At 38.2% G+C, this 71503-nt stretch overlaps 6 protein-coding genes across 13 annotated transcripts in view; all 6 read right to left on the bottom strand.

Moving 5' to 3' along the window:
* LOC103708578 (transcription factor RF2a-like) overlaps window positions 1-5739 on the bottom strand; it is an 8827-nt gene extending 3088 nt beyond the window's left edge. Inside the window, exon 1 of one of the 2 annotated variants that reach the window (XM_017843191.3) lies at window positions 4379-5739. In XM_017843191.3, coding sequence (XP_017698680.1) covers window positions 4379-5088 — 710 coding nt within the window. In that variant the 5' untranslated portion in view covers window positions 5089-5739. The remainder of the gene's footprint in view (window positions 1-4378) is intronic. The other variant, XM_008793577.4, reaches the window with a different exon arrangement.
* An 11135-nt stretch (window positions 5740-16874) lies between these two features.
* Window positions 16875-18648, bottom strand: LOC103708579 (protein SHORT-ROOT-like). Its single transcript, XM_008793578.4, has one exon. It carries the CDS (start codon window positions 18393-18395, stop codon window positions 17166-17168), a length of 1230 nt encoding a protein of 409 aa, XP_008791800.1. The 5' UTR covers window positions 18396-18648; the 3' UTR covers window positions 16875-17165.
* A 5098-nt stretch (window positions 18649-23746) lies between these two features.
* Window positions 23747-27299, bottom strand: LOC103708580 (pentatricopeptide repeat-containing protein At5g16860). 2 transcript variants are annotated; one of them, XM_008793579.4, is made up of 2 exons: window positions 27062-27299; window positions 23747-26501 (listed from the first exon to the last, which is right to left on the bottom strand). In XM_008793579.4, exon 2 carries the CDS (start codon window positions 26441-26443, stop codon window positions 23816-23818), a length of 2628 nt encoding a protein of 875 aa, XP_008791801.1. In that variant the 5' UTR covers window positions 26444-26501; window positions 27062-27299; the 3' UTR covers window positions 23747-23815. The 2 variants fall into 2 exon arrangements, with proteins under 2 accessions (XP_008791801.1, XP_038986773.1); XM_039130845.1 differs by having other exon boundaries at window positions 27131-27299.
* Window positions 27300-28814: 1515 nt separating this feature from the next.
* On the bottom strand, window positions 28815-38065 carry LOC103708581. 6 transcript variants are annotated; one of them, XR_003385977.2, is made up of 11 exons: window positions 37641-38047; window positions 37076-37275; window positions 36911-36971; window positions 35233-35281; window positions 33454-33508; window positions 32688-32775; window positions 31902-32020; window positions 30838-30963; window positions 30198-30284; window positions 29914-30068; window positions 28815-29344 (listed from the first exon to the last, which is right to left on the bottom strand). XR_003385977.2 is itself a non-coding variant. In XM_026805228.2 (11 exons), exons 1-11 carry the CDS (start codon window positions 37858-37860, stop codon window positions 29285-29287), a joined length of 1197 nt encoding a protein of 398 aa, XP_026661029.1. In that variant the 5' UTR covers window positions 37861-38065; the 3' UTR covers window positions 28815-29284. The 6 variants fall into 6 exon arrangements, 4 of the variants coding, with proteins under 4 accessions (XP_026661029.1, XP_008791802.1, XP_026661030.1 ...); XM_026805228.2 differs by having other exon boundaries at window positions 30198-30291; window positions 37076-37245; window positions 37641-38065; XM_008793580.4 differs by having other exon boundaries at window positions 30198-30291; window positions 37641-38053.
* A 5418-nt stretch (window positions 38066-43483) lies between these two features.
* On the bottom strand, window positions 43484-53497 carry LOC103708582 (high affinity cGMP-specific 3',5'-cyclic phosphodiesterase 9A-like). The gene is made up of 7 exons (XM_008793582.4): window positions 52907-53497; window positions 50419-50518; window positions 49608-49673; window positions 46920-47034; window positions 45315-45397; window positions 44943-45004; window positions 43484-43893 (listed from the first exon to the last, which is right to left on the bottom strand). Exons 1-7 carry the CDS (start codon window positions 53152-53154, stop codon window positions 43782-43784), a joined length of 786 nt encoding a protein of 261 aa, XP_008791804.1. The 5' UTR covers window positions 53155-53497; the 3' UTR covers window positions 43484-43781.
* A 1728-nt stretch (window positions 53498-55225) lies between these two features.
* LOC103708583 (small G protein signaling modulator 1-like) lies at window positions 55226-67001 on the bottom strand. Its single transcript, XM_008793585.3, has 12 exons — window positions 66813-67001; window positions 66274-66434; window positions 63676-63774; window positions 63150-63253; window positions 60785-61572; window positions 60570-60692; window positions 59988-60076; window positions 59700-59900; window positions 57982-58377; window positions 56933-57016; window positions 56452-56715; window positions 55226-55688 (listed from the first exon to the last, which is right to left on the bottom strand). The coding sequence occupies exons 2-11, from the start codon at window positions 66394-66396 to the stop codon at window positions 56674-56676; spliced, it is 2049 nt and encodes a 682-aa protein (XP_008791807.1). The 5' UTR covers window positions 66397-66434; window positions 66813-67001; the 3' UTR covers window positions 55226-55688; window positions 56452-56673.
* Window positions 67002-71503: the final 4502 nt, after the last annotated feature.

The following is a 71503-nucleotide window of genomic DNA, read 5'->3' as shown; positions in this document are numbered from 1 at the left end:
ACATATCACTTTCTGTTTGTTGGATTTCATTTCACCAATTTTGCTGGTTACAATGCTTCATATTCAGGGTCAATTACTAGCAAAACAGCTCACCATCTATAAAAACGAAGAGCCACTCCAATAGTTGATGAAGCCATATTGAAGCTATTGAACACATTTTCCTAGAAAGCTTCAATCCACAAAATTCCAGGATCAATCCACAAGAAGCAAAGGGATCTTCATTCTTCCACCACATACATTATATTTTGTATCAAAAACAGCACACCTTTCTCATATTTCCTAGCTAGAGATGAGATCTTGATGCATCTCGCTTCTTTTCTTGTATAATAATAAAGCATCCTGACTACTTCTTGCTTATGGTCTTGATGCAGTGACGCCATCTGAATAAAAGGCTATCCTAGGTGCAAACAATTTTACTTCAATTATTGGAACTTTTCTTTACAATGCATAGGCTTTGCAATGGGCATGAAGCTGAAAGTAATATGGACCATTGATTCACATAAAACTCCTAAACCTGTGTAAGGTTGTTCAAGACTGGTAAAGTAGGTAAGGATATATTTCCTTGATGCAATTGATACTAACTTCATGCCATAAAGCTACCCAAAATTGTATGCAATAATGATAATTGGCCTCATAAATCTAAAGATAAGACCTCTAACAGTTGAAGTCATTATCGATTTAATTTTAGAATTTTAATCAACATTAGATATCCAATTCATTGAAAATCCAACTAAAATTTCCAAATCAAATTTAAAAGACAATTATAGACATATTATTCCTAGATAGACTCAAATTAGAAGAACCAAAACCCTACACTTCATTACCACATCAGGATCTTCAAGCTTTCAAGAATTCAAAAAGAGATATCATAACATGACTTTTCAGCCTCTATCATTTCCTTTAAAGAAATATTATCTTCTAGTATGTTGGATTTCTCTTGACTACTGAATACTCAACATGGTGAACTTATCATGATTCATGGTGGTTTACTTCAGAACTAACTAAATAGAATTTTCAATGGTAACGATGCTAATTTCTCCAGCCCATTTGTCAAAAATTTTCCAGTTGAGATTCTATAAGGCACATAAGAAAATCATACTGCCATGACATCAAGCTAGCTAGCAAGTAACTTCAAACAATAGAGCTATCTAATGTGACAAATGTATCGAACATAACAATTCAATTTCTCCCAGCATGAACAGTCCCCTCAACAACCAAATTGTCTACTGCTAATTTCTCAAAACAATTACAGAGAAACAAAAGAAATCATGTAGGGCACGGGAATAAATCTATGCATTGACAGATTTCGTTGGGCAAGCCTTTGATATAGATTGTCCTATAGTTTCATTTATCTATATTAAATTCATCCCTCTATTTTCTCACCTGCAAAGAAGTCCCTGTTAGGCTTAGTCATAATAAAGGATTTCCATCTGGCTCTTACGCTTATTTGTGCCTTAGGACGAACACAATTTCTTACATTGAGAAAGCTGCCTTTTTTTCTGTTTCTCTAAACATTTCCAAGTTTAGAGGAATTTTGGAGGGTTTCTCCTTGGATGCATGAGTTCGAATTGTGATGAATAAGGTAAATCTTCCTACTTACCAACCTGTCTTATAGGTTCCAATGCAAGACCCATGCTTCCCCAAATTTGCATTGATGAGGAATTCCACACCAATTTCTACAAGGTTCATGTTAGGTTAACACCAGGCTGTAAAATCTACTTAATCCTTCTAAGGAGCCTTCTCAACTTATAGTTGTGCTCAAAAACTGACTTTGTATTTGATGGGAAAAGGCTTGGGTGATGATGAAGAGTCATAACGAAAGAAATATGGTATGTCTTAAGGTTTGTCATATATTTGTCCAAAAGAAAGATATGCACACTTCAAGAGGAAAAAAATATTTTAGCCCTCCATACTTACCAAATCATTCAAGCAATAAATCATCATCATTCTCTATGTTATAAAATGTCAATGGGTGCCACTAATCAGTAAATTCTAAACTCTGCAAACTATATGATCAGCTCCATTGAAATTTGAGAACAAATTAGACAAAATCAAAATATACCAAGTTCTCAAGATTGCTTGAACAAAAACGAAGAGTGTTGCTATTGCATTGGAGGATACAACATTTACTCCCAAATACTTGCATTTACCAAACAAAAAAATTACTGATAATCACCTCAATCAAAGTGAAGTAAAGGAAAAATTGTCTTTAAGAACCAACTAGGGCAGCGATTTGCTAAAACTTGATACTTGCTGCATTTCTTCCAATGTTTTAAAATGCGGTGCATGTAGCCACATATGCGCCCTGTTTAGCATTGTGCAGCTACATATGCAGTGTATGTAGCCACATGCACCTCAATCAAAGGAGAGTGTTGCTACCACATTGGAGATGGGTGACAAGATTTACCTCCAAGCACATTTCACATTTACCAAACAAAAGAATACCGATAATCACCTCAATGAAAGTGAAGAAACAGAGGGAAATTGTCTTTAAGAACCAAATAAACTTTTAGGGTAGTGATTCACTAAACTTGATACTTAGTGCATTGTTTCCAGTGTTATAAAGGTGTATGTGGCTGCATATGCAGCGCACTTAGCATTGTACAGCTACATACGCGACCCAATTAGCATTCCAGGGCCACATATGCAGCCCACTCCTATGTGGGGCCCTACAGATGAATGAGTTCAAGCTGATGGTTAGGTTTGATGTTGGTTTCAGGTTGTCCTAATATGGGTACTAAGTAGAAGGTGCTAACTGTTAGTTGTTATAACTATTAATATTACTATTGTTTGTCAAAAAATAATCATTTTTGTTGTCTTTATTGTATTTAATATTTTTTATTTATTTTTAAATAGTTAAAAAAACTAAACCACCTAAGCACCCAATATGCACTATGCAATTCCTTCATTGCCTGCATATTGCAGCCACCTTTTAAAACATGGATGACTTCAACCTTATATTCCAACCAATCCATTTTTCTAAACTCATTCTCTTCAGACAAGCTATAAGAACAACAAATTCACATTCTCGTAAGCCTTTCTTCCACCTATCAAATTAAACAAGTTTGACCCAATCAATCCCCTCCCTCCGCCTCCCCCACCAAACCAAAAAAAAGGGAAGCAAATCTACATGGAACTGAACTTACAAATTATAAAACTATTGTTTCTGTGTGCTTGCCTTATTTAAAATGCATTTTGATTCCATAAAACTAAAGTCCTCAAACTTCACATGATTCATATTGCTAGCACACAACTCAAGATTTTATAGATTGTAACTAACCAATGGACCTATTATCATAAGCCCCACAAATTCATTAACATGGGGAGGAGGATAATAAAAAATAAACTACTCCCAAACAAATTGCGGATCAAATATCTAAGGAACCCATCATCTCATCTCCCTTAAATATGCTGAAACTTTTGTATGAAAGTAGTGGAAACCCATCAGGCTTAGAGTCTTCTTGCCTTCATTTCAAAAGCTTCTTCCAGCATGACCCCATCTAACTTCCTTCCAAGCTTTCTTTCCTTACCATCAATCACCTCGAAGTGGGTACAGCTACAGCTCTTTCTATCATCCCTTATCAAATCCCTAAAATAAATACTATTTATGCTAAAGCTACTTTGCTCTGTTTGGTCTTACTCCACTATTTTGAAGACATCCGATCCCTTCCCTCCTATTGTAAGGTAAAATTTAATAGAAATTAGGTCAAGGCATTTAAGTCCTTCATGATCTAGTCTAAGACTCTTCACCTACCAGGAACAAGTAATTGTAAATCCTTACTCAAGCTAGGCATGGAAGTAATCTTAATTCCTTAACAATACATGGCGTCATGGAAAATCTTCACATCAGATTAACCTAAATTAAGTATAACTTACTTTTCTCCATTCATTTATCTATCAGTTATTAATTAACAAAATCACAAAATCATAGAAACTGGCAACTCAGGTCCTCAGTACCAAGTTGTCCAGAAACAAGGCAAATTTGTAATCCTATGGACTTAAAGAGAAGTAATATGCTAGGAGCTATAATTTTCTTACAGAAATTGTTTTGTTCCTAGAGGTTTAAAGGATAGAAAATTCACTTTTATAGTCTACTGAACTGATTATGTATCTTAATAAGATCATATTAAGATACGCCATTGTCTTTTGTTTTTTAGCTTAGCCACTTTCTGATCTATTGTTGTCTTCTTTGAGACATTTCTTCTTCTTCTTACCCTATGCTGAATAAGAATGCCAATCAACCTCTTTGCATAGTAGAACCCATAATAACGCATCCTTTCAAGGAAATGGATTTTGCAATCCTAGAAAGAAAATAAAATCATTAACAATATATGTCCAAGTAAATATCTTGAAGAGAGTTCTTTCTTGAAGACCAAACCTTTTTGCTCGCTTTGGATCAACTAGGGAAATATCAGCAAGTTTTGCAGCTGACATGGCTTTCTTTGTTTCTGCCAAAGATGGTCTTTCTGAGCCCGATGCCAGAATTTCTGGCTTGATTGAAGTAGACCCATCCATAGATTGGCTATGTTGGTGCCTCACCCTTGGTCTCTCATTAGAAGCTGAAGCCAAATTTTCAGTCTGCAGAGGAAAAGTAGGAGCAGGCGCTGCGGCAGTCACTGAATTCTCACTCCCCAGCAAATCCAACTCAGATGCCGCAGATGATGAGGTAAACTTGTCCATATCAAGGTACATAGAGAGCAGGTCTTCCTCAGTCTCATCAGACAGCGAAGGGCCTTCACCAGACCCTACAACCCCAAGGTCACTGTCGAAGCTAATATCATCAGGGAGGCTCAAAATCTCAGATTGAGCCCTCCGGTGACCAACATTTCTCGGTGGGTGCTCTGGCATTCCGCTTATATCATGACTGAACTGCCCAGTATCCGGCACTACCCTCTGACCAAAATGACCAGACTCTGGAGTGCTACCAGGAATTGAAGAAGATGATGAGGGCTCCCCTTTAAGAGGAAAACTACTGGATGGTGAGGCAAGAGCAGCATACCGGGGCAAGGGAGGGGGTAAACCACTACCACCACCAGCAGCAGCACAACCACCACCACCTCCATGGACTGGAGACTTATCCTTCTCCATAACTACAAACCCTCCAACTTTAAGCACCCCAAATAAATTAACCCCCGATAGACAAGCAAGACGAAGCAGAGCAGTCACACTATAAAACCCTAGCAATGGCGGATCTGAGACTATGCTACGATCCTCAAAATCAACGAGGGGTTTCTCTCCCAGAGCACCACCGAGAGACCTTAGAAACCCTAACACAAAGACTTCTCAGCTACAAGAAACCAATCAAAACAGCAGAAAGATGTGGATTTGTCGAGACCCACCTCCAATATCCGAAATCCAAGAAGAACAGAAATGCAGCAGATATCCACCGAAACACGCCTTCTCCGGTGAATCTTGAACTCCAAAATTGGATTTTTTTTTTTTTTTTTTTTTTGCTTTGCTTTAGAATGGAATTTTTTTCACAGGGAATGCCGATAACAGGGTTGAAAGCCTAAAAATAGAAATCTTGGCTTCCAGAGCAGCCAAGAGGCCGCCATTTTGGAGGAATTGAGCATCGGGTTGAAAGGGCTTTTATCGAATCGAAGAGCATATGAGAAGTCTTGGAAAGCGGAGATGGCGAGAGGGATTCGAGAAACGCATGAGGAAGGCGCAAGAACCAACCGCGGGAGAAACGCACGAGAGAAGCTTCCAAGTACAGAGTGAGCGAGAGAGAGAGAGAGAGAGAGAGAGAGAGAGAGATTTATAACAACGTTTTTCCCCCTTTTTTTTTTTTTTTTTTTTTTTTTTTTTTTTTTTTTTTTTTTTTTTTTTTTTTTTTTTTTTTTTTTTTTTTTTTGGGTGGGGGTGCCAAACTAATATCTACCAAATATATATACACACCAAACATGGGTGGGGAGGGTATGAGTAAAACCGGTCGGGGTGCCCAACACACGGCCATTTCTGCCCGCATCGAACATTCTCCTGACGGGGCGGGGGCCCAGTGGGGGCTGCTATGCGGGGGTGGGCTTGTCCCTTCCCCACCTATCCCTTTTTTTAAGCAAAAAAAAAAAAAAAAACTAAGGGACTACGGAATTAAAAGTTCACTGGTTACTTTTTCTTTCAATTATTACTTTTTTGGGCAAGGATTGGTGAATTGAGAGGCTTCAAATCATGCATTATAATGTTATAATTGAGAGTTGACCCACCAAAATTATTATTGGTTATTATAATAATTATAACAATCATTATTTATCTCAAAAATAATATTCCATGTTTTTAATAAAATAATTACTATTTTAATGAAGTATTATAATAGAAAATAATGGAAAAGATAAAATGTTATCATTTTATTCACTCTTGAGTAGATAATGTTTTTTTTCTTCTTTTGCTTTGCAATTACATATGAGAAGAAGAAAAAAAAAAAACTTGAATTTATATTGCAATAAACCATGATAGTACTAAATATTGTGTTATAATAGGGGCTATCTTTTTACTAAGTTGTTATATATATAATATATAGGTAGGATGAGACTGTTACAATGGTCATAGCACTGTCATCTTAAACTTTGATTCATTGTGGTTACCACATAAATAACATAGTCAAAAGGTTAAGTGCATGATTATCGAGTGTTACATACTTTAAATAATGGCAATGATGTATGTTGGACGGCATCCTATCCATGGATTGGGTACTTTAAAATGAGTTTTCTTTTTTTAATTTGTTATAATGGCTGTAACAACTATTTTAACATGGTATCAAAGTGACATTAGTTATAAGTCTTAAATATATTGTACAACTAATAACACTTGTTATTGTTTGATTACAATGGCTGAATAATTGGCATTAGAGTGGATAATTCCTAGATAATTTGTTGGGAAATCTGAGCCGCTCCCTAATTTTTACATAGTTATGTCAGTTCTTCCACAATGAAACTAAACTCATTTTTAAAGGAATATTTGTTACAAAGACACTTTCTGCTATCTATATTTCCAATTTAAAGGAATCTTGGCTTCTTTATCATCATATGCATTCCTGCAAGCAAAGATTTTGATTTGGTCATTATCCAAGCAATTATATTCACTTACCTAAACCAAACTACAATTTGAATCTGTGTGTCAATGGCATGGCCAGATGTTATCCATGGCAGATGTTAATATTCGTATTTCAAGCTTGATGACTGAACGGTAGTCCTTGGATATACTGAAAAGTGATCATACTCCAAATATTAACTCTTTCTCAGATTTATATCAAAAAAAAAAAAAAACTCTTTCTCAGAGAGAGAAGATATGCACTCAAAAGATTGCTTCCCATCTCCCTGTTCTTCTCATTTCTAATGTTTCCCTACCATCCTCTCACACTCTCTCTCTCCCTTGATCTCTTCTCAATTCTTCGCGCCACCTGTGGAAATCTAAGCCGTAACTCGATCTCTTGCCTCTTCCACTTGTTTTCTTTTTTGGTTTCTTCTTTTAGCTGATCTGATTTGCCCCATATACATTTCCTCAATCTCCACCTCCTACATGGTTCTGAAGGGCAGCTTCAATGCAATAATTGGGAAGACAGATCTTGGAATTGTTGATCCATGCATAGCTATTGAGCATGGAAGAGGTAATTTTTGTGAGAATTATTGCTCTCTGCATAGGATTATTGCTGCAATGTTAGAGAAAGGAAAAACAAAGATAGTTCTCTTTTTTTTTAAACATTCACATGATGAAACTTTGGGGTCAACGGAAGCCTCCACCTATGTACTAGTGAAATCAACAGAGAGATGAAAAAGAGAAGGGAAAAAGGAGAGTTCTTGATTGACAAAATTGATAATGTGATTGTGAGATCATAAGACCAGCAATAAACAAACAAGGAAGATAAACAGAGAGAGAAAAATGAGAAGAGAGGAAAGCAGGAGTGCTTCATCACAAGTATTGATGATCCTTTGTGCCTAGAGATGGCTGGAATTGATGAGCAATAGCCTATCAGTTAAATGATGACAACTATAGAAAACCATCACATCAGCAGCCAGTTCAGAAATTAAGCATTTTTTCACATATGGTCTGGTAAAGCATATTAGTCAAATGTTTTTATAACGAGTGATTTTTATCAGTTGTTGGTTTAATGAACCTTGAATTTGAATTTTTCTTATTCCTTCAAGCATATTCATAGCTGCTAAAATTCAACCTAAACTAGAATTATCTTTTAGAGCTTAGCTGAGAGATTTTGTTCCTGTTATTGTCATTTTGTTCAGTATTTGCACCATGGTATCTATTTATTTTATATATTGTCGATCATCATATGTTTGTCCATCACTTTGTAGGCACTAATTAGAAGATGCAATGGATCTTCCAGTATTGGATCCAGGGCTAGTAAAGGGAGATGGCATAGAACTACTTTGTTACAAATTAGTGCGCCAAATAGCCCAACTCTTGCTTCATGGATTGGCCACAGCTTGTGTGGATAATACCACTGGCCTCTTTAAGGGTCCAGCTTCTGCAGCTGTTGAAATAAGAAAGGAGATGATGGATTATCTCACACAAAGAACTGAAACATATGGTGGAAGAAGCTTCTAAAGATCTCTCTGAAATCATATCTGACTCCATTGATGATTTTACAAGTTCAAAAAATGAATATGTTTAGCCGTGTTTCAGGGTGGTTGATGAGTGAAAACCGGGAGGACAAAATCAATGGCCTTGTGGCAAGAGATGGAGAAGAATGGGCTCTATTTAATGGATAGAAAAAAAGTGCAGAAACTCTTCTCAGAAATCTAGACTTTAAGAACATGTTCCATTGTCCCATAAAAATTGGCACTGTACAACAGCTTGTTGAGCATGGAAGCTAGTGTTGTTTCAGACCTATAAATTGCACAAATGTGGGATGCAAAGCTAGATTTTCAGCTGTCATGTTGAGAATCATGACTCTATATGCCCATTCAATGTCATTCCATGTGAGCAGAAGTGCAGTGAACATAGTGAGATGGGAAATGGATAGCCATTGTGTAATTGTGTGCCCCATAAAGCTTGTAAACTGCCCTTTCTATCAAGTTGGCTGTCAGTCTGCTTCCCCAGAGTGTGCTCTCGAACAACACTGTTCAGAGTTTATTCATTTGCACCTGCTCTATGTTCTTCAAGTGATTCACAAGCAAGAGGCTTCAGTGGAAGAGCTTAAACAACATGAAACTGTTGGGAAAGGTCAGTACTAATTTCTTGCATTGCTTCTTCTGTTAGCTATTAGAATGCTGATTATCCTGTAAATTTCTACTAGCATCACATTATTGAACATGTACAGAGGTGGATATTGTCTCTATTCTAGATTATTCTTTACTGTTTGAAGCTCGTCGAATTCGAGGCTTATTGTATCCAAGAATGCCATCACCAATATCTTATTTCTACCTTTCAATTTGGAATTATTACGTGACCTGATGATATATTATATACTCGACTTAAAGTAAAAAGTTCATGTCTATTTCCTTCTTATGATTGAACATGGAAACTTTTCTTGGCTGTTTTGAAATCTCATTGCTTATTAAAAGTTAAATGCGATCCCGTTTGACTGGAGAATTAGCTATTGATAAAGGCTCAAGCATGCTTCACCTGGCCTTCAATCTATTGCTCTAAAAGCTGTTCAATGCTTCTTCCTTCTAATTTGATTCCCCAATCCACTTATCCCTTTTCTTTCTGTTCTATGTCCTCTTGGTTCTACAACCACTATTTATTTACCCTCCTTTGCATTGTTCCTTGCGATCTCGCCCCTTCCATCGCAAATCTATAATAGGCTCTTCCCATGATTGTCAACCCCTTCTTTCTCCTTCCTATGCCTTCATGCTTTCTACTTTTTCCACTCCCTTGCATCCATATTTTTCCTTTAGCTCCCTCTGCCCCCTCACATTGTGATCTCACCACCTTTACGAAGGGGAGTCTATGTGTTATTTAGTAAGAGCTGGGATCAATCTGATTACATAATGTGTTTAAGTCTATGCTTCTTAGTATCCAATTACAGTTGCTTAGATATTATGGGCAATGATCATGTCTTGAAGACTAATGAAGATTAACAATATTCTGTTTTCATTAATTTTTCTTCCTTCTCATGTATGATTGTCTGGTAGATTCCATGCTTAGATTTAGTCTTTCCTAAGTTGATTTGCCGCCATTATTGTGGACTAGATCAAATCTAGTTTTCCCTTCTCTAGATCTGATAAAAAAATCCATTCCTTCAATATTCAATCACTAAGATTGTTTTCTGTTAAGCTAGTCAGCGCAACAATCGGGGGGCTCAACTTGAAAAAATTGAGAAGAATTCACAAAAACATGATGCAAGGTTTGGTCGTCTCAATGGCATGATCTAGGATATTTTCATACATTGGAATACACGACCCAATAAGGAACTGAATTTATTATTCCTTCAAAAACAAAAATAACCAGACTTATTGAAGCTCTGGTGATGATAAATATTCAAAAGTTGAAGTTGATTGTATGGAGAGCTTGCAACTGAAAATTCACTGTACAAAGATCCAATGGTAAAAGGTCTAGTGATCAAGAACCTTATGGCCAAGAATACATAAGGCATCATGATAATAAAAGATCAGAGAAATGATGATCTTTAATTGATGATTGAGACATTGCATATATTTCGAGATATATTTGGTATTAAATCAAATGGTTGGTGATTGAATAATGAATGGTGCTGCATCAGCCATGCAATCAGGGGTGTAACTGTGGGTGGGGGCCTAGAATGGGGTGGAGGTCATGTTATATTACCATAACATCTCAGGCGCAACCTTTCCCCCTCCTCCAACTTGATATGGCCCTTCTAACTTTCTTATTAATGTTTAATGTAGGAAAGCCATTGCATCTCTGGTCTCACTTTCCTATTACCATTTTCTGGTCTACAGATCCACTGTAATTATGGCACCATATGATGCCAACAACCCAACGAAATCCTTGTTTAACTTAAACAGCCCATGAAAAGATTTGATGATGTTTTCAATAGAATTTTGAAATAATAGGCCTTTTTGTGTTATGGTTTGAAAGCTTTTCCTTATCCAAAATTTAAATCTCAAATGGTTAAATCGCCATCTCCATGTCTCATCATCCATTCAATGATACTATTGAATTCTCAAGTGAGACAATTGCAAAAAAAATTTCAGAGCCAGAAAAAGAGTCCGATCACAAATCTCACGACCAGCTTGTGGTCAGCCCTGGGGCTGTTTTGTAGCATCTCCTAGTCATATAGGTCATGAGCTGGGCATGACCATAGAGTTCATCCAAAAAGACCCGCCAAAAGTTATTATGACATTGATGGAGTACCCACAACTTCTCCGCAACACCCATGTCTCCGACTAAACACATGCTCATGTGGGTCCTTGGTCAAGATGAAACACTATAGAGTTTATTCTTATTCGCAAGATATAGTTTCTACCATCTTTTTCTTGAATGCTTAATGTTGTGGTTCAAATTTGGCCCGAGGGTGACCACGCCGGAGGAGTCGAGGGAGCTGCCGGAGTGTTGAGGAAGGGATGAGAGCCCCCTCCCGCGCGGCGGTGTTTCTGCACAAAGCCTCACCGGTACTTCCGGTGAGGGCTCTCCGACGATTAAGTTAGAGTAAAGCTTAGTTGGTCCAGCAAAAAATTCTTTAGGCATTACCTGATGGGGTTATTTATAGTCCCTGTAGAGATGCCCAGGTGGCGGTGGTATGGCCCGCTCTTATCATAAGAGGGGATGGCTTTAAGCTAGATGGCGCGCGGCTAGAGCTTGCTGGTGGCGCGCGGTACAGTTTGTTCTTGGGAACGGTAAGACATTAACAGTCATAGAAGGGTATGGCTGGGGTAGCATGGCACTGTCCTTAACTGTCTTGGGCCAGCAAGTAAAGCATGACGTGGTGGTGTCGCAATGTACGGCTACGTAGGAGGGCGTGGGCACGCACGTAGGTGTGGCCGTTGGCAAGGCCGATCTCGTCAAGAGGTCACGTCATGCATTTGGCGAGGTCGGCTGGATGGGTGCTGAGGCTAGCCTAGCGTCTCGGGTTTTGAGGTATGCTCGGTAGAGCGCCCCGAGCTCAAGGATCGGGGTAGATTATTGGATAAGACGCCCCGAACTCAGTCGGGGCGCATCGGCGAATAGGGAAGGCGCCCCGAGCTTGGTCGGGGCGGGTAGGCGAACGTGAATGGCGCCCCGAGCTTGGTCGGGGCGAGTCGGCGATCGTAGAAGGTGCCCCGAGCTTGGTCGGGGTGGGTTAGCGAGTATTTCTGAGGTCGAAGGAGCTTTCGGTGGAATTCGAGGTCGAGCTGGTTCTGGGCCGGACCGAGGTTCCGTCTGGTCGGTGTTGGTGTCTATTGGGCTGAAATTGGGTGGCCCTTTTGTTGTATGTAGAACGATGTATTTCGCCCCCCATCACTTAATATCCAGAATTCTACTAAACTTTATTACTCTTCCTTTTTTTTTTTTGGCAGTCCCAGTCCTTGAGTGAATTCCCAAAAACTTTGGATGAACAATCTCTAACCCTGGTGATGAGGCGCAAGAAGCAAAGATGAAAAAAACTCAAGTGAACTCACTATGGTCAGGCAGGACATAAAGCAGTTTTAATTAATTGCAAGATATAGTTTCTACCATATATTAGATTCTTGGATGCTTAATATCCAGAATTCTACTAAACTTTACCAATTCTTTTTTTTTCAAGTCCTAGTCCGTGGCGATTTAAGGAGCAAGAAGAAAGGATGAAGAAACTCGAAAACAAAATCAGTAAGGTCAGGCAGAACTCAAATCCTGCCTAGATATATCATGGCTGAAAGAATCCTTTGATAGACATGTCTCTTGGTATGATATAGATGCTTCATTTCCTTGTTTTACTCCAAATGATCAGTTGGTTCTTTGCAATTAAGAAAATTCCGGCCCTCTTCTTTGCTGTAAATTTATTGGCTCTGTATAGCTATTCACACAAGCATTTTTTATTGTACTTTTTTTGATCGTCAGAATTTAAATCTTGAACTGAAGGATGGCTTGCGCATGAACCATCAAGCTCTCTTCATTGCATTTAATTAAGGAAAATATGCTCGAACCAGTGCATGAGTATGTTTAGTCTCACATCAGTTATTCGTTGGACAAATGTTGGGTATTTATACAGGACTAAGAACCTAAAAAATACCTTCTGGCTAGCCATTTTGGGTGAGGTCCTGTATTGTTATAAATAGTATTAGAGCGGATCCGGTCCATAGCCTATATGGACTAGAAGTTACTGCAGCACATATTCATTAAGGCTGATCACGGGCTAATCGTGGTGCTTGTGAATAAATTTGAATGGATTTGGATACTTAGCCGAATGAGAATGTCGGAGTTTAAACGAAGGAAGTGAGGACCTATGCGGGCTTGTGTTTAAACCCATATTGGTTATTTGTTAGAAAAATCTTGAGTACTTATACATAACTAAAAAATCCAAAAAATATCTTTTGGCTAGCCATTTTGAGTGAGATCTTGGGTTATTTCAAAATGTCATCAAGCCACTAGGTTGGTGAACATCATTGGTGTGTCAAAGGCAATTTTTGCAGCACCTTTATTGCATTCTGTGACTAAAAAGGTGGATAAATGCTGTTTATGTTCTCAGGGTCTGCAATTGTACAACAGGCACATGTGGGCTAAAATTTTTATTATTTGGTTTGTACAATATTTGACTCCACAATGCCACTTGTGAGTTGCTTCCCAATTCTAGTGATGAGTGGAATGTTTGTTCCACATTTAAAATGTCTCATTGTATAACTATCTGTAAATTAATGCACTTTTCAGAAGAAAAAGAACAATGTCTGGATGGCTGCAGCAGCGAAGTCATATCGTATTGACCAATATGATTAGTTTTTAATTAGTTTTTAATGAAAGAAAGCATCAATGAATGTGCTAGGTTGTTTATATCTCTAAATCTCTATTCAAACCTTATATTTAGTATGCAATTGTCGCATGGCCTCCAAGCATGATTCATAAAGTTCAGTTGACTTTGCATGGTATTTTTGAACATGCATCTTCAACTCGTCCTACAAAACAATCATGGAAAGAGAGAGAACATGATTCAATACTTCCAAGTTTCAAAAATCTCAAGAATCAACCATCGAGTAGGGGTGGCAATCGGGTCGGGTCGGATCCGATATGGGTCTGACCAAAATTCGTCAATTCGAACCTGACTTGTTTATTAAATAGGTCAAAATTTTATATCTGAATCTGACCTAACCTGACCCCATATGACCCATTTATTAAATAGTCAAGTTAGGTTAAACAGATTTTTAACGAATTAAATAGATTTAAATAGGTTAAACAAATTAAATAGGTTGGGTTAAATAGGTCAGAAATAGGTTAAGCAGGTTTTAAATATGTTAAAAAGATTTTAAATAGGTTAAACAAGTTTTAAATAGGTTAAATGAGTCGGGTTAAAATGGGTCAAAAACTGGTTAAACGGGTCAAAGGTCAAACCTGAACCTAACTCATTTAATAAACAAATCTAGATATGTTGATCTGATCTGAACTCGTTTTTGTCAAATCCAAATCTAATTAAAAAAGATCGTTCGCATGTCAAGTTGATGGGTCGGATTATAAATTACCACCCCTACTATCAAGTCCTGCATGCATGAGTTGGGAAAATGAACATTGGAATTTTCATATATGATGCTCAGCAAGTTTAGAAGTATGGGTGGCAATGGGTTAAGCTGGATTTAGCTCAGATGGGCATCTCAATCGAATCTGACTAGTTTATTACATAGGTTAGATATCCAAAAATAAACCCAATCATTTTATTAAACAAATAACCTGATTTAATAAATACATTCAATCAGGTTGGGTTTGTGATAACAAGTTAAACATACGGTAGATTGGTTAAATGCGAACTCAAAGTTCTACAGGTTAAGTTGGTTTTAATATGCGAGGTTGGAGTTGTGTTGGGTAGACCTAATTATTAACCGGGTCAAAATATATTAGATAGGTGAGGACTTCAAACCTATGATCAATAAAATAAAAAGTTAAGTCAGGTTAACCTATCAGCGGCCTAGACTCGTTTATGCTAAATATTTAACCATCTTATAACTTAGGCCAGTTGGAAGTCAGGTTAGTAGTTAGGTTATTAATCGCCACGACTACTTTAAATTGGAAATCATCTATATATGTATCCTTTGGCCATTCTTATTTAAATATTTAAAAATAAAATCTACATACTCCTACAAACCCTAGTTGGACCCATGGCTAGGATCTTTGGCCAAGTCAATCTCCGCATGAATTTAATAACCATAACCTAACCTTTACCTGGTTACTCATGTATTGCCTGCAATCTAGAATCTAGATAATAGATTCCTTTCTTGTTCTTGTCAATTATATTATTTGTGTTAGTTTTTATTATTAAATTTTGCTTAAAATCTGATTTATATTTGGATATTATCTAATTTATATTCATATTCATATAAGAAAAGAAATAGATATAACTAATATCCAACTTGCCTCCCTATTTATTCAAAACAGATAAGAATAAGCTTAATATCTGAGTGATATATATCTTATCTAGGTATTAATTTTAGTATTTATTTAATATCCAGATCTATCTTAGTATAGGTATAGATATTGTACCATTCAATCTATATTCGAAGGTTTGAGTTGTATCGTTCGCACGAAAGAATGATTGATCTTTTTTTGCCATGTCAAACACCGGATCCACCTCACATAGATCTGAGAGGATCATAACTTTTTTTTTTGCACAATCCAACAGCTGTCCCCCCACTAACGGATGGCTTTCTACCTGCATCGAACACTTTTCAGCGGAGAGAGAGCCCAATGGGGGTTGCTACCCGGATGAGGTTATCCTCACCCCCCCTCTTCCCTTTTGTCAAAGCCAAAAAAAAAAGGAAAAAAAAAGAGAAAAAATTGGAATAATACTGTAAGTATGGGCTATTAATATCTCTAATAAGAGACATATGAGCCAACAAATATGAAACATGGATTTCAGACCATTTGGCACTGACCCTAAACAAGCAAAAATCTAGAATTATTTGGAGACTTGGATCTCGAATCGCTTGGCCCACTCCTCCTCCCCTGGATCTCGAATAGATTGGACCCATGAAAACAATTCCATACTCGAAAGATGCCGTCACTTGAGACTAGACAAGCCTTCTAGTTTGTTGCCTTCCTTTTTCCATGGTGGATGGGAGATGCATGCTTCCTTCAATGTGGACTGGTATCCTGATGGGTGCTAACCACAGTGAGCAGAAAGCAGCACTAGCTGGCACACAGAATGTGCCGTACCTTCACCAACCCACCATGGAAGGCTCTCAGCAAGCTTGGCCCCAGAGCCCGAGGTTAGTTGCATAGAAGAGCATGTACCCATGGCCTACTTTAATCCCATCATATCTAACCTCCAAGTAGTTGTTTTCCACTACAATGTGGGCCAACAGAAGCCCACCTCCATGTCAGGGGGAGCAAGAGCCATCCTTTTTGCTTGCCCAAAAAGTCGCCATGGGAATCGAGTGGACACTACTTGTTGCCCATTACCTAGTGTCAGCTTAGTGGGACTCATTATTCATATGGATTATTCAACTGGAACCATTCTTTTGTCCAGTAGCACATTGGCATGGTGCAGATAAAGAGAGTATGCACTCACCATAAATTCATGTAGATTAATAAAGGAGCTGAATTTTTGTGATCCTAGGGATCACATGAGCCTATGCACTGGGGATGAAGCTTTTAACATTTATGCCCATCATTCTCATCTAAGAGTTTAAGAGGCTTCCAAAATCTCTCTGTCAAGATCCTTAGGCAAGGTTGGTTCATGAAGTCAAAGCCTCGCTAGATATGGAGCTAGCTAGATTCTTCATATCTCAGTTGCAATGTAGATAACATGACTGGCGAAGATCTATGAAGAGGGTGGACGTGCGTCAGCCTAATTAATCTTTCATTACCAAAAATAAAAACAGCAGCACTTTTTCGCATGCACACTAACCAATCTTGAATTGCAAAATTGGGAGAGGATCCCAAAAAGCTACAAGAGAAACCATCAATGCAGGCACAGAAACATGATATCCCACACTCGAGAACAAAAAAAGGAGGAGGATATAAACAATGAGGGTGCTGGGGAGGAAACAAAGAACTTGATAGCCATGGTTTTTAATTTTTGAGATGAGATTGGATCGATTGGTTTGGGAAATTAATGAGATGCTAACCTCATTCTAGGGTTTCCAAGCTGATGCCCACACTACTGGTTCATCCTTCCATGTCAGGTAGAGGCCTGAGTCGTCACCTTGTGCAGGCAAGAGCGACCACCCTGACCGATACCTCTTCAGCAACGCCCTAACGTCATCGACGACGTCGTCGCTGAAGTTCATGGGCGAGAAGGCTTGCATCAGCCTTGCAAACCACTGGCTCCCCTTCTCCCTCCTCTCGCAGTCTCCAACACCATCGCCATCGCAAGCGAGGACGCTAAGAATACTCCTCGAGCACTCCCTCTCCAACGATAACCTCTCATTGCTCGTGGGAGCAAAGCTTTCCTCCAGCATCTCGAAGAAAACGCCGTAAAACCTCAAGCACTCCTCGAAGCATCTGACGTACTCGCTCCCGGTGCTTGTGAAGTCGGCCTCCTCCTCCACCACGGTGACCACCCTCGGGCGGAGGCTGCAAAGCAGGCGCATGAAGTCGCCCCTCTCTTCCACGGCGACCCGTCGCAAGGCCCCGACGCAGTTCACGGCGACTGCTTCGTCTTCTCGCAGCCCCAGGTCCTCCTCCTTGAGCTCCCCTAGCTGCGACGCCACCCTCACCACATGGAACTCAAATGGAACACCCATCAACCTCGCAAACTTCTCCATCCTCTGCCCAATCTCCTTCATGACCGATCCTCCTCCCATGCCGACCGTCGCCACCACCGTCAGCCTTAAATGCGGCGTCTCGTCGCTTCGGGTTGCCAAGGCTTCCAGCAGAGTTGGCCACTGGGTGCAGTATGTGTTGCTGATGTCGATAATATGAAGCTTGGCCTCCCCTTCCAAGGCTTCCAAGATCGCACCATTGGATGCGACATGACCAAAGGTGGTCCAAGGACTCACCTCCTGGAACTTGAGGATCACCTTCCTCGCAGACTCGAAAGAGTGGCTTTTCTCTGCAACCGATACTAGAGTCTTGTAGCAGCGCTCCCCCGATTCCGTTGCTTTACAGAAGAGAGCTTGCAGGAAATAGGATGCCAGCTTCTGTTCGCAATCTCCATAGGGGGATGCGAGCTCGTTCAGCATCCACAGAAGGTGATGGATCTTGCTGGAGTCCTTCTCCGAGATGGCCTTTGCGCAATCTTGGAGGAGGTTTGCAGCCCATTTCTCGCTTGCACTGGGGTCATCGGGCTCCGATTGACGGCTTGTCGACATGTGGTGGTGGTGGTGTTGGTTTGGAATTTCGCTTGCTTTCTTGACGATCATGAGATTGTTTGTTGGAGGAGGTAAGTTAAGGAGACTTCTGAAGGTGGGGCGTCATGTCCATGTAAAAAGAGTTCATGCGTTCTGTAAGGACACAAGAAAAAGCGAGAGCCAAGGAGAAAGGGAGGACTCCAGTTCAAAACTAGTCTTTATGGAGCAAATCCTATTTTAAACAAATCTATGTCATGTTGGTAATCTAATGCTGTCCATTTGCTTATCAACAGCAATTTGTATAATAATATATCGACAATTGTTATTAAATACTACATCACCATCATCTTCATGACACAACAATTGTCGGTTTATGAATAAATATATTCAGCCGCTCGCAAAGACCTGGAATAGTCCATCTATTATTCCCTTGGAATTTATAGTTATGAATAGCTTGCTCCATGCTATTTGTTTATACGGATTGGTACAGTACAGAGCTTGTTTCTGAAAAAAAAAATTAGGTGAAGGAATTAAGTATTCCACAATCTATATTTTTACAATCAATAGAAAGAAAACACCACAAATACTGTTGTGCTTTCACACTTTGCCCAAGAAAGAATTGTATGGCCTGAAATATAAACAAAAGAAGCAATCTATCTTATGTGCACAGAATATAACTTAACTAAAAGGTTCGATGCTCATTTGAATTTTCTTAGCTGAACTTATAAATGCAAAGAAGCTGTTTAGGTATTGATACAGTAAGAAAATCATTCACTGTTTAGTGCAAAAAAAAAAACACTCATTTAGTTGTGTAAGTGAATTACAGCCCTCACTAATTGGAAGTGGGTGACAAGCTTATAGGCAGTCGTCAAACAAAGTCAAATTTGTGACATCACATCATCACAGATAGAGATATGGAGGAACATATATACAATGATCCTATTTTCTATATGATTTGGCTACTCATCACTATCACGTTTAAGGAACCAACTAATGCATCTTTATGAGCTCCTAAACCCCAGGAAAAGATGTGATCAGTATCATTCTACAGTTAAAGTTGAAGGTAGTTTAATTATTAAGAACATTACATAGATATATATGATTGCTCATCTTTACTCAAACAAAATATCTAGCTCTTGAGCCACCGTAAATTCTTCTATAATAATAATAATAATAATAATCTAAACTTGCAATTTTCCATGTAAACCCAACCCTGAACAGATGAGAGAGACCAGGTCCTCCATACATTCTTATTATCAATTTGTTGATATCTACTCATTTGTCTCTTTTTTAAAACTTGGAATTTAAAAGACTAAGAGAACCAAACTCCTGGGTATCTTAGCTCTAATTATTCCTTGTTGATGATCATAGAAACGGACAAGACATAACTTCTTTTCCTTCTTCCAATCATTGGAAAATTGTCATCCCAAAGCCCCACCTTGCATTGAAAAAATAGTTGCGTGCCATATTGAGATTCCATCTCTATGGTCTATAGAATTGCAAAACATTTTTACAAGTGCTTCCAAACCTATGGAGAACCAGAGTGTGACCACCAAGCTCTCCCTACGCGGCAGAACCCATGCAACAACTCCCAACAAAAGGTGGGAAAGATTTTAAAACTTCTTTTGGTGATGTCACTTGCTTCCACTTGCACAATACTATAGAAGGATATAGTGGAATAAGATGGCAAAAACTTGGGTGCATACTAAGTGCTCTTGGGTATTGAGTTTGACATCCTTGTCTATGCTGTGGTTTTAAAAGCTCTTCAGTGTCAAAACTTAGAATACATGCTGAAGGATTAATCTTGTTTTTTACTCTACGAAACCTCTTCATCAAATTGATTAACCTTAGATGTATTAACAGGTGCTACTCTAAAATCTTTTCTATGCGTGTATAAGTCCGGACAAATACAATCACTAGTTTTAGAATTACAGGGCATTTCAGCAGTGCACGGCCAGTACTATCAAAAGATCACAGTGGGGGTTTCACACTAAGGTGATTACTTCCACCCTAGCTTTTTTTATGAGCAATATCCTGACTCCTTTTGGGACTGTAAGCCTGAAAAGGAGCATCATGAATGCACTCCGGATTGGCCATGCCACGACACACACATGCTTCCGCACATGCATGAGGCCACTTGTATCAGACCAAACCAATATATTAGTACATGAAGGATTTTAACAAGAAACTTGCTGGTAAAAAGAGTGGAAAGGCTTGAGCATGAAACTTTTTTCAATATATATACATATATATATATATATATATATATATATATTATTACTATTATTATTGTTTTTATTATTTAAGGATCAGGAGAAGCTAATTTCCATCTGCTACACGTACTCACCCCACCTAGGCAAAAACCTTGGCCCCCAAATAGATCGAGTCGAAGCTCACAAAACTGGTACCGTTAATCGGGAGTTGAAGCAAGGGCTGATACTATCATTTCTCCTAATGGGCAAGAGGTGCTACCACCAGAGCAAAAGCCGCTCGGTGGTGATCATGGAATGATGTACAACATGAAGGTTTGCATATGGCCTGGTCGAGATACCAACTTGACTACTTATTTGTTCTGGTCCTAATCTTTTTTTCTTTTTTTGTGGTCCTAATCTTTTAAAAGATTCTGTTCGAAAAAACGAACCTAGTGACATGCCTGAAAGAAGGTTGAAGTCTAAACCTTTGGATGAAACTAACTGATCAGCAATTCATGTCACTTGAGTTACCCTTCAATGTTTGCGGGCTCACGATTTATGTTCGAATCAAAGTTTGCATATGCCCTGGTCAAGAGACAAACTTGACTAGCTCCTTGCTGTTGTCCTAATGTTTTTAAACTGTTGTTCAGAAATAAAAATTAGTGATGGTCCTGATGTTTTAAAAATGCTGTTCAAAAAGTAAAAACTAGTGACATGCCGGGAAGAAGGTTTAAGTCTAAACCTGTCGGCGAAACTAACTGATCAGCAAATCATCTCACATGAGTTACCCTGCAATGTTTGGTAAGTGGAGTTACGGATAAGATATTTGCCGCCTTCACTGTTTGAGCATCAGAGACAGTGCATCATTTAAATTCAAGCATCAGTCTTCTTGGTCACTCCTTGTAGAAAAAGTATTAAGCTTTTCTTCATGCACTAGCAGCACTACACAATGTGGACCACATGCTCTGCATAGAAAACCTAAAGGATTTCAAATCCAACATATTGAAATCAAAGTTTACGTCTAGTTCAATATGAGTCTTGGTTGCTCCAGATTTGGTTTCTATGAGAGATCTAGGAATACATGCCAACTGAATTATTTCAAGAAATCATATACTTTGGCCTGTATCAGAGAGATCACAAAACATTTAGATATAAGAGGTCATTTCTATGGAAGGAAAATCTGCACCTGAAAACCAAGTCTTTGCTTTTCCTTACAGATAAGTAAACAGCCCTGTAAATTACATCGTTGAAAAATATCCAGGTTCAAACGCAGGTAGGAACATTAGTTCATTATCCTTACAGTTTTGACTCCATGAAAACACTAGTGGGAGATTAAACGAACAGCATCCCCCAGAGAATTACATAGGCACTAAAATCATGATGAGCAAGCTCTACAATTTATTTACTCAAGCCCATACCTTAAGCAACTATATCGAGGCTCTATGAGTTATTTAGTTGCAAGTCATAACTGACGTGACTGCAATAATCTCTGGTATGTCAGGGAGTAGCCATCTTCCTCATTGCACTGCTTTAAAATGTCTTGTTCTTGTTGAAAGTGGAGTGCTAGACCCATGGCTTCCAATACAAAGCAGCACCCAAAAGCAATCAAATGAAGAAATATTGCATTTTCTAAATATAAAACAAATGGGACTATTCACTGGAAAAGGACTGAATGGAAGTAGAATTAATAGTTCCTCCACAATGCACCATAACATCCTGAATAATGTTTTGGGACCTGAACCCATTACCAAAAAATTTCCATGGACCACTGGCATGCTATGTACTACCAGGGGATTGGTGCATGATAGTATTGAAGCACTGAAGGGTTGTGGTACAAAGCACCATTCCCCTTGTGCCATGTGGCATGGCCGGCAGTGCAGGGAAAATTTTTGACAATAGGTTTTAACCTTGTAGCAACTGTCTAACATATAAGATTTTAAAATTTGGGAACTTCCATAAAGAACTCCAAATGTTTGGAATGCAAAGAAACTAGAGATTTGATTTTACATGTTAGTTTCTAAACAACAAAAATTGCATGCATCCAATAACCCTCTATTCATGAAAATGATGGCAAAATTCAAATACTTGAGCTTCCTGCCTTTTATTTTCTTTCATTCTTGTTCTAAATTTCACAAAGAGATAACAGGAAAAGACCTGTCTCCTTGGTTTACAGTCTTCTGACTATCACCAAAATATTAAGCCAAAACCAAAATATAAATTTAGAAACACAGACCAAAAGCCTCATCCCATTTTTAAAGTTTTGGTGCCCATGTAGTGTAGGGAATCAAGGCCTCAGGCTTGGTAATTCTTTGCAAACAATGGGCTTAATTTCACCGTAATAGGATGAAAGAAATGATAACAAACATATGATCTAACTGATTTTAATCAGGAACAACATTCTCTGCTGTTTCACAAATCAGATGTAGGCATTTCATATATAGTAAGAAGACCAAGTTCACAAATTCTAAATTGCATTTACAAGGGAACATGCATATATATGTATGCTGTCATCCACGACAAAGAACCTGACTTAGTTGCGGTATTAGCAGGTACACATAATTTCAACTTGAAAGCAAGAAAAACTATACTGAAGCTTTTTTTCTGTAATTCACTACACCAGGTTGTTACCATCAGGACTCTTAGCAGTTTCACCCGTAAACTTGCATAAAAAGTTAAATTTTGCATGTCCAGTATTCCAGTCATTCCTAATATCAATTACCTGCCTTCACAGAATCTTTTACAGGTGGGTAAAGATATGGTTAACATAGTTCCATAAATAAAGCAATATACAATTCTGACATAAAAGAAAAAAATCACAATATACTGTTACCATAGTGCAACCTGCCTTCACTATCTTACTCTTAAATTTTTAGTTAACTGCACTCATGAAAGAAAAGCTATCCTGTTTACCATCTTGGAGTAGCATCATATTCTTTTCTAAAAACTAAGTTTCTTGCTGACACGCCAGCATACAGTACAAATGGCAGCCATTTTTCTTTAGACTCCTTATAAGCTTGTCATCCATAAGTAGGTAACAATAACAAAATCATGTAAAGAAAAATTTTAAGGATACATCCGAGCTAAAAGAACATAACTTGTATCAAAATTGGTGCTGCATTATTGCCTGAGATAGTCACATACATCCCATCACTGATGATAAATAAACATTGTTCTGTAGGTCACAAATTGTAAGCAGTATCAATTCATTCAAGAATCAGATATAAATCAATATTAGAAATAAATGGTGTACTGATATTCCATGTCAAAATTTACATTCAACAAAATCTTCTATGTGAGTTATCACCAATAGCCACCACAAGAGCAAGAACCCTTCTTAAAGTGATGGAAGCGGCTGGAATCCCTCACTATGATTTCATGCTCGACAATCATAGAGATGAATGTGAAGGCACTGTGGCAGTCGCCACAGACACGTATATTCTTCGTGATCCGAATGGGCGTCCCAGGAGAGGAGGTTAGGATGCCATAAGCAAGGGCAAGTTTTTCGCTGTGCTCTGAGAGAAGGTAACTTTTTTCCTCGTCATCAACATCATGTAAGGCAAAATGTGTTTGAGGTACATATCCGATGGCTCTGATGCGTTCCATCAAGGTCCCTATAACAGCATATATCTGCTGAGATTGCGGATGAGACCTATCCCCCACGAAAAATGTGGCAGTGCCCCTCTTCCCCTGAATCCAGCTGCAGCCTGGCCTCTTTTTGATCCCCGACTTCTTCATCAGGTGTCTGATCCTGGCCACATCTCCCCAACGCCCAGCATTTGCATAAATGTTGGAGAGTAATGTGTATGATCCATCATTTTCAGACTCCAACTCTAACAATCGTTCTGTAGCATATTCAGCAAGCTCCACATTTGCATGAATTCTGCATGCACCAAGCAAGGCCACCCAAACAACTGCAGTTGGTTTGATTGGCATGCTCTTAATTGTTTCCCAGGCTTCATTTAAACGGCCTGCACGGCCCAACAGATCAACAACACAAGCATAATGTTCTGCACCTGCAACTACCCCATGGTCCCTACCCATGTTGTGAAAGTACTTCAGCCCCTGATCAACCATGCCAGAATGACTGCAAGCATAGAGCACCACAAGAAAGGTAATCCCATCAGGCACAAACCCCACTTTTTGCATCTCCTCAAAGACACAGAGGGCATCATCACCATGGCCATGCATTCCGTATCCAGTCATTAAGGATGTCCAAGAAACAGCATTCTTTCGAGGCATCCTATTGAAGACCCTTTGGGCTGCATCTATGTCACCGCATTTTGAGTACATGTCAACAAGGCAGTTGGCTACAAACAGCATTGCTGGCTCATACCGATTGCGGATCACATATGCATGGATCTGTTTACCAAAACGCAGTGCACCCAAACGAGCACAAGCCATCAGAACACAAGATATGGTAAAAGCATTAGGTGCAACAGAGCTGGCTTTTAGTATCATCTGAGAGAAGAGTTCCAAGGAAACATTGGAATCTCCATGCTGTGCATAACCACCAATCATGACGGTCCAAGTCACAACGTTCCTCTCTCTCAGAGGTATGCTATCAAATATTGAGCGGGCTGTATTAAAACTCCTGCATTTTGAATACATATCTATTATTGCATTCTGCACCATGAGATCTTCACCTTCACCATCATCATCATTCCACGTCATAAGGCATTTTCTAAGAGCATATGCATGCGTTGCCATCCCCTGAGATAAAGCTCCCACAGAAGCACAGGCAGACAGGAGGGAGATAATGGTGACTGCATTAGGCTCTGATCCTGATAACTGCATTTGACGGAAGACTCCGAGGGCCTCATGGCCATGTCCCCTCTGAGCATATCCCGCAATCACAGCACTCCATGCAATAACATTCAATGGTATATTCTCTTCACGCATCTTTTCGAAAAGCTCAAGGGCATTGCCAAAGTTGCCATTTTGTGAATACCCGGTGACCATCACGTTCCAAGACACCACATCTTTGACCTCCATCCCATTAAAAACCCTACAGGCATCCTCCATCATCCCACACTTTGCATACGCATCAATGATGGTGTTGCCCACGAAGATATCCCAGAAGAGACCATTTCTTAAGGCATAACCATGAATTTCTTTGGCCTGGGGCAATGCCCTGAGAGAGGCACAAGCAGGAAGGATGTTGACAAGGCTTATGATGTCCGACCTCTGCTGGATAGCCTTGTTGTTGCCTTTCTTTGCCATCTGGGCAAACAGCTCCAAGGCAAGCCGAGGGTTGCCACTCTTCACATGAGCTGCTACCATTGAATTCCATGAGATCACATCATCTATCCCCTTATAAATAATTTCATCAAACACACGGCCAGCTTCCTCTGGAGAACCACAGCTCGCGTACATGGTCACCAAGGCATTGCACACAAAAATATATGACTCAAAGCCATTTCTGCATACAACAGCATGCAGCACAGTTCCCCGTCGGTAGGAAGGTAGCTTGCCACATGCCTTGAGGACAAAAGGGAAGGTGTAATGGTTAGGCCTGGTTCCAACACGTTGCATGCAACGGCAAAGGAAGAGAGCATGGTCAAGGTGGCCTTCGTTGACACCTAGTCTGATAAGTGCATTCCACCAGAAGACAGGTGAGGGGGATAGACGCTCCAATACAGAGAGGGCATCTGCAGGGGAACTGGCATCAAGGTATGAGGCTACAATGCCAGTTCCTAATGCTGTTGCTGATGATGATGCAGCAGAGGAGGAAACAGGTGTGGAAAGAAGACCATGGGTGAGAATCTGTTGGTGGATTTGTCGGGCAGCTGCCAAAGACTTGCATTCCTTCAAGAAAGAAACAAATGAAGGCAATGCCAAGCCTGGAGAAGGGAGTGAAGGAGGGGTTGCAGTGGAGAAGAGCCGTGTTCTGCTCCTAGGCGTTGCCTTCAGCAGCAGGTTGAGGAGCATAACGACGAAAGCATCTCATTCTGCCACCATGACCACTCAAACAGCAGGCATTACCTCACTGCGCAATGACAAAGGAAGGTTACAAATTGATCAGGTAAACAACCACAAGGAGAAGGAAACCGCCACTCATGCTCCTATAACAGATAATTTTACTACTATAACAAGGATTTTGCTATGTACTGGAATCAATTAGACCACAAGGATAATCAAACCACCAAAATGAAACTAAAGCTGGCAGTTGGCACTTCTTTTTGCATGCCTTATATCGCATCTCCAATAGAGAAACAGGTTTTCTTATTATTATTTTTTTTAAAAAAAAACACTAGATAAGCAACAACAGAAACAGGAAAACACCAGCTTTACTTACAATACAAAATATGCCCAGTTATTAAATTGGAGCACCGAATGGATAATTATAAGTTATCACGGAGCTAAAACTTGAACATCAAGCATACCCTTATTAGTGATGAAAACGCCAATTTTGAGGATTGAAACACTCAAGAACATAGCATAGCATGATTGCCATTGCCGTTCTAATTCGAAAAGCGCCGATTTTTCAATCAGAAACCCAAAAAAGGGGGAAAAATCCGAGGTAAGCTTAATGCAAACAAATTTTACCTTTCGAAGAGAAATTTTCGAGGGGTAACAAGGATGAAGAATCTAGCGGTTGATTGGTAGCAGACATACCGCCGGATGGTTGTTGGATCTCTGTCGTATTCTGCTCGGTTCTACTGGTTGCTAAAACCCTAGCTCTAAAACCCCGGGCTCATCGTGTTCCCACGCGCTCGTCCAACGGATATATCCGTCATGGTTCGGGCTGGAGCGCCGGTCTGGGGTTCCGGCTCGTGTTCGGTCCGGTGAGGGCTGGATCGCCGATTTGGGACTGGACTTAACCTGATGATTTTTTTAATTATTTTTTTTGCTGCAGCGGACGGCTTGCACAACCTTTCATATGGATGTATTTAGAAAAGTCAAAAAATAATACATCACGAAGTGCACTAGACAACTCACTTTCTCTAACTCACAGAATTTTTTTGGAATGATCGGCCACATACGAGTCTACCTAATACACAGCCTCATTAGCCACTCTATAAACATGCCCAGCCTGGAACTCAATTTCGTCTCTTACCATGTTTCGAATATTCCGGAGTAAAAGATGGTGCCTAGCTGTGCCACCAGTGCCTTTGGATTCAGCCGATCACCGTGGCCGAATCACCCTCTAGCAGGATTGCTCCAGCCAGCAAAACACGTCGTTAGGTTGAGCTTCTTCAGCCCCATTCTTAGTTAACCCAAACCCTTGACTATTTATAAATTCCAAATTAAATCAGATATTTATACCTTAGCAGAGAATTAAAAAAATGGGTCATATATTGTAATCTATTAGTATCATGCACTAATGTGCGTTACTTTTTTTTGGCCAGATAAATATCCTCCCGAGAGATCTCACTAGTAATTGCTGCATGCCAATTGTTCATTGTTTTCCACTAATGTCAATAGCCAATACAGATATTCTATAAAAAGATTCTAAATAATGTTAAACAACCTGAGAACAACCATTTAGGGATATTACATCCAATAAAGTACATGCCCGAATCCTATAAAAAAAATGTGTCAAATTTCTACTACCTCATCCTAAAACATAGAGTAACACATCTATCTAAAAAATATTGAAAGAAAGAAAGAAAAGTTGTGGAGAGCTCACTAATTTTAGACTCAATGGCATAAGGAATTGGTGTGATTTGCAAGAGGCTGGTTGGTGGCACCCAATTGGAGTAGTGCCACACTAGATTGCTCCTACCATCAACCCAAAAAAAGAGCAGAACTCAACCAAAAAGGAGCATGATCCATAAATTTCTTGAGGTTGGGGGAGGAGAGGGGCTGGAAGTTGTGATATAAAATAGGTGTGGGGTTGGAGGGTCAAAAGGAAAAGGAAGGAGTATGGGGAGGAGGGGCTGGAGGCTGTGGTATAAGATAGGTGTGGGGTTGGAGCTCCTACTCTCACCTCAAAAGAAACAAAAAAAAGAAAATCCAGAATCTTCTAGAAAATAATCACATGAGCAAAAATACATGAGTCGCACCGCATTAGAGGATAGATTTAGCTGCAAAAGCTTGTACTTGAAAGTCATATTGCACTCAGCGTATGTAAATCCAATGCTGAAATATGTTGGACTTGGGCAATTGCTTGCAATTACTACATATTTACTAATACCATCGCATAAAAAATGAGTATATTTACCAAACCTTTGAGAAATTTAACATATATAAATCATCATGAACAGAATGTCAAATTGTCAGACATTTGTACTGAACAGTAACTTTTGAGGAAATGATATTGTAGAGTTGCCAAAGTTTTAACTCAGAATGAAAAAGATTGTATTGGAACATGGCACTGGCTAACTGAGTTCATTGCTTTGATAAGGTCATTAATACATAATATATAACTTTAATACCAGTGAATGACTAAAAGATCTCCACATATATCTTCATATGCTTAAATATGCATCTAAAGACAAGAAAAAAAAAAAGAAACAATTATTGCACACTTGTTGGAATCTTAAGACAATTCATTCTACATGAAGAACAGCCTATGTGGCACTTTCTCTGCTCATCATGACTTGACAGGGCCATATCCAGTGCTTAAGGGGTAAGAGCAAGTAGTCCACCCACATATATCCTATCAGTGCTATTTGCTTTTACTTTCAGTTTGAGAAAAGCAAATCCAGTTAAACAGTAATATCCCACACGCTCCCAAAGTACTCAAGGAAGTGAGGAACTGTCATCTACAGCAGATTTTGCCCCCAATTGAAAGCCGATGAGCAACCATCAGGGAGAGAAGAGTCTTTAACATTTCCATCCCTTTGCAAAGCCTTCTTCTGTGTATGGCTCCAAAAAACCGATAAACTGAAAACATGGGAGGACAAATAAAAATACAGCAAGAATGACTTCAAGATCTCTTAAAATTTTAAGCAGCATATAGTCAGAATGAACAACATTGTAGATCTCTTAAAATTTTAAGCAGCAACTGCTCAGTACACAAATCTTTGCTACTATAACACAACCAACTTGACTAGAGAGGCATTTTCCCTTTGTTGTTGAAATATTTGATTCCCCTTCCTGATAGTGGCATGGATTCATCAGTATTTATGAAGTCTAGCAGCGAAAGACAAGCAGCACTCAAAAGAGGAGTTCGTGCTGTAAATGAAATACTTATTGTTGATCTTGATATTTTCAGTCACAATTTCCTCAAGTCAGTAAAAAAAAAAAAGAAGTATTAATCAAAATACTTTCTTCTGCTTTTGGTAGTCTTTAAATATAAAAGGAATTAAGGGGACGGGTGTGGAGGGAATAATTTTGCGAGGTTTCTAAAGAGACACTTCACTCATGAGCAATAACAAGAGAGGTACTAGGCAAGGCTCATGAAGGACACAAAGCCAATTTTAATTAGACAAATCTCCTCCTAGTTAAAATACCTTTGAGCCATCTTTAGACCACCGAGCACCATAGCCTTCACTGACCCGTATCTCAAAGACACAATCATAAGGTTTAATCAAGTGGACATTCATCCAACAGCAATTCGTTAACAAGCGATTGATTACTTCTAATGCAAGCGTGTTCTTTTTCGAATCTGAAAAGGCAGCAATTCAACAAATAAATACTGCAGCAAATATAAAGAGTAAAGAAATGAGGCACTCGGACAAATTTAAAAGAATCTATAATATACTAAAACAGAGAATAATCTAGAATTGTTCCTTACCACTTCCATAAAAATCACCCCACCATCCATCACTACTCCTGTTTACATGTTTCGCCAATGCCCTTGCCGCATCAGTTAAGGAACAACCTTTAACCTCCAGCCAAACAAGATAAGAGTACAATCAATGATATGTCTCAACAAGCATTTAATAATCTGGAACTACCACACCTTGACAGAGTAGAGAAGGGACACAAGTTGACAGCCCATGGTGGTGGTTCTCTTACTGCAGACACAAAATTCACCAACCATGCATGACCCCCAATAAGAAAGATGCCTACCTCCTAATAGCGATTTGGTGGCCTATGCTCAATCCATAATTTTATTAGAAAAGTGGTAGGCATCAGTGGCTGCCATCACAATAAGATACCCATATTGCTGTCTATTTCCTCTAGATTGGTCTCCGAAATGATAAAAAGAGCATTCATCATGCACAACAAAGTGTGTTCTCAGTCTAGGATAAGAATTTCTTTGATAGGTTCATGAAAATTTAACATTGTTTACAAAATCAATTTTGCAAGGCATATCTGAGGTCAAAGTGCATTGCAAAATTACTGAATTGTTAATGATACAATTATTGGAACCATCGATTAATAGCAGTTGACAGGTAAATAATCTTCTATTCTGGGAATTCAGATTTTACATTTGGTCGATGAGGATTCATAGAAGATGATATCAAAAATGATCTTGGAGGAGGTAGTGCATCCAGAACTGTTCCAACAGTATGTCTCATACCAAGAAGACTTCCCACACCATCATAACTTAATCCCTGGTAAAATATAGAAACAGAAAAATATGATACAACTCCATTCTTGGAGGAAATGAGATATGCAAGCAAAAAAAGCTGCAAGATAATAAAATTCATCACAAAGATCATGCCATACACAATAACACTAAAGAGAGATGAAGAAAAAGTATAAAAGCTTTGCAGCAATCAAGATTCACCATTTAGGCAATGTAGATTTCTGTATTGCTCCCAGCAGAAGAGCATTTGCTTTACTAAGAAGTATATTAGTAGAACTAATGTCATAATTACAAGATTTGTCAATAGGATGGGGGGGTGCCATGACCCACTGACACCCCTAGCTGAGGAAGCTCCCTTGTAGTTTTAAAGGAAGACTGAAGAATAATACTGTGTTCTTGAGATGAATATGTAAGGTTTAACCTCCACCCTAGTACAGCAGAACCTCAGTTTGAACACTACCAAACAGGACAATAATCAAGTTCCCAATAATACGTATTACAGAAGGGCTTGGATTCCTGAAGGAACTTAGCCAACTGTAAGATTTCCAGAATGTAGAGTTGATGTAAGAATTGGTTGTGTGTGTTGTACCATACAGATGGATTAGCCCATACCACTACTCTCATGACAATGAAGGCATAAATAAATAGACCCATTACCTATGTAAGGATGGACATGGATCTATTTAAGCTCCAATTGACAAGGATTAAAAATTTCAACTAGCGTTATGGTCCTGAAATCTGCCATTTGCCAAAAATAGTTCTACATTTTGTATCTTCCTATTGACAGGACGTATAATAAAAATACTAAGCTATGCAATTTCTTCCAGAAAGGGATAGATGGTAGAGATTCTACTAGTTCTGTTAGAGATAAGGAACTAGTTTCCTATCTTCAAAATAACAACAGATCTGTTACATTAAATTTTAGGGAAATATATTTCATTGGCACAATGGTCCAATACTCACAGAAAGTAGGTTGGCCATAGATATATATGGCTGAGAAGCTACTTTTGAAACAGAAATTGCCAGGACACCTTTAGATTTTTCCTTCTCTTCTGAGTAAAACTTGCGGTAGATTTTCACACCTGAAAAGACCACACTCCATGTTACTGAATTTGCTCAAACAGTGATTCAAATTAATTACTAAAAATGTTCAAGAAATGAATGATTTAAATAACTGTTCAGTCACTTTCTTAGGTGAAAATTTACTAGGTTATGTGAGCACTGTCTGGTACAGTGATACTGATGTAAAAAGCAAGGTAGATGTGCACATATGAATAATTGAGTTGTAAGAACACTGCATCTGAAGCTAAAAATGTTCAAGAAATGAATGATTTAAATAACTGTTCAGTCACTTTCTTAGGTGAAAATTTACTAGGTTATGTGAGCGCTGTCTGGTACAGTGATACTGATGTAAAAAGCAAGGTAGATGTGCACATATGAATAATTGAGTTGTAAGAACACTGCATCTGAAGCTAAGAATGATATCTTGATAAGCAGGAATATAAGCAGAATTAAAACTGTGTTTCAAGTTTCAACATCTAAAATAAAAAACTTTGAAAGCATTTACAAAGTCTGCCCATTTAGGGAACTAGAATAGACCAGACAGTGCAAAAGGCAGTGCCAAATTTATTTGTAGAATCATACAGAACTTATTCCTGTTAGCTCCCTTTAAGAGATTTGTGTGACCCTACATATATATTTTTCAGAGGAATAACCCTTGAACTGGAATTAAAATGATTAGCCTAGTACCTTCTTCAATAGTTTTAACTCCAGGAAGGACTTTAGCAAGAGTCTCTTCTTGCAGCATCTCAGAGAATGAACTATACCATCTAACATCCTGCAAAGCACCACTAGTAGCTATCAACTAAAAAGGTTAATAAAGAACAATTCATTTAATGAAGCTTTTCTATTCTTTTGTGACTGATATGCAGGAAAATCATTTATCTGATTATTAAAGCAGCAAAACACGTAAACAAGATTAATATAACAAATATTTAATATTTGTACTCTTAAATTGCCACATGCTAGTGATATCTGAATTATTTATCGCTCTCACCAAATATCATTGACATAATAGCAACTATATTAAAAAGAAAAAAACGTGTATAAATGAAAAAGAATGATCTTTTTTTTTTTGGGGGGGGGGGGGGGTGTGGAAGTTTTATACGACTAAGACACCAAGCTTCAGATCTTTAACCAACAGTTACTAGTTGTTAGCCTAAGCTAGCGAACCACAAACTACAGATTTTGTTGTCAGCCATATGGCGATTGAATTTATGCAGAAGCAAACTCTATAGGATTAAAGTGGTCAATTTCCTCTTTCCTTCCCCGCTCCTCGTCCTTGCATATTTTTCTTTTTTGACTTAATTATTCATCCACTCGGTGAGTCCTCATTAGAATCACTAACATCGTAATCATTTAGATTAAGATCTTCTGCAAGACAAACTTTTGCAAATGCATAAAAAGGTTTAACAGTAAATTTACAGTTTGGATGCATGAAATAGGATGGCATCACCTGAACTTCAAACAAGAGGCATTTGTTGAAGAGAAGTAAAGAACCTGGTGTGATCCTGGCAACAACACATTAGGGAGAAAAATGCAACTGTATGAAACATTAACTATAATAAAGAAAAGAAATCAAACTGCTTATCGATGAGATAACATGAGAAAGCTCAGTAGTAATAACAGAATTTGATTCTTGTTTTTCCAAGTTTCTCAGCTCAACTCAGAATCCATCTACCTGCACTTGGCTTTAACTCAGCTATTTTGGTTCTCACCATGGCTTAAGGTCCAGAGATGGACATTAGTCTTACACTCAAAGAAGTATAACATATTCCGTGAGTCTATTGAAAGTCATAAGTAAAAAATTAGTTAAGAGTGTTAGACTTGCAGCATTAAGGATTTATTTCAAAAGAAACTAATATGATAGTTATGATGTTATAATAATTTTGAGCCTCAACTGACCCATATACACTTTAGCTAGGTTCAATCTTGTTTGCCGAAAAAATATGCTTCAAGGCTTAGAAGCAGCATACATGTTTAAAATCTGACTAGAGGTTTTACGTCAGAAAATTTGGTCTTGTGAGTGATCCAAGCTAGTTCAACTCATCAACACCCCTGCCTTTGTCACTTTGTCTTTTAATAATTATGTAAGCAGACAAAAAACATCAAGTAGACCTTGAAAATGTATTACTTATCTCTTCTATAATTTGGATGGTTTAATTCTTATACACATATTTCTAAAACGAAATGCCAAATTTAACTAAAGCAAATATAAACTTGATACCATAACTACTACCAAAGGTTTATCATTTTTGGATCAAAAACTTAAGCCCAGATCAACAAGGTGGCGGTTTGATGTTAGATTGAAATCCTGTTGTAAAAAGTATGTTAAACTATAAAACAGATCAAAAATTTGATACCAAAGATAAGCAATGCTCAGTGAATGTGAATTCATAATGCTGACCCCTAATTAGCTGGAGCAAGGTTTCATAATGAGAATTCGTTTTGGAATCAGTGTTATAATTCTTCAAAAAGTCATTCCACAACCAAAGCAACTTTTTCAAAACTATTACCAATTGATGGTTAGCTCAGATCTAAACTTGATATGAAACTATTAATAATAAGCCTGATCACTTTGGGATCAACCACTGCGAAATTAGTCTGATGAAAAAGGTGAAAGGTAATCATAAAAAGCATGTCAAACTATGAAATGGGTTTAAATCCGACATCAAAGGTACAGAATGCTTGGCAAATGAGGAATCCTAAAGCTGATCCCAATTAGTCAGGACAAGCTTTGATGGTTACACTACGGCTTCATCATTTTTAGGATCAACTTTATCAATCCTGAGTCCCTGACAAATCATTCACAATCAAAGCAAGTGTCCTTTTACCTTTTCAACCATCTTAACCATATCTCTCTCTTAAGTTCCCATTGTTTTCTGAAATGTTGACATAAATATGAGATCTCAACAGTGTCAAGAGTGCCTCCTATGACCTTTCTTGTACATGATCACACACTTTAATAATGTTTTCTCTGTTCATGCAATAACCGAGCTTTTTCTATTGTGCCTCCTTTTACAAATCTTGGACAACCTGAAGTGAATTCTTTAACTTATAATCTTGCCACTGAATGGCATGGGTGTTTTGTACAATATAAAATCTTTTGCTGGTTATAATTATGATTGAAATAGGTTACTTGGAGGGTTTAAATTGATCAAACTATATACAAGTGATAAAAAAGGATATAAACTGATTCAAGCAACATAAGAGTGAAGTCAGTTTTTGATCTTACCGATTATAATCACCAGTTGCACACCTCCCTTCAACTGTTTTCAGACCAGCTGAAGATATAGTTTGGTTAGTATAGACTCCGAGAGCAAACCCACTTCAAGTCAAGGTCGTAACAGCATAAAGATTAACTGAACCAAATTGACCAAAGAAAAGAAAAGAGAAGAAAGAAATCACATGCTAATATTAGAATGACCCAAAAGATTAGACATTTAGGAAATAAAATGTTCATAGGTTTAAATGGGAACCAAGAACTGTTCTCTAAGATATCAAGCTAAAATCGGCTACATGAACATGGCAATAGCATGTTTCTAAGGTCCAAGTTACTAGTAAATATGCTGATGCCTACAATGACATTTGGCCCCTTATCAAGTAAACTGTAAGCAAACTCCGACCGCAGTCTGCTACCAAGTACGAAGAAATACATATTATTTCACTGCACATGCATGTGCAAAGGACATCTGGATCCGCACTATTTAGTTGTAAGAAGAGAATGACTAGGCTCATGAATCCATAAGAACAAAACGATAGCTTCCATCATCAATGCCAACTATGCTATTTAGCGGGAAGGGCATGTTACTAATCCCTAACAAGATCCCACTAAGAAAATATCAGGCACTTAAAAAAGAAGACTAGATGCTATTTGTCTCTGAGATCACCCAGCATAATGGGAGTAAGCTCTATGATACGTATAGATTAATTAATTCTACAGCAACATCTCAAACTTTTCATTGATTGCCTAATAGATGGCTTACTTCAAGCTGCCATGAGCTCTACATTAAGGAAAGTAATATACAAGATTAACACAATTAATTTGTTAAACCAACATAAAAAGTACTCTGCAGTGCCAAATGCCTTGCATGGTTAGAATAGTAACTCACTTATTTCTTCGCATCCACCAAATCCCTATTAGCCAGTAAGTTGCCTTCCCTCTTCAGACTCATGTTTCTGTTGATGACAGCTACACATTGGTATTGACCAAATAACTTTTACAGGTAAAGAATTATATTTTCGCTATATAGACGTTTATTATGTTAAAAATAGTATACACATATCATCCATATTTAGCTATTACAACAAATTATAATCAGACTTCTCACATTAGTTTTGTGCCGAAACTTAGATTGCCACCCGTACATGAATGAGTGGGTACTTGGATTCCCTGTTGCACTATACAAGATAGCATGATAGAACATCTGATTAGTCATTTAGATCGAGTTAAATATTCTGACATCAACACATGCAGATAGCAATCAAAATGGTCGCATTTGGTACATGGATTCATTTGATGATATAAAATAATGATCAAGCACTGTTATATCAAGTCCATGTCATCTTATATCCTGACTCCTCAACTGTACCAGAATTCTACCAGGATCTAATGCACTGAGCTGCTATGCTTCAATGGCATAGCATCGCAACTAAATACCACCTAAACAAACTGATATAGTGCCAATTAGCTTTACCTAGCAAAGCATCTGATCATCACCTTTATAATCCAACAGTCATACATATATGAATAATGAAACACTGAAACTTTATATGGTAAAATGACACCAAGAAGCAAAAGTGTTTGAAAGTACATAAAATGCAAGATGCCTTAACCTAATCAGTAAAAGAGCTCCTGCAGTGTCTTTATTGTAACTAACTATGCACCAGCAGTAAGATCATAAAAGGATTACCTCTCAGCTGTGAGAAGAATGGTTCTTGAACATGGAGCTCAAACTCTACAGCTTTAAACATCTGTCAAGTGCAATGCCATAAAATGAGAAAGAGACATTGTAATAACAAGCATGCACAGAAAAGCGCGCGCACACACAAGCGCACGCATATGGAAGTTTGCTTACCTTTAACAATTCGGATCCTTTATCCAAGATCAGCTTACTCCATTCGTTCTCTCTCATCTTCAAGGACTCATCAAGAGGAACAGATACCACAGAGTTGGTTGTTCTCCGGAAAGTTCCAGAATTTATGCATTGCTCTATTGCTCGTGCCAAATGTTTATACAAAGGATATACTGGAACACCTCCACAGACATTCCCAAGATCTTCACATAAAAACAGAAAATTGGCCAAAAAAAAGGGTGTATATTGGCCCGCAAAATTAAAAAGAAAGAAAAAGAAAAGAAAGACAATAAGGAAACGGCAAGCAACATGAAGAATTAAAACTTGTAACATCTTCAACTCGACGGTTTCTTTGAGTCGACTAATTTCTGCCTAGAAATTGCCCCAATCTAAGGTCAGATTACAAGTATCAGCTCCTATCCAGCAAAATAATTCGTATTTGTTACATAAAATTCATCCTATGTTTCCATTTTAACATCTTAAATCATGAAAACGGGAAGACTATCCAAAGAAAATGGGTTGAATGCACGCCACGTGGCAACCGAGAGGGAGGGATCGGCGGATTTACCGTTGAGATGGGGATCCGTGGGGTTGGACTCATCTTGGAGCAGGTGGATGCAGTAGTCCCTGGACAGCAGCACATCACAATCGTCCAGGCCTTCGCCGGCGGCGGCAAGGGTGAAGCGGACGAGCTCCTCCATGCCATCGGCGAGGCGGACCGGCGATACCCCTGGAGATGGAGGCCCCGAGACCTCGGTCGCTACCGCCGGCGACGGCTCCCCGTCCATTTGATGATTAATCCCACCGCCTGATCGAATGGAAGGACTGGTGTTTAAAGGATAAGGCTTCGGTCTCCGGAAAGTAGAACAAAGTTGGAGAGGGCATGCGATGCAAAGGCGACTTTGCGAGTCGTGCCGGACGTTTTTTGCGCTTTTTTTTTTTTTTTCCTTGGTACAACGGCGGTTATACTACTCTCTGGTGCGAGCACAGCCACATAGTTAGACAAAAAGAAGATAGCAGGATGGAGGAGCGGCTACAAAATATATCTAAAAAATTTCTCTCTAATGATGAACAGTGAAGAAGATGATCGGATCTACAATCATATTTGCCTCACGATATACATGAGCAATCTAGAATGAGCCACAATATCTCGCTATCCTCTAGATATCATTTAGTAGTGGGTGGCCATCACCTCACCACTTCTCATCCCGAATCCACTCGACCACCGTCGCTGAGTCCGCTTTCAAAAAGATGTTATCAGTTCCTAGAATATGCCTCACGAAGGTGATGCCCCCAAGTTGCCCTGAGCTCCGCTTTAATAGCTGTCATGTCATAGGTTTGATACCCTCCTGCGGCAATCAGTATGGAGTTATGATCTCTGATCACAAAATCTATACCTCATCTATCTCCATCTGCTGACACACTGTCGTCGAAATTCACTTTGAGATGGCTGGAGGTGGGGGCTCCCAAGAGACAAGAGTAAATTTAGGCACTGCAGTAGTGAAGTGGGAGTTTTATATGTCCCAGCCATCCCGGATGAAGTTGTCATGGTAGTATTGATGATTTCGGCAGCCTGAAGGAGAGCTTTATCCACCACAAACTCAGAGATGTTCTCCTACCTTCAAAGAGACGAGCATTCATGTTCAGCCAGATACGATAGGCCAGGTAAGCACAAGTGATGCCCCACTCAATAGAACTTGGTCTCCTCAAGAAATCCCTCATATGGCGTTGAAGCTCCTCAGCCGACCCCATGGACCACGGCATAGGAAATGAAGCCCTCCTCCAAAATTTGCACTGCTCGAGGGCAACCAAGAAGCACATAACTGGTAGACTCCTCCATGTCGGGGCACTTCTCACACATCGGAGTAATCCTCACGCCCCTCCTTACCACCATACTTCGGATTGGTAGATAGCCCCACGGCACCTCTAGATGAACAAAGCTACGCGAGGGTGTCACGCATTCTCCAAATCCACCCACCATCGATCTATCGAGTAGTCTACCCTCTCATCAGTACCTGCAAATCTCACGACAGTCTTCTCTAAGTGTTGTGATGGAGAAGCAAAGATTGGAGAAGAGAAAAATAGTGGAAATGATGGTCTAAATATGTCCTTCCAGCTTTCTTGAAGGGGAAATATCCTCTTAATTGGTGCATTTGTTCTTATTCCTTTCCAAAGTTTCTGAAACCTATCTACTTCAAGCTTTTTGAGAAAAAATTAAAATTATTTTCTTTTTAGTGTTTCACATCATATTCCTTTTCAGCTTTAAGAGATAAGTAGGAATATGAGTGGGGCACCTGGGCTTAAATTCTATTTATTTTTAATTAAACTTCTGCTGAGCCTATATAAAATTTAACATTTTTTTGTACCCAAGCCGCGTCCATAATCAACTTTAGTTAACACTCATTCTAAGTTGCTGGAGTCCTAATGAATTTTGTGTAAGATACTTAGGACTCATTTGGTTTGCAGAAAAAGAAGGAAAAAAGTGTAGTTAACAAAAAAAAAAGAAAATAAAAAATAATTTTTTATTTGGTTCAGTTTTCAAAAAAGATATAAAAAGTAGCATTCTCATGGGAATAAAATTTTCATATTCTATAGAAAAGAAAAATCCATGAAGGATATGAAAAAGCCATTTTTCCACCGGTTAGAAATTAATTTTTTTTTAAAAAAACTATTTTTGAGCCATCAAAATTCAAGTCTTTTCTTCTATCAAGGATATAATAGATATTTTACATAATTTTTTAAAAAAGTAAATGTCCCACCAACATGAGTCACTCTGAAATATACCATTTTTATAAGGTCAACTAAAGATACTAAAACTATTTTTTCAAACATTATTTTTTTTCAAAAAAATTATTCGGACAAAAAAAAACGCGAATCAAACGAGTCATTGCTGAGTATTCTGCTCTTCAAAGAAGAAATGTCTCCCAAAGAATCTTTGCCAATTTTGTTTTGCCAAGAGTCAACATCCGACCGCAGGTAGCCGTGATGCGTTTAGTCGAAACGGAGCTTCGTTTCTTGCATGCATACTATTTGACATTTTGAGGAGATTATGGTGTCTCTCACCAAGCTTTTCTTTGCTTGAAGCCCTAGTCCTCGTACATTCCATGAAAGGATAGCCATTAAGAAGGTCCCGTTAAACTTTATAGAAACTGAAGTGCTAGGTTTCCATTGAATGGGGGCAAGGAGGGGACTATATAGAGAAGCCTATCACATCTGGAATTTCTTTCCAATAGGCAAGAGAGCTCAATTGGAAGATAAACAGTGATACTCATTATTTTGGAGTGCAGAGCGTTCCATTGCACCATGGCTCTGCCCAGGCGGGTGACCAACGTACATGAAGTCTGATGATTCCTTCAACATTTAGCTGACAAAAAAAACAAAACCAGAACTGCCGAGTGGTTAGTTGGAGGTGAGGGCTGAACGACTCCCACAATGGACGTCTCAATTTGCTTCAGCTTGATAACTTCATTGTTGTTAAACTATTTACAAAAGAAGTGAAAAACAAAAAAAAGAGAGAGAAAATTGGTTTTAATTCTATGTTTCATCCCATTCGGTACATCTTATGAATTATATATACTCATATACGGACTCTATATAAGAAAAATAATATAGGGTGATATACAATCACGTTAATAAAAAAAAAATATTATAGGTGATAGTCATATGATCTCTAAAATCACTCTAACAAAATCATGCTAACAAAAGAAAATAATATAGGTTGATATAGGATCACGATAATAAAGAAAAATATTATGGGTGATATTGGTTGTTATGTGATCTCTAAAATTAGGCTAATAATTGTCATTTGTAGGTGGAAAAAGTAGGCCACGTTTCTTTTTCGAGGTTCACTGGATCGCGGATAAATTTTTTTTTCGATGCAACGACCATTCACAATGATGAGTACGGTCAATAAAATTAGAAAAAAAATAATAAAGGAAAAAAAGAACAGCCTCGTGATTCTGCCAAAAGACCCATCTGAATGTTGCGCAGTAAAAAAGGCAACCCAGTCAGTAGTCTTATTTGTCTTCTAATCGGCCAAAAAAAGTGCCCCATCTTTTTTTTCTTTTTTTTTGTTATATCGGCGACTCATACATGTGTGGGTGCAGCCCATAAAGTCAAAAAGAAGGAGAAAATATATAGGAGACGGGACCGAGACGTGATTAGCCCAAATAAAATTCCCAGAGTAATGAACTGCAAAGAATGTCACCCAGTCCGCCGTACTGTTTGCTTTTCTGAAGACATGAGTAGCCCGATGGAAGGCGTACTCCCAAAAGATTACGAATGTCGTGTATCAGCCGCATCCCGCCGGCCGCACAATCCAAATCTTGGATCCACTCGATCACCGTGGCTGAGTCCGCCTCTAGGACAATACGATCCATGCCCAGCACTCGTCTGGGCATAGGAGACGCCCTCCCATGCGACTTTGACCTCGGCACCGACCACAGATTGATCGAAGATCTATCGGCTCCCAGCCGCCACAAATCTGACCTCCTAATCTCTAATAACAAACTTGGCACCACCGCCCCCTCCCTCACTAACACTGCAGTCGAAGTTTACCTTGAGAAAACCAAGAGCTGGGGGCTCCCAGAAGACGAGCATAGTCCTCTACGCTATAAAAGCTGAATGAGAGCCTCAGATTTCCCTAACCAGCCTAAGGAACGGTGCCGTAGTGACGCCAAGGACCTCAGCCGCATGAAGACGTGCCTTGTCCACCACCAGCCTCGGATGCGCTCTTCTGTCCTCAAAAACTCGGGTATTCCTATCTAGCCAGCATTGATATGCCAGATAGGCCGCCCTAATCCCATTCTCCACAAGGGCGAACCTCCGAGAGGAATCCTTCAGAAAGATCAAAAAATCCTTTGTTGATGTCCGCCGCTGTATCAGGTAGAAAAAAGCCGAAGCGCACTTCCAGATCTGGACAGCCAGCTGACAGCCGAAAATCACATGAAAGATGGACTCCTCTATCTCCCGACAAATCTAACAACCTGGGGGGATGCTAACCCTTTGTCAAGCTAGTACTCCTCCGGTGGGCAAGCACCACCAAGCAATTTTTCAGTGCCCTATCCTTTTGAAAGCATGTGTATGTCCCGTAGCACGGACCCTAAAAGACATTCCGTGAGCTCCTTCTGGCGACCATAAAACCGGATATATCTCTTTTGAGACATGGAGGAGTAGTATCCCACTTTGCCAAGATCATCCGGCCGCTTCCTCTCACAAAAACAAAAGTTTTGGACTTTCTCTTGTACAACCGAGTACTCACAGCAGAGAACTTGATAAAGAGGAATTTGCAAGCTCCACTTCACTGCCCGCTGTGTGGCAGCTATGAAGAAACCACAGATCAGCTCTTTGTTACATGTGAATCCTCAACAGACTTAACGTTGATTTCCTTAGAAACTTGGTGTTATGGTTCCATTTTAAGTTCTCTCCGTTTAGCAGCAATCCCAGTTGTGTCAGCTTGCAACGTATCCGTTGACGCTGGGTGGGGTTGGACAGAGTTAGGCAGCATTTATTAATGCTGTGAACATATTTTAATCAGGATAGATAATGCTCGAAATTCTTGCATGTTCTCACGGCTTAGAAATAAGACAAACTTATGCTGAACATGTCACAAACAACAAATCTCGACTTTCGTATGAGAATTAGAAGTACACAATGCTGGAATTGAAGGGCAAAAGACAAACTTACCTGGGGAATATCTCCCAACTTAGTTGTGTCCGAGGAACAATTTTCTGGCTGATAATTGTATCAGGTGGTCCAGAGAAAAGATTGCAGACATAACATCCGGAACCAATGACTTCACTGCTGATATGTTTGCATTCACCTGCATACTTTTCTATTGTAATTTTTGTGTTTTGCTTGATGCATTGAGTGATGAAAGTTTGCAGTAAATGATGTATTTATGTATGTACTAAAGTTTTTTATATATATAGATATACGGAAGTTATGACACCTTAAACATCTGTTTTCTGTTTAAGTGAATGCTTCTTCAACCATTTTCATTACGGGGGAACAGAGGGTTGTCTGAAATAAGATGTTTTGAAGCATTACAGATTAAGTAGAAAATTCCAATCACTTCAGTTGCTATATGGATACTGATGCCTTCTTTTCTTAAGAGGTTTGTTCTGTTTCTAATATTCTTTTTCTGGATTGCCAGTTGAGAGATCCATTTTGAGAGTTCCACGACACTTATTGTCATCTCTAAGCCCCTCTCAAGTTTTAATTTAGTTAATTTGTTTATGAGCTGGTATGAATTAAAGGGATTTTCAGCATCTATCAGGTTCATAAAAAATGTGTCATGACACACTAAGGATGTCATCCAGAATGGCTTACAGCTACCTAAGGTTGTGATGAAGTTTGATAGCATTATGCACATTCATGCATATTCATTGACGGATAGGGTTACAAAAGATATAAACAGATGGAATTATAAACAGATTAAAGTTATTTCTATCAATCAGTTCAACGAACATTTGTTACAAAAGCATCTAACATATATGCCCCGAACAACACTAAGGTTACATACCTCATACTGCACAGGATTTGTACAAAGAACATATATTATGATCAACTGGGACAGAATAAACATAGGGAAGGGGTAAGCTGATAATTTACTACTAGGAAAAATGAAAAAGGACCAAATCAGGCTGGTGTGCTTATTTGTTCCTGCAACTGATGTGGAACCAGGTAATGATTACCCACATATCGGATATCATGCTTGCATAGGCATGGTTGTCCTCGGAAGGATAGAGTTGGCCAACTCCTCATTTATCTGCACCGGAAGCGGTGGCATCTGCTTCATTATCTCAGGCATATCACTCGAGCTGCACCACAAGTTTTAAAAATTGGTTAATGAAACACACTAAGAGAAACTACATATGGAGAAAAAAGAAGACAAAAGAAATAGCAAAAACATCTGCCAAGTTCCATTTATGTGAAGTGTTTCATAATAGGTAATAAAAGTTAAGACTCCCTTTTGCTGAAGATTTTCCTTGAGCTGATTGTTTATGACACACAGGGTAGGCATCCAACTTCCAGAAATAAAACTAGACTTCCATTTATTTTTCCTTTTGTCAGGTGCAAATAAAAGAACAAAACCTAATAAAAGGATATAGATGGATCAAACAATTGCGCGACATCCAATACATCTCTGGCATCACCGCAAAGTACAGCCTACAAAGACTCCTTGTTCCCCAGCACCCTTTTCTTTTTTGCCAAATCCCCAGCACCCTTTGTAGCAGAAGAGTTGACCACATCACGCATGGCCAACAAAAATATAACATTGCCATGAAAAGTAGCATAAATAATCTCATAAATAAGAGGGTTTAGGAAAAAAAACTATTGATCAAGGAACCTTTTTCTTAAGATATTACAAGAATACTACCTAATACAAAGAACAAGTACAAGCAATGGTAGCTGACAGCAGTATAGATATTATAAATTGCAAATCCTAAAAGGATGATTTAGTTACTGGGCCATTAAATAAATTTTATGCATTTATTTTACAAAAGCATCAGGTGCATGTATGCATCTATGCACATATATATCTTCCAGACAAATTTTAAGAAACGATTTGTCTATGTGTGATAACATGTATAGATAAGGAGTAGATGTGTAACAATAGAATTCTTCTACCATCGAGAATCTCGAACCATAGGAGAAAAATTCAACCACCAGTACATTTTATACTAATAACTACAGAGAACATTAAAAACGCAATCCCATTCAATGAAATTGCCAGCGTTACAGCAACCATATTTCTAGACCTACAAAAAATGCTTTGAATAACACATAATTTCATACATGAATGAAACTGCATTGATCTTTCACATAATTGAAAAATGAGAAAAAGATGAAGCACTTGAGAACATACTCTTTCAAGATTGTAAGAATATTGTCCCGTGTCTGGCAAAACAGACGGATGTTCTCCTGTATCTGCAAGAGAATCAAGATATTAAAACCACCAGCAACTCCAAAACCAAACATATTCTGCATGCCAGCCTTGCGTTGTATGAAAGCACCTAGTTGGAAAATAAACATTTGTTCAGCTAATTGCTGCTAATCGGTCCTTTTTTTTCTTTTTCGATAAAATGTTTGAGCAAGCTCAACCTATTATCATGAAGCAAATGGAAGGAGATGCAAGAAGAGGTAAAAGGGGAAAAAAGGAAAAGAAGAGAAGAGAAAATTCGTAGCATGTTAAAGCAGCAGTACATCCATGATCCATGCTGCGGATCAGCATATATACCTGAAAGCTGTTAAGGTTTGCAGAAATTTGATTGAAGACCTGTGCATTATGTTCAAGGAGCTGTCCTGTTGGACCACCAATTGCTGCAAAGACAAGTTAATTGAAATAATCAGTTACTCGATATAAGAAAATAAATATCAAAAGATCACCTTAAAAAATCTGACTGCAAATTAGCAAAAATTTTCATTAGTTCTTATTTTAAAAAAAACACTTCCTTCACACCTACTATATGCAAACCTCTGCCATTGACCCCCCAGCCCCCACGCCCCCCCCTCCAACACACCACAACACACATGCATACACGCGCGCACAGACACAAAGAGACAGAGAGAGCAGGTCAATGCCTACAGAATTTACCTGCACTCCCACAGAATCAAATAAGGCAGGATAGAGACTAGTACAAAGAGGATGCAGTAGTGTCCTAGAATCTTCATGTTACAAATCGCTTATTCTTACATAGCATCTTTAAATATGCTTCTATAATTATTTTTCATTCTTCTAGAACTGATTATCAAAAAAAAAAAAAAAAAGAAAGATGCTTTTACTGGTCTTGTTTAACACCCCACAACTAGCTTGAACCCGAAAGCAGCACATGAAAGAGAATGCAAACAAAAATTTGGCTAATATAAAAAGCATTTGGAGCATAGTCATGTTCAATGTCCTTTGGGTTTTAAAAATTGAAATATATTCTTGCACGCATTACTTTCTTACCCTTCTAATAGCCATTACAATAATCAACAAAAATTGGCAGTATCATGTCCCAAACAAGTGCTAAGGTGCACCAAGAATGAAGAAAAGCAATGCCAACATTGAAAGCCTAGCAACAGTGAGAAAAGAATGATATTTTTACTCATACTCCTCATGATAAACTGCGCAACAGGATCTAAAGGAAAACAAAAATGCAGTTTCTCGTCACTAGAATGTTCTTAGTGACAATCGTTATTAGTGTATTAATAAGGATAACTTGCACTAGGATACCAAGTCTACAAACAATCCAATCCAAAACAGATCCGCAAACAGATTGCAAAATATACCAACCCAGGGACTGAAGTGTTGTATAGAGAGATTTAACTTTGGTATCATGTATCTTACTTTAGACAAGGAAAAATGGCTAAAGCTCCGAACTAAAGTCCTAGCCAGAGCTTCTCAAAGAAGATATGATATTGAGTTGATATTTGAGAATGGTAGCTCATGGTAGCAACAGATAGATATTTCTCTTTGAAGTATAACTACTCAAACAGCAATGTTGCTTCTTTCTAATTCAGACAAACCTTTTTGATATGGGAGACTTTTGTGCACTGGTCCAAGGAAGGAAGCAAGTCAGGAATGGTTTTCCTAAAATGTCCCAATACATTCGTATCCCACAGAGTGTCAATAAGTTAGGAAGCATCATCAACAGTTTAGCCAATGATAGAACCTTGACAAAGTCTGGTAACAAATATGAAAGCATGCAACTAGTCTGACAATAACAACCTGACTAGTGCCACAATAGTGCACAATATAAAGGCTTTTGCAGAATAGTGCCAACAAGAAGCCTACAAGCAGTACAGAAAAGCATGTCATATTTTTAAAAAATATACATATAATTAAAAAAAGAATAAAAACCTTTATATGTAACTTCATCTTCATCCACAGGAAGCATCGGTGGAGCATATGGAGGAACAACAGGGCGAACTGCCAAGTTAGCTGATGGTTTCGCTGAAGGATCTGCAACCCTTTCCTGCAGATTAGATAGCCAAATTTTTGCCAGGCATTGACGAAGTGGTTTAGATAACTTGGTCTCACAAGGACATAAAGAAAAACCAGAGAAAATATGACATAAACACATTTATACAGACATACCCACATACATATACATATGTACATATGTATGTACATATATATAAAGAGATCAACCAGGCTATGGTTGACCGGATTTGAAGCTGGATTCGATCAGGAGAAATCGGAAGACCGAGGTCCGACAACGATGATCCAAGTCGTTTGAATGCAATGTAGTACCTCTAAACTGCTGATAGACCAAAAATCATGTAATTTGGTGACCCATGACATATCAAGTGGTCAAAAACGTAAAAGTTCAAATAACAGGATGCAATGCTCATTCATGACCACTAGATGCATAGATCAGGGGTCGCAAAAATACATGATTTTTTGGTCAGTAGGCAATTAGAGGTAGTCGATCACATTAAACCATGATTTGAAGTTTCGACCAGAATGGTTTGGTTTCAGCCAAGACCAGTCCGAAACAAATAGAAATTTTGGTTTCAGTCAGTTCCTTCGATCAGTTTTGGCCAATTTCAGTATTTTCGATCATTTCGGCTTGTTTCAGCCAAGTTTCGACAATTCGGCCAGAAACTAACAGAAAATGATAATGTTTTCTCTTTTTTTTGGTTTAATTAGTTTGCATGTTCCATGTATTCTAGTATTTTCTAGATTTTTTTAAATATTATTAAATACCATATTTATTTAAGGCTTTAACAATCTAATTTATGTTATTTTTGGCTAAGTTTTGTACTTACAATGGGCAAGATGCAAATTTAATGTGCATCTTAACCAATTAGAAAGCATTGTGTATTCTTATGTTTTTCTTTTAGAAATAAGATTTTTTCTCTTCTTTCAGATTAAAATGGTAATATTGAAATAGAATAGCAACAGAAAATGGATTTTCATTTAGATGGATCTTTTCTTGTCTTTGGATCTTTAAGATGGAATATAATGAAACACACTCAAATGTTTTTTTGCTTGCTAGAACAAGTTATTAAAATGGAATAAAATTTACACATGCTTAGAGAAAAGTTTACTTAAATGTAAAAAATGAGCAAATATGAAAAATTATAAAAATAGAGAAAAGTAAAGTAAAATTATATGATTAGAGAAAAATGTAGGATAATTACAAATATCAGAGAAAAATATAATATATCTAACGTGCTAAGATTTGAAACAGTTTATAACTTTAGTTTCAACCTGTATCTATCCAAAGTCACAACTTATAACCCTAAACAACTTTAAATACAATCAATAAAGTCAAATAACCTTCTTGATCTTTCTTTGTTTTTTTTTAGATTCCGAAACTTGGAGCAAAACTACCAAAACCGCCAAAACTACCGAAACCAAAACTCTACCTAGATGATCGAAATTGAAACCAAGTCTTAAAACCTTGCATTCAACAGCTCCGATCATCATTGTTGGAACCCTGTTTTCTAATTTCACCTGACCGAATCCAACTTCAAATCCAATCATATACATGCACACACGCCTACATGTACCCATGTGGATGAGTGCATTCATTTAACTTATTATCTCAACAAAAAAAAACTCACTAATCACACATTTATTCATCCCAAAATAATTATCAGCCGCAAAAAAAATGGATATATAAATTAAGACTGCCTTATAAAGAGAATTAGAGGGTAAAGGCAAGTTTGGTTCCTTTCAATGTTATCGATTAATTAATCAACTCAATCATAGTCCAGTATAACTCTCATTCATAGAACAATGTAAAAGAAAATGAACATGAATCATAAATAGTAAGCTGCACGTGCCTTTCATAAGTAATTGACCAGTTTAGATGAGAAACATTTTTTTAATGTTGAATCCAAAGGGGTTAATAACTGATGCACTCACATGATGCATGATAACGTGCCTTAAATGCTACTAAACTTTGGGACCTTCTATATTCCTTTTATGTTAGTCTTCAGCTTCAATATCAAAACAAGAGAAGATACACAGTTTATGGAGAAATGGAGAAAGTGAAATTTATCATAATATAGCTGAGAAAAATGTGAGAAAGGGAGAGAGAATTTAGGAATGTTATAAAGGAAAAATAGAATAGTAGAGGTCTACCCCATACTGATTAAGATCCTAATGGAGAATCAAACTAAATCATTGAGATTTTAAGGTCAACAAGCATCACCATGTCCAGGGAAATAATTTACAACTGAACATACCCTTATTTGTTCATTTCTTCATTCTCGCAGTATAGTAGGTTCACAATGAGAGATCTTTAATCTTAACCAAAGTAAACAACTTATGAAATACCAACTCAAGTTACAAGCAAGTGAAATATCTAATCAAAAGGCATTTTAGGAATATCTAGTGCAAAATAATAGCTTAGCTTCCAAGAGATGGCATAGAAACTATGCTAAACAAAAACAAAATTAAATGTAACCGTCCTAACTGTTTAGGCACCAAGATCATAACCAGTATTTAGAATGCTCAAAAAGCAAATTACCCATTCACTGCCCAATACCATGATGATAAACATGATACAACACATACATATCAGCATACACCCACCTTTTTATCTTTGCTTTTCCTTGACAAATTATGATCCTCTTTCCTCCTTTTTCCACTTTCCTTTTTCTGTAGGAGAAATGAAACTGACTTTGGTTAATAAAGAGAAACCAGTTTTGATGTTAATCATATGTAACTATCTGTCCGAGTGCATATATCAGACAACAAGTGAGTTCCCATGAGTTATTCCAATTATGATTCAACAAAGCACATATAATGAGAAGTAAAAACATAGGGTAGTAGTATTCTGATAGCAAATCATGGTTTCAAGAAACAGGACATATCCCATAGACATCTGGACAGTTTCAACAGTCAAGATATGATTCATCAAAATTTACAAAAGTTTTACAACCAGGTCTCGACCCAACATCAAACCTCCATCAATAGGAGGCACTCCTAGACAAGGCAAGGTCAGATGCACTACAATTACAAGCTTGAAATCCACAAAAGTTTGGTTGTCAAACACGAGGTTGTTTGTATGAAAATACATGGAGACTGGACAGCAAGGAAACAAAAAGATATGCAGCACAAAGATACGTAAACATGCATGCATTATATGCATAGGCACAAACATGCACACATGCAGGTGCGCACACACAATAACTTGAGGTTAGAGCAATATAACAGCACCTTGTATGTATTTCTAGTAAGTAGTTTCCCTTCATATGAGTTAGAAATTTTTAGTGTTCAGGATTATGCCAAAACAACTGGTGGAATTACATAGGTAAAGGTGAACTAAAACGCGTAAAATATTCAAAATAGGACCAAGATGATTATAATGGTAAGTATGAAGGTCATCAACTATCAAACTTACAGTCATCCATCTGCACCGTAGGGCCACATCTCGGACTGTTTTGTCCTTCAGTTGCATGGCAATTTTTGCATAACGAACTATAGTTGATTCAGATGCATATCTGCAAGTGAAAACATCAGCAAATCAGGAAAATTGCTTTGCTGCAATAAGAAGAGCGCCACATAGCGAGGTCAATATAAAACTGAGATAAAGATATGGGTATTAACAACAAAACATGGATCTAAGACCAAACACCCATTACTAATAAAAATGGAAGAAATAAAGAACAAGTCCCCAAAACATGTCTCACAAGGTTCTTCCCACCAAAAGTTAGCAACAGCAATCAGGTAACATCAATCTCCTGCCGCAGAGACAGCCACAAAGCATTGTTTTTAATACTATAATTGTTGTTAATCAAAGCACCACAACTTCCCAGCTACCGATCTCCATAACCAAAATTCTGCATGTACTACATGACAAAAAAGACAGGTTGTGGTACACTCAAGTTTTAAGATGCAGATATGAGCATGGAAAGTAAGAGGTTCATTATTACAGTAAATATATTTACACGTTGCATGCAAAGCTCCTAATATTGGAATTGGATACTAAAAGTGAAGGGTTTTGACAAAAAATAAATATTAAGATATGTTAAAATAATTTTTATGTGCTAGACTTATTATTAGAACATGATGGGTATAGTCTTGATTTTGCTAATGAGACCAAGAGGTCCTTGTGCTTATAAAATGTCGAGAATGGAAAGAAAATTTATAGAAGTTATAATTTGACATGGTCCTCAATTTCCAAAGTGGAGCACCACAGCCACATATATAGCAAGGGTCGTCAAGATTAATAAATTAATGTCAATGCTACAAACAAAGGGGCTTGACCAATGTATCATGCTTGGTTCTAAATTATATTTAAAGTGAAACATGCTGCCTTAAGGTCCAAAATTTTTGCATTCCAAGGAAATGTGGTGGAATTAAATTATGTACCAGCTCCAACCAAAGCACTAATCGGGCAAGTGCTAGACTGTTTTCTTGTACTGCAAGATGTATATGCGTCTCGTTTCATTTACTTAATGTTGAAACTGCTGTCAAACCTTAAACTATAGGATATCAATGGAAACCTCAAAGAATTCATTATAAAAGCCACGATACTTATTTTTTTTACCTTTTAATTTTTCCATAGTCTTTTTTTTAAAAAAAAATTATTTTTATCAGCAAAACACATCCCTAACAGAATTCAATGTTGATATTTTTCGGCCAAAGGTTGGGTTTCATATACATCTTCTAATATGAAATGTTAAGGCTTGGTATTATGTCAAACAATGTCACCAGAACATATTATTTGTTGATTGCCTTATGATGATTAGCAGACATAACTTCACTTTTCTATTTACATGCATAATTGTTTGATTATCACAAAAACATGAAACACTATAAATCCTCTTCAACATCCATTCTTTCTTTTTATAAATAAATATCAGTAAGAACACAAACTACATCATATTAATAACTCTAAAGTCTAAGCTACAAATATTGTTAGGATAACATTTTATAAGAAAGAAAATAAAACGAATGACCCCAAAAAGGTATACAGATTCAAAAAATAACCCCCAAAAGTTGTGATTTATACTTTAAAAACTCATTATGCTCACGGAAGAACATCAATATAGTGTAGAAATTTTAATCATTGAAGTGGCAATGTGGAGAGCATGGTCCAACAACTCTCCTTGTCGGTAGCAATCATAACAATCAGTAGCTAGCTAAGATCATATAGGAGGACACTAGCTGGTAAGTTAGCATTCCTTTGCATCACTGCCACAAACTGTTCTATTACGCTTTGCACTAATCATATAGTGGATTGTTCAACTAATAGCACTAAGCACCAGCTAATAATCTGAGCATTATAACACAGTTTCACAAGAGTCCCTTATAAAAATTTCCTCCTTTACCTGCAGAGCACCCTGCCGGAATAACCCAAAAAATTGAGTCATGAATGGTCACTTAGTAAACAAATAACACTAGTTCGTTTTTTTTTTGGTAACAAAAAAACTGGTTCACTGAACACCGCAAAACAAAGCAAAATAGTCAAACATACTCACTAAACGCACCAGACAAGTAGCAAAAGACACCGATTCACTGTCATAATCCAGAGAAACCACAAGTAGCAATCTGCTATTTGGTCTCTTTGAGAAGCATCTCCTGCGAGCAATTTTGACTATCCTCCTAAACCCTAATTTCTTCTCATCTGCACCTCATATCTCCGTAATCAAAACTGAGATATCAACCATGCCACCAAAATCTAACTCAAGTTCCAATTTTTTTCACATCTAAACAATTTACAGTCACCCAAAGGATTCAAACCATAAAATTAGATCAGCAATCCACACCAAGATCCACATGATGGAAAGTAAAACTGAAACCCCAAATTTTAACCAAAATAAAAAAAAAACAATCATCATAAAAATAGAAAGACCCAACAATGAATCGAAATTAAGACCACTAACTTGCTTAGCCCTTCTTCCAAGATGGCCTGCTCCTCCGCCGACCACTCCATCGACAAGCCCGGGTTATGCTTCAACGCCTGCGCCGTGCCCAAATTTTCCCCCGCTGCCGCCGTGCTGCCGTTGCTAGGGTTCGCGACAGCTCCTCCTCCTCCTCCTCCTCCTCCTCCTCCGCCGCCGCCGCCTTGCATGGAAGAGGGGCCCCCATGGGACCCATCCTGATTGCCCGACAGGTTCGCGCTCGCACCCATCTCCAAGTCCAAGAGAGAAACCCCACGCACCTCTCGGATTCCCAGAATCCTCCGCTAATTCCCCGTCTATTCGAACCTCCTTCCCGCCATAAAAGTACAGACGAATAGGCGAAGAAGAATGCAAGGAAAGTGGGGAGGAATAAAGGATTCGGCCAATAAGGCACTGGCCTTTTCAAAAAAAAAGAAAAATCCAATTTTTCCAAAGATGAAAAGAAAGGAGAAGAAAAGAGGGCAGAAGGAAACAGAGGGGTATCGAAAGTGAGAGAGAGATGATTCTCTGTTCCTCTCTTTGCGTGCCTTGCCCTCCGCTATGGGTCCCGTCACAAAGGGGTTGGAAATCGAGAGCCGGGGGGGGGGGGGGGGGGACCCTTTTTTTTATCTCTCTCTAACTATGTTTTAGATATATTATAATACTTAGATGAGTCCATTTGAGCAATAAATGCGTGGATAAGGGGAGAGTTACATCATTTCATGTGACACGGAAGTTACTAAATTGTCCCTCGTTGCTTGCAATTCGTTTCTATCTGCAAGCGGTTCCATAAGATATTTTTTTTATTCTTTCTCTATATTATTTACGAAATCTATTTTTTTTGGTTTATAGCTAATATTTTTTTCTTCATTCCATCTCAGTTACAAAACCGAACACAAACCAGAAAATACAATATATGCCCCTATAACCCCTTCGTAATCTCAAATATTCAAATTTTATTATATTGATCGTAGATAACAAAATTTATTTTATTGGCGTCAATAACCCATAAACTTGTTGTAACAAACTAGGTTTTTTTTTTCTTTTTTATGGATAATGCTTGTCTTTCAAAAGATTTTGGAACAGGTTGTATATTTGATTTTTACAGCTTATCAAGAATAAAGTTGGTATTTTTGATCCCAGGTTATATATTTGTAGTACTTTTATCATTGCCATGACTCACAAAGAGTGACTCCAGAGAAGGGCATTCTACTGTAAAGCCGGTGCTAAAGTGGCGCTGGGGCAAGGAAGTTGCCCGGGTTCGAAACGTGCGGGCGTCGATTAAATTAGAGGACCGAATGTTCCACGCCCGGCTGGCTTATTGGCGGTTATGCTTTCCTTCCACTTGTACCAAGATGGCGCTGGGGTGACGTACCCACACGTGAGGCGGTGAACCCAGTGGGGTGAGCCCACGGGTCGGGAAAGGCACGCGAAACCTACGACCTGTATCGAATATTCCCTAGTGGAAGAAGGACCCAGTAATGGGCCTGCTACGCGGGTCGGCCGGTCCCTCCCCCTCCCCTCCTATATTTGACCCCAAAAAAAAAAAGCCGGTGCTCATGCAGCCCTTTACTTTGGACAAGTAGCTAATATATTGGCCATGGTGTGTTCATTGTGTTGACGCGTGGTATGAAACGTGGCATGGGTTTAGTAGCATGGATATCATCATGGTTTCGTAATGGAAATGCTTGATTAGATTAAAAAAAAACAGCATAGATTCAACAGTATAGGAAAGCTAAACAGCAGAGAAATCAAACGAATTAAGCACACAAAGTGGGTATCACAGGCCCCTGTCCCTATGTGGAAGAAAAATTTACAGACTGAAGTAGAAGCCAGAAGCCAGTCTGATGTCCCCCAACGTCAGAGAGAGGGAGACTTAGCTCAAATTGTACCTCCCGGCCAAAAGAGGTCACTGTTCTTTGTCTATTATTGATGGCCACCGGTGCCTCCTAATCCACTAACCTGAACCAGGCAAAACATGGCAAGTAGAACAATAAAGTTGAAAGAAAAAAGCATAGACCAAAAAGAGATTGGGTTTAAGTGGGAAGTATCACACGAGCAGGCTTTTCTCTATTTCTATTTGTTGAACTTCTCTACGGCATAGCATGCCTCCTGTGCTGTGACAAGAGAGCAGGAAGCCAAGCATGATAGCTTGCCCCCTAAACTCTTTCTAAGAACAATTTCAGATTGCAATTCATAGGAGTAAATTAACTCAAGGTATGGGGAAGACATTGTTCATCCATGTATGTTTTCATCTCACCGCTTGATTCACGCTATCATGACAGGCGGAGTGCCTCAGATAAATCAGCAATTTGGTGGATTGCAGAATATGAAATTGCATCGATATTGACTTCCTTAACTATTTTGCTGTTGTATACCTTTCCAGGATGTTGTGATCTCTATCTGAATGAGAACTTAAGTCAGACATATTGATGCCCTAAAATAGAATACAAAATTCTCTCCCCTGGATTACCTGAAGTAACATTCCAATCCAAGGCATTTTAAAAAATGGATTCGAGGAAATTTGAGGTATACACATACATTAGTTGATGCTCCATTCCTCCTCCCACTAGCGTTCCAACCTTCCTCTGATAATAGCATGTTGAGAGATCAACTGAGGAAAATATGGCTGTCATTTTCCCGCTCAAAAGTAGTCGGAGCAGCATTAGCATGGCAGCAGCAACCAAATGAAGCTCTATGCAAGGATCCAAATTAGCTAAAAGAATAGATGTTTCCACTTTTCAGTCTTCGAGTGCCTTGAAGTATATGGTTAGATCTGATGATTCTGTACAGATTGGCCGAACACAGGAAGATGTTGTGAGTATTTTCAGGAAGATATTGCGAGTACATACTTCAGACGACGTTTCAAAGGATGTGCATTCTGATAAACAACATATACTAAGCATTTGCAAAATGTTGAAATTAGTTACCAAACAAATGGAGAGATTGTTAAGCATTGCTAGTTCACTATTTGACAGCGTAGTGGTTGGCATGGTGATAATTAAACTACCAATCACAAGAAGAGTTAAAAACTGAAAAAGTTTTCTTGATAAGGTATATAGGTACTTGAGAGGTACCACGAGTAGAACTGGGTAATTTATTAAGATTGATGAAAAGCTGATTGGAAACTTAGATGATATAGGATTTCTACTGACATATGACAACAAATGTCTCAGAGCACTTCAGAAAAGTGAATGCAATTAATCAGCTTTCTCTGATATATAAGATTAAAAACTTGATTATAGTCATGCCATCAACCCTATAACAATCATAAGTAGAATTAAAGTGAGAGAGAGTCACAATTTCAGTGATATTCCAGTCCATAAAATCCACATCACATTTGAAAGGTTAAAAAAGTCAACCATCGCTGCTGTGATGCTAAAATAACAATAATATTCAATCAGTTTATAGAACTACCAGAAAAGGAACCTAGAACTTAGATATTAGGAAAGAAGTCAACTTGGGGAAATAATTTACTCTGCATGTTCGTCAGACAGTGTGAAGAAGTAATACCTAGAAAAAGAAGAGCACCAATGACATCAACTTACCTTGCAGACGTGTTGTATCAACAAAAGGAATGGATATATAACTGGAGCTCTTAAAAGCGGCAATCCTTCCTGCTCAAGTTCCACAAAATAATAAATATAAAATCGCACTATGAACCCAAAAGGTTGGGTAGCAACTTGGGTTTCCAATTCCAAGAGAAGTATAGCAAACATTAAAGCTTTCCCCAACATAGCATGTGAGAAGTGCAAGTATTCATTGTCTTCTTATTGTTGCTGCGAGCTTCCTAGGCTTGTTTGCTTCATTAACTGTATCAAGCACAAGTTAGAATTTGAAACCAGGATTTTCTAGATAAAGTTAAACAAAAAATGTTTTCCAAATAAATAAACAAACTGGATGTCCATATCAAATGAATAAAATGTCAGACTGTGAGGGTCAAAAAGTAATAGTAGATCATCACAAGCACAAATAATGATCAAATTGAAGAAACATAGTGATCATTTACAGGTTAAAAAAAAATCTTACCCTGTAACAGTATTTCTTCCTTAGTTTGATAGCCATGCGAATGCATCTTTTCACATTGATTTTCAGCATATTATCATTGAACATCTATACAAGAGTAGACAAAAGGACGGCAACATGTTATTATTCAAGCTAATTATGACAAACTAAAAATGTTCAATGAAAGCCTACTCAGATGTCAATGCAAAACTGTCAGCCTTAAATATATAAAAGAAGCTTATGGACATAAATATAAGATTAATAAACTATCTGGTCCAGGAACAACTCAATAATATTAAAATTGCTACTAATAGTTAGCTAGGTCAAACTACAATAAGATTAACCATAATTAACTAGAATGTGGCACATGTAATGCATGTGACTGAATTATGACAGTTTTGATGGATGACTGAGCCCATCAATCAAAAAAAAAAAGATTTCTTTTATTAATGATGTGCATTGAATATGCATCCTCACCACTTATTATGCACTTCCTGTGTTTCTCTCTTTAGATATGGCCAGTCTCATTATGGAAAGGCACAAGTGGGACGATTTATAATTCTCCAATACAAAATAATGGCCATGGTCAAATGTCTATAGAGTCAGCTTGAGATTATAATGTAGTAGCAATGAACAGCTTATACAAAACCCAATAGAGTTTAGAAGCTAGGCAATCAAGAAAATCCCCCAAAACAAACGAATGATGACATGTCCATTGTTGCCAAACACTCTGAAACTCACCAAGACAGATGTGGGACAATATACTTTTTTGGGTCTGTTTGGATATTCCTATAGGATTGGGCAGAAAATCCTGTAGGAATCAGGCTTGTTGAGCCATCCATCTTGCATTTTCTAAGAGCTTATCCAAACCTAGCCTAGATCATAGCCTTTGGGCTGCAGGAAGGAAAAAAAGACCTCCCCACAGGATTTGAGCTGGGTGGTATTTAGTTGATACAGGGTCATGCTTGACAGACAGCCCAATCTTGTAGGAATACTCAAACAAGCCCTTAATCTATTCCTATTCATACAGAGATTCTGGAACTAAAGAAAACAATGGGGAAAAAAAAACTTGCCCTGATTATATCATCAACTGAGTGGGTTTCTCTCATAATCTTTTGGCGGTTGGTGATGAGGATTGCTGCTACGCAGAAAACAGGCAATTCATCATCCCCCTTTCTTGTTGATGCAGTTGTACCATGAACCTGCAGCTGATCATGTCTTGACCAGAAATTAGCCTTTGCCAGGCCGCAAAGGGGATAACTTGAAATAGACCTCTCCCCATACGGTGCACAGGTTTTACCATTTGTATACTGAGGCTGCATGCTTTTAAGTTTTCTTCGACCATTATCAGTTTGTTCCACTTTCATTTCCACACTGGAATTGTTTTGAAGCTTTAAAACCAACAGATCGAGGCAATTTTCCTCCAATTGCTGAGTAACAGCTTCATCAAAGTCAGCAGCCCACATCATCTGAATAAATAAATCAGCTGTTAGTTTTTATGCAACAGCTGAAGAATAGAAAAAGAAACAAAAGTTAGCAATGAGAGTCCTAATCATATTTCTCATAAGTGTGTTAATAGAGAGAACAGAAAAATGTACATTTCAAATCTTTGTGAAATACTCAATTCCTAAACCAGCTTCAATATCTTCAAATTTTAGGCAATAAACCATGAACCTTGAACCATATATTGGCTTTTTTATCAGATAGAGGTGAACATTTTTTTTAGAAGCTAAAGGGAGCCAGCAACACTCTCTCATGCCTGAGTTTGCAGCTTCCACCAAGTTATTTTTTAAGGTCAAAACAAACCCCTTCTGCCTAGTTTAAGCTATTCCATTATCTTGCCATTGATGTGCTTTATATCATGAGCACTCATGATTGCACACACAATGCTCCTGCAGCAATCCATCAGTTAAATGACAGAGACTTTTCCAACATTGTTATCTGAGAATGCATTCAAATTTGAGATGGACCTATGTCCTTATTTTTCAGGTTTTGCAAATGCTTTCTTTTCCCAAAGGTTCTTGTTGCCATAAATAAAAGTACACTTCCAATTGTACCCTATCTTATTTTCATACATAGTTCTTCTTTGTTACATTTTCTTGTAGAAATCTACAGGTTCATTCTAAAGCTGGATCATACTTCAGATCCAACCTGAAGACTAATGACTGTTCATTTGCTAAACAGTAACTAACTCTGGGCTTCGCTCCTGCACCAAATGAAATCACATCAACAAACTGCCCTTTCTTTTACATAACTATAACATATTTGGTCCTCTCTGGCTATTAATGTTCTTTAAGCTGTACTTAACCGACCTCACTGATGATAAGAGCATATCAAAAGGCTCACTTTATTCTAGACTGGGGGAACTCTTAAACTTCACCCAAGGCACTCATTTATAATGAGTCCTTCCAAGATATAGCACACCTCAAGATTTCTGTTTGTGATACTAAGCTCATATTGCATGCATATGCCATCTCCATTGTCAATTTCTTCTCAGGCAACAGTATAAGCACAACTTAGAGTCCTCATGAGAACTCATAATCTATTCTTGTGGCTAAAATTCATAGCAGGTTAAATGTCATACTGCCATCTAAATGATGCAAAACAAGGCATGCAACAGCAGATGAATTTTATAATACTCTTACAATGAAACTACAATGTGGGTTCCATATGCTGGAGTACAGCCTGTTTGCTCAATTACCTTGACCATAAAATGTAAGAGCCAAAACAACTACTATAGCACCACTGACTAATGCACTTCCTAAAATGACAACATATTTAGGGCACAAACCTCCCACATGCGGAGAGCCTCATCAAAGGACAGTTCCCGACGAAAAAGAACCAGCAACATTCGAAAAGCAAAATGAAGACTTTCAGCGCCAATGAGTGATAAATGTTCAAAGATTTCAGTATCTGTTAATTCCAAGATCTTCCACAATGCTTGCAACTGCTTCATCACACCAGTTGGCCCTTCCATCTGGAAATTTTCACGCTAAAAGATACCAAAATGGATATGTTAAAGAATGGACATAATTTAACAACAAAAGAGAAGACAAATCCAACATAAATATGATATTACCATTCTTCGGAGAAGCATCTCAAAGCACCAAAATGCATCTGCATTATCCTCATATAGCACAAGAAAGGGAGAAAGCAGATCACTCATACCTGCAATCAGAGACCTCAAATTACAATAAATAGGACTTCAAATTCATTAAAATCATATGGCTTTGATGTTCCAGGGCATACATAACCAATTTGGTTGTTCCCTGCAATCAAATTATATGGCCAGACTATTGAATTAATGATCCACACCACTCATCGCGATCTAAATTTTCTATTGCAAAGGCAAAATGCCAGATGCGTGGGAGGAGGATTTGTTTGGATCTGTGACTGCGAATGATCTGAACCACTTGATCTTTGGTCCTAAGTTGACAAAGGAATATATAACTTGATGCATGGTCCGGATTGTCAATTGGAATAACCAGATGTGTATTTCCACATGAAGCGCAACTAAGTTAGTTGAGCCCTGGGACCAAGCCATCCCATTATTAAAATTTAAGACTATATCGAGCCTATCGAGCTTGAGAAAACAACCATTAACCTCCAGTTAAGAAAGAAACAAAATGCTTGATGTGAAAAGAAAGATTAAGGGGAAAACCTTGGCAGTATCCAGTGGCAGGATCAACCCATGCATAAACAGCAAGGATATCTGACATTCTAGCCATATTTTTTGAGTCTCCATAAAATTGAAGATGATTATCAGTTCTTACCACATCAACAACTGCACAACCATGCATCTTGAGCTTTCAGAATAATGAAAAATGAAAATTTTGATTGTTAGGAAATCTGATATGCAAAAAGACAATAGATTACCAATTCGATGAAGTGTCCAAAGCCACTCAGAAACTCGGTCGTCATTGGCAACTAATCCAGTGGAAGTGGTCTGATCCACTGTAGCTTCCTTTGGGGCATCTGGAATCATTAATCTGTTTACAAACTCCATTTTACAGTCCATTTCTTTTGACCCTTCAACATGATTTAAAGCACCTGATGTAAAAATATCAGTTGCACTATTGCTTGAATGTAATGGAACAGTCGAAGGAGAACTTGATTCCATAATTAGATCCACGTTGCTATTGATTTGGAAGCTATGCATGTGCTCACCCTCAAATCTCAGTGTATGCTCATGCTTCTGACCTTCATTCTCATCCCCATTACCTTTCTGGAATAAGTTTGTTACAGGCAGAGGAGGAAAATCAAAAAAGCTGTCGGTGTCATACTGAGGTTCATGGAAATCACTGTCAAAATTTCTTGGGTAACAATTATATGCCTCAGAGGAGGGCAACACATACGTAGACTCATTGGCTGCATCATCTGTGCTCATCCTGCAACTGACTAGCTCAGCGGATTTACTAGAGCTCTTCCTTTTGTGTGTACATGAGGTGTCTGTACAGCCATTATTTAAATCAGAATATGTCTCTAACTTGTTGGTGGTATCAAGAGAAGCTTGCCCATTTTTGGTTACTGATTCCCCGATGTCATTGTCTCTAGATAGAGTCCTCATGTCCATCACTTTGGACCCAATGACATATGCAAGGGAGCCAGTACCAACACTTGAGTGCATCATTTGGCATTGCCTGATTAAATCCTCATAGCGTTGCCTGCATTGCAAAATTATATGTTAGGTCATAACCTGGAAGTTCCAATGGTAAGATTAGTCCGATCCCTGGGAATGGGAGGCTGATCCAGGGTAAAGTGAAAAAAGGAGCATGCTAAAGATATCCTGCTGATATTTGAAGAAAATGGATAGACTTTGATTCTTCATTTATCACTGGGCATCCTTAAATCATTCCAGGGAAGCATCTGATATATAATTTGCATCTTGTTACAGTATGCATATTAAAAGACAAATAACTTGACTAGTTGAAGTTGCTGATTGATGATGATATCAATTTATTATAACATTAGTGCCATTAATATATCTTTTAGTTTCATAATGGTAACACATAGCAGATAGGAAAGTTGTGCACAAAGCATATTAGATCTTAAGATAAGTTCCATGGATCAATAATGACTAAGCTTTCCTGAGAGCTAATTCCACGACAATAATTGATAAAATGCAAACAATATTATCAACAACTATATATGTAAGTTAGCACAACATGGATACGTATATCTATAAGCTATGTCCCTAAGACACATTTCACCAAACCCATGCCTCCCTCCCCAAGACCAAGGACAAAAAAAAAGTGTGTGCACAATTTTGGTCCAAGACGTATCAGGCTCTGAGTCGTATACTGGAATCTATTACCCGCAGTCACAGACAGCCTATGACCCATACAGATACGGATATGAATATGGTGCATCTGAGGCATCTTTCAGTGGCTATCCTACGCAGTCCGAAGCATCTTACGGATCGGATTTTGCTGTCGACTTATTCAGATGGGCCCTTTCACAGCTATTTTATCAGCCAGAGGATACCTTTCAGAGTCAGAGCTTCAGTGAGAGATCCGAGAATGCTTATAACCCAAAGCACATTTCTTATGGGATGAGCATACAGGACTACAACGCCGCTTGGTTAGAAGGGTGGGCTGATGTGCCTCCTGACTATGCTAATGATCCGAATATCTGTAAGAGGCATCGCCACTCGACGAGATTTTAGATATCGATATGTATGTTGTACTTTAAATATATAATTGATTGTATTATTTTATATTTTTCACCTCACTACTTAATTTGAAGATATTTTGTATTGCTTTTTGTAGCATGCAACATCTCACTAATCATTTTAGATTTTGTATCATTTTAAAACAACAAGATGCATCATTTAGGTTAAACCAAGATCATAAAAATATCAAATTAGACTTAAAATTATTTAAAAAATTCAAAAAAATTGATTACCAATTAAATCAACTCAAAAAACTCAAAAAAAAAATGAGTGTGATGGTACGGAACCAGCACGCCCAAGCGTACCGTGTCGGTATGGTACCGAATCAGTACCGTACCGACCCGTCCGCCAATCGGTACGGATCCTGGTACCGGTTTGACGGACCTTGGGTTAACAGTTTAGAATTATTCATGCACTTAAAAAGTAAAATTATCCAAAATGTAGTAGGCAATTCAACCAGAGACACATCACAAGGTAGGACAACATTTCAATTATTAACTAAGAAAACAACTGCATGTACAATAGCCAACTAATGAAGTGCTAATATACAACTGAAAACCAAAGCAAAACCTTCGAGCCATCCTCAGTTGCTTCCGGTGTTCTGTGGTGCTGCTTAATGCATAGCAACCAAGAAGAAATTCCCAGACTTCTGCCCGAATAGAAGGATCCACACCCTGCATAAAAAGAAGTGCATATGAATTAGAAATATACAAAATTAATCTTCTTCCATAAGACAAGGGAGAAAAAATTGAAAGCATACTTGCTGAGCAGTCAAAGCATTCATCAACTCAACTGCATGAGAGTTTTATACTACTTGATAACACTGCATAAAGTTACATTGCCCAATTCTTTCCTAAGGATTTTCACATGCAACATGAAATTGTGAGAAGAGTGTGTTTGAGATCTCAAAAGCAAGAGAGGTTGAAGGATCGTATTAAGATCAGGATAACTAATTAATTATGAACAATCATGAACTATTGGTGGTATATTTATGGAAAATGCTAGAAGACACATCAGATTAAAAAAACTTTAGCGCAAAAGCGTGAAAAGTATTCAATATTTGGAAAGTGCGATAAGAGCCTGGCAAGCAACTTACCCCTAATACAATTAATTTAAGTACTTTTCGAAAACCTATAACCTTCCCCTCGCTATCAAAAATGGTTTGCCACTTTTCTGGCTTGAGCATTTTGCTTCCCTGTGTATATAATTCAAAGCAGAAACAAGAAAAGAAAAAGGAGAATTTAGAAGAAAAATATTACATGCTTGCATAGTGGCATAATTTTAATCGTATTGGCATAATTCATATGCAGAACAATAATTTGATATAAAAGGATACATTAAAGGCAATTATTCAACATTAAATATTATCATGATTACAAAATTCTCTCAAATGTCCACAAGAGATAATCATATAACAGCATCAAGTTGCAAGTGACATCAGTAGAGGATGTTATTACATTGCTATAGTTGAAAATAAAAATATGTGATCACAAAAATAATATGATCTCAGTCATCATTAGATTTCATATTTCGGCGCACAACTTTTAACTGTATTTCAACCCAGTCGTCGCAATATTTCATGTTACGGTAAACACATCTTAATAATAATCACATTTGACTTTTCCACAAAAGCAGAAGTCACAATACGATGAAGGTTAAAGTTGTTGCCTACTTCCTGCCAAAAGTCAAGTTATTCAACCACCATCAACAATAGATAATAAAAATATTGTGACATCAAATGTCCACAAGAGATAATCATATAACAGCATCAAGTTGCAAGTGACATCAGTAGAGGATGTTATTACATTGCTATAGTTGAAAATAAAAATATGTGATCACAAAAATAATATGATCTCAGTCATCATTAGATTTCATGTTTTGGCGCACAACTTTTAACTGTATTTCAACCCAGTCATCGCAATATTTCATGTTATGGTAAACACATCTTAATAATAATCACATTTGACTTTTCCACAAAAGCAGAAGTCACAATATGTCAGAAAAAGATGACGGTTAAAGTTGTTGCCTACTTCCTGCCAAAAGTCAAGTTATTCAACCACCATCAACAATAGATAATAAAAATATTGTGACAATATCTGTAGCAGAAACCATTTGGTAGGGATGGGAATGGACCTAGGCCAACCACCATACGTCTAAGACCCAAAATTATTTCGCACCGAGTATGAGCAGACCCTATCTTGGCCAAGCCCAACTCAGATATTAATAATATTATATTGAATTTTAAAAAAATCTACTATTTAACTCAAACTCCCAAGCATATTGGTAAGGGTCCACTCAGGGTGTTATCCATCTCCACACCACATGCATCGCACATGTCGAAGTTTTATATGTAAATTGCCACCCAACAGCTTGTAGGATCAGCAGCCAACAGTGCTACAAAGTGGAAGTAAGCTAAAGCCTCACTTCTCCCCTCCCGCCCTTGTTCTCTCTTCCATTGTCTTCGAAACAAAAAAAAAAACAAACCGAGAGAGAGAGAGATTGGCCAATAAGGTGAGTGGTTCGGCTTTGCTTGTTGGAGCAAACCCTACTATGACAAAGCTAAATCATGCTCTCACTGCCTCCCCACACACATGCACATGCACACATCCCTTATCCCCACCACCCTCCATATCTATCTTTTTCTCTCAACTTCTAGCTACCCATCACTTCCATTGGTTTGCTGGTTGCTACACCTAAGGCCCACTTAGCAATCCCACTAGCCCACCAATTAACTCCAGCCCTCATTTCTGTTGTAACAAGCCTTAGCCCTTAACCCATCCCCACCTTCATACTGTCCATTCCCATTATAGCCCAAAATAGAGGCTCTGCTCACCTCCTTGTCACACCCACTCTGTAACTTCTCCATTCCCTGAAGACCCAACCCACCACAATAGCTCCAATGGTGTCTTGCTAAGAGAAAAGGCCAAAAAAAACTATGAGAGAGCCCTCTTTTCTCCAATGGTGTCTTGCTAAGAGAGGAAGAAGAAGGAGTTCTTTTCAAGAGGCAATGGTTGGAGCAAAAGCAAAGAAAAAAGAAATCAAGGTATTTGTCATTGGATTTGTGAATCTCATCCACAACTCCAATATTGGTTCAAGCTATCTCCAACGGTTTCTTGGAAGGAACCAAGGGCATGTCCGAAGATTTCTTGGAAGGCATCAAGAAGATCACTAGCGGAGACCTTTCCATTGTCTCTTGTTATCCACCTTTCTCTTTGGTGATGTGGTATTGTGCAAACCAAGAGTGCTGGCTCTTGATGTAGTGATCCTCTAGTTTTGTCTGGAAAAAACAAACAAATTGTAATTCCCAAATTGTTGATTGTGGAAGATTGGGAAGAGGGCTTGGTGGCCCCATGTTTTTTTTTTCCTTTCACAATGAAGGGGTTTTCCACATAAAAAATCTTGTGCCTCTTATGTTTGTTGAATTGTCTCCTTGATTTCATTTGGATTATCCTATTGTTCACACATAGAGGAGAAAAGATATCGCTTCTGCTCCCCTACCACCCCACCCCCCTCTTTAACAGCACATAAGAAGTCGTATCAGCTAATGTCCTTGAATGCTTCCCAATCATCAAGAAGAGCAGCAGCTCCAAAGTTCCGAATCTCTTAAATGAATCAAGACAGGTTCCACTTATAAAACAATGCAGTGCAGATAGCTAAAGACTATAATCTATGGAATGCTTTAGTTTGAACCGACCTTGGAAGGCGAGTGATGAAGACATGGGTCTCCAATCTCTCTGACCATAGAGCTGACCCGTTGCAGATTCACCACACCAGACGTCCCACACATCCATCGCGACTCCTCCCCGTCAAAAGACATCGCAACTCTTCTCCTCCTTCACCGTCCCTTCTCACTCCCTGAAGCCCAACAAGTCAAAATCTTTTCTCAGACTCCTCCCAAGATCAAACAAATAGCGAAACTCCCAATCACCCCAATTCTCAGTCCATTCCGCAAATCAGCCAAAACACATTCCTCCCAACCCAAAAAAAAAAAAAAAAAAAACTAACTCGTAACCGATCAATTAAATAACCAGACGCGAAGATCATCCAAGAATCTCATTAATTCGAGAAGAAAAAGAATCGAACGAGAAATCCAGGAAAAAAAAAAAAAAGCGAAAACGACGAGACGAGAAATCAAATCCCGGCAAATCGAAACAGATTTCGTTCGAAAGAGCCCGAGAAGACACGACCGGCAATGAATCGACACCACGAATTGGAGAGCAAGAGAGAGAGGACCTCAGAGCGGAGGAAGATCGGGGAATGGGGGGCATGGAGGGGCGATTGGAGAACTCCGGCGGCATGGAAGGGATGCGGTGGTTTTTGCCTTCGGCTGTGCGTTGTTGTAAGTGATTTTAATTGGGGGCCGGGGAGAAGGCAAAATAGTAAATAAATAAACCCCAACGGCAACAACAGCAACAGATGACAGGCTTCTCGTCGAGTGTTAAGCTTTCTTCTTTCCCCCGCAACTTTTTCTCTCTTTTCTTTTATTTCTTGGTCTTTTTTTTTGTTTTAGAGTGAACGCGGACCGATGCGTAGTACGCTCTGCCGGGGCCCACTCCCCCACGTTTGGCGTGGACCGTTGAATCCATGGACCCCACTTGCTCGCCCTAGGTGGACTAGGGGTGGCAATCGGGTCGGGTCAGGCATAAACAGGTCGGGTCAAATACAGGTCGGGTCAGAAAACTATAAATCTGAATCCGACCTGTTTATTAAACGGGTCAGGAATTACAAACCTGAACCTGACCTGTTTATTAAACAGGTAATCCGACCCGACCCGTTTAACCTGTTTAATAAACAGGTAACCTGTTTACCCAACCCGACCCGACCTGTTTAACCTGTTTGTCCAACCTGACCCGTTTAATCTGTTTAGACCTATTTAATCTGTCCAACCCAACCTGTTTAACCTGCCCAACCTGACCTGTTTAGACCCATTTAGACCCGTTTAACCTGTTTAGACCCGTTTAACCTGTTTAACCCGTTTAACCCATTTAACCTGTTTAGACCTATTTAACCTACCCAATAGTTAAACGGATTAAACGGTTTAAACGGGTCAGACATCTAAAACCCGTATCCGACCCAATTAATAAACAGGTTAAACGGGTCGACCTGTTTACGACCCGAACCTGTTTAGGCTAAACCCAAACCTGTTTATGGCGGGTCGAACACGGGTCGGGTTGGCGGGTCGGGTCATATTTTGCCACCCCTAAGGTGGACCCATGGGAACAACGTTTTTACTAAAAATTATTAAAAAAAAAAATTTGGAATCATTCTCCCTGTTTTGCTCAATGCTGTATTCTATCCTCACCGGACTCCTCTTTTGTTACGGAACTCTTCTTTTATAATTGAAATTTTAAAGCTAAATTGCCTTTTCTGGATGTATTTTTAAGTCCCAATACCCTCAAGGAAAAAAAAAGGATTTGCTCTCACATTACCATATATATTGTATGGGTTATAGCGAAATCTAAATCTACAAACATGCTTTAGATACTTAGTCTGCACATCATGCACTTTGGAGTATATTCTTAAACATGTAAATATAGTGATGTTGTTTCTTAAACTACTGCTGGTATATATGGTCTTCTTGTAAAGTTTATTGCTCCATATTCAGCATGAGTGATTGAATCAATGTGCCATTATTTATTGGTGAGATATCGTCATCAATTTTTTTATTGGTTTTCCACAACAAGTAGTAGCTATCCATCTTCGAGATGGTTGATATGATGGCTATTCGAGAATGTATAACTCACTAGAGAAGCACAATCTAGTAGAAAAGAGGTCTTAGTTGGGATTATAGGAAGCCTATCAATGGGTGAAGGTGTACATGCATGCGTACGTGTGCTCGAGCGCAGAGAGAGAGAGAGAAAGAGAACGTGCGGATATGAAGCATATTCCTGCTTAAACTGGTCAAACCTACCATTTTAGCTTCAGTTGAAAGCAATGCATGAGCGTACTAACATGGCATACATCCATTGGAAATCAAAAGTTGTAGAATTAGTTCGAAGAAACAAACTCTAGCCTTCGTGCATGGCATGCGCTCTAGATGAGCGACAGTCGTTTATCTCCTAAATGGATAATGTGGCGGCTATCTAGAGCAATGCCTTATTCTGCAGCGTAAAAGATGCACCGTAAAAAACATTCTGAATCATTATTCTGGATTTGGATGAGATAGGAAGGAACTTAGAGCTTGCTTGACACTGTAGAGAAGTTAGTGGTCTCAGGGTCTAGAGAAAAAGAGACACAATAGATCTCAAGTACCTTTCACCCACTGATTTCTTAAATCTTATAACTGGTTGAACCAGTGAACCATTCAAATGGCAAATTTGCCTCCTCATAAAACAATGGCTGAGATTTTATAATCACAATAAAAAATCATAAATAAAAAAAGTATAGAAGAAAAATCTTTTGAAATAATAGAAAATATCATCACCATCAATCTGAGGGCTATTGATTTTTTTTTTTTTTAGAGAAGAGGGGCCAATTATTTCTTATAGTAGTCAAGTTCCAATTTTTAATGTGGCACCATACCGCAAAGACATCCAGTCATATTGACACTGCTCCAATTAAAGTCAGCATAATTCATAGATAAGCTTGATATCAGATTCTATAACTGCTTCTCGTCAAGTTTTAGTCTTGCCTACCGTCCAAAGAAATATCGCCATTACTTGGTGAGGGCTACTCTTTCTAAGCGTTTCAATTCTTACTCAAAAGGAAATAAAGACGTGTCAGTTTATGCCATTAATTTTGAAAGCCCATGACATTCCCACTGTCCCTTATAACTGGGCCCATCACCTTTCTAATTTAATCCATACTTGACTAACTTGGCTAAACCTATTAATAATTATGTTGTAATTATGTTTGTTAAGTATGCCTTAAGTTTACAAGTTCTAGAAAGTCGATTTAGAATACCGACTTAGGACGCTACTTATATATTGAGCTAACTTTATTATTGCAGCAATATCAGTTCAAATTGATTTATTCTATTATATGTATTTTTTGTAATCCTAAAGAAAGAGAGCAATAAAGTGTTCTAAAGATTAGGTATATCTGAGGCTAGAGTTTGTGAGGTTATCAAATATTCTATAATCTCTTTTTTTTTATAGTGAAGCTTTGCATTATCTCTGTTTGTGGACATAGGGTCAATAGACCAAATAACATAAATATTGTATTCTCTTGTGTACTCTTTTTTATTTTGTTATTCTCCCTACCTGTCGCAACAAGTGATATCTCAGCTTTGGTCTTTTCGATTCAAGTTTCACAATGACAATGGTAAAATTCAAAATCGAGAAGTTCAATAGCACGATCGATTTTGGGAACTAGCAAATTAAGATATGAGCCCTTTTGGTGCAACATGGACTGTGGAAGACATTGGAAAAGAAAGAGAAATTTCTAAATAGCAGATCCGATAGAGCTAAGGAGGAGCTATTGGCGATGGCACATAGTACAATTCAATTGTGTTTGGCAGATGAGGTGCTCAGAGAAGTCATTAAAGAGAAGACAACGGCTGCATTATAGTTAAAATTAGAGAACAGATATATGACCAAGTCACTCAATTATGGCATATATTTAGGGTATGTAAGAGAGAGAGGGCTGATGATTCTATCCAAATGATGCCTTGATGGTCTGAAGATAGAAAAATTGAATTTATGTGAATATTGTGTATTCGACAAGTGGTGCAGGACAAAGTTCAGTACTGGTATTTACAATACAAAAAGGCATGTTGGATTGCATCTATTTAGACCTCTGGAGTCCCTCTCCAGTTGCATCGATAAGTAGATATTATTATTTTCAGACGTTCATTGATGATTATTTTAGAAAGGTCATAATATATTTTCTGAAGCACAAGGATGGAGTATTTTTCAAATTCAAATAGTAGAAAATCTTGGTTGACAAGTAGGCCCAGAAAAAGATTAAAATGCTAAGAACCGATAATGGCTTGGAGTACTGCTCGGGTAAATTTGACGAGTTCTGTAAGAATGAAGGTATAATATCACCGCATTGTACAAGGAACATCATAGCAGAATGGAGTTGTAGAATAGATGAATAGGATGCTTATAAAGGGAGTTTGCTATATGCTCTCAAATGCTGGACTCGACAAAATTTTCTAGGCACGGTACTTGATAAATTGCTTTCCATCAACTGCAATTGAGTACAATAGTCCGTATGAGATATGGTCTGATCACTATGTTAATTATACTGATTTGAGAATATTTATTTCGCTACATATGTTCATATGAATGATGGTAAATTTGAACCGAGGGCAAAAAGATGTATATTCTAGGTTATGCAGATGAGGTGAAGGGATATAGTATAAGGTGTACATATGGTTCTAGGTCATCCAAAATTATTATTATTAGATATGTTACTTTTGATAAGTTTGCTATGTTAAACCATAAGAAGGAATTTGATGGTGCAATTATAGCCATGGTGTTGGTAAACAGATGGAGCTTAATGTTGAAGCTCCAGGAATAGTGTCATAAAACTCTCCAATTCAACCTAATGAGATAGAGATGCATGATTCTATACAGAATAATGCATCATAACAATAATAATAGTACAGTATTACTACTAGGAAGGAGAAGAGGCAGATTAGATCATCTTCACAATATGCAGACATGGTTGCTTATACTATTGGAGTAGCTGAAAGAGTTGATGGTAAGGAACATTCCTCATATCAAGATGTAATTACAACAAAAAGTCTACAGAATGTATCACATCCATGATTAAAGAGATTGAGTCACTTTCAATTAACAAGTTCAAGCATTGCTTGGACTTGATTGGTGTTTGTATATGTTGATACTCTTAGGGCATGTGTGGAAGAGACGGTGAGAAAGGTTTTGATATATTTAACTTGGTAAACTTCAAGTCAAGGTGGAGATTTGTTGAGTATGTCTTAAGTTTACAAGTGCTAGAAGGTCGAGTCACATTAG

The sequence above is a fragment of the Phoenix dactylifera genome, chromosome 10, assembly GCF_009389715.1.
Source record: "Phoenix dactylifera cultivar Barhee BC4 chromosome 10, palm_55x_up_171113_PBpolish2nd_filt_p, whole genome shotgun sequence".
Taxonomy (NCBI): domain Eukaryota; kingdom Viridiplantae; phylum Streptophyta; class Magnoliopsida; order Arecales; family Arecaceae; genus Phoenix; species Phoenix dactylifera.
This window is presented reverse-complemented; position numbering and strand designations above follow the sequence as displayed.

Coding starts and splice junctions, on each gene's coding strand:
- LOC103708580 (XM_008793579.4), bottom strand. CDS start 26,443: ATGCTCCTCAACCTGCTGCTGAAGGCAACGCCTAGGAGCAGAACACGG.
- LOC103708581 (XM_008793580.4), bottom strand. CDS start 37,860: ATGGACGGGGAGCCGTCGCCGGCGGTAGCGACCGAGGTCTCGGGGCCT. Junction 37,276..37,640: donor CACGGATCCCCATCTCAACG/GTAAATCCGCCG, acceptor TTTTATGTGAAG/ATCTTGGGAATGTCTGTGGA. Junction 36,972..37,075: donor AAGGATCCGAATTGTTAAAG/GTAAGCAAACTT, acceptor TGCACTTGACAG/ATGTTTAAAGCTGTAGAGTT.
- LOC103708583 (XM_008793585.3), bottom strand. CDS start 66,396: ATGTCTTTTGACGGGGAGGAGTCGCGATGGATGTGTGGGACGTCTGGT. Junction 61,573..63,149: donor CAACTGAGGATGGCTCGAAG/GTTTTGCTTTGG, acceptor TTTGCAATGCAG/GCAACGCTATGAGGATTTAA. Junction 57,017..57,981: donor CAGTTGATGATATAATCAGG/GCAAGTTTTTTT, acceptor ACTCTTGTATAG/ATGTTCAATGATAATATGCT.
- LOC103708579 (XM_008793578.4), bottom strand. CDS start 18,395: ATGATCGTCAAGAAAGCAAGCGAAATTCCAAACCAACACCACCACCAC.
- LOC103708582 (XM_008793582.4), bottom strand. CDS start 53,154: ATGGGTGCGAGCGCGAACCTGTCGGGCAATCAGGATGGGTCCCATGGG. Junction 50,519..52,906: donor TTGGAAGAAGGGCTAAGCAA/GTTAGTGGTCTT, acceptor TTTCACTTGCAG/ATATGCATCTGAATCAACTA. Junction 47,035..49,607: donor GGAAAAGCAAAGATAAAAAG/GTGGGTGTATGC, acceptor TCTAATCTGCAG/GAAAGGGTTGCAGATCCTTC.